At 35.8% G+C, this 71,294-nt stretch overlaps 5 protein-coding genes, 1 long non-coding RNA gene, 2 other non-coding genes and 5 pseudogenes across 10 annotated transcripts in view; 6 read left to right on the top strand and 7 right to left on the bottom strand.

Moving 5' to 3' along the window:
* The window catches only part of LOC143622947 (cysteine-rich receptor-like protein kinase 15), a 14,332-nt gene extending 4,281 nt beyond the window's left edge, over window positions 1-10,051 (top strand). Inside the window, exons 5-7 of the mRNA XM_077093959.1 lie at window positions 8,243-8,480; window positions 9,242-9,392; window positions 9,539-10,051. Of these exons, the coding sequence (XP_076950074.1) occupies window positions 8,243-8,480; window positions 9,242-9,392; window positions 9,539-9,865 (716 nt within the window). The 3' untranslated portion in view covers window positions 9,866-10,051. The remainder of the gene's footprint in view (window positions 1-8,242; window positions 8,481-9,241; window positions 9,393-9,538) is intronic.
* Window positions 10,052-11,933: 1,882 nt separating this feature from the next.
* LOC143622788 (delta(12) fatty acid desaturase DES8.11 pseudogene) lies at window positions 11,934-13,213 on the bottom strand (annotated as a pseudogene).
* Window positions 13,214-14,913: 1,700 nt separating this feature from the next.
* On the top strand, window positions 14,914-16,794 carry LOC143622787 (benzyl alcohol O-benzoyltransferase-like; annotated as a pseudogene).
* Window positions 16,795-17,352: 558 nt separating this feature from the next.
* Window positions 17,353-23,016, bottom strand: LOC143622946 (uncharacterized). The gene is made up of 10 exons (XM_077093958.1): window positions 22,818-23,016; window positions 21,551-21,767; window positions 20,518-20,675; window positions 20,189-20,334; window positions 20,055-20,117; window positions 19,833-19,925; window positions 18,773-18,934; window positions 18,565-18,656; window positions 18,147-18,304; window positions 17,353-17,898 (listed from the first exon to the last, which is right to left on the bottom strand). Exons 1-10 carry the CDS (start codon window positions 22,927-22,929, stop codon window positions 17,591-17,593), a joined length of 1,509 nt encoding a protein of 502 aa, XP_076950073.1. The 5' UTR covers window positions 22,930-23,016; the 3' UTR covers window positions 17,353-17,590.
* Window positions 23,017-26,123: 3,107 nt separating this feature from the next.
* LOC143622786 (uncharacterized) lies at window positions 26,124-26,624 on the bottom strand. Its single transcript, XR_013151778.1, has 3 exons — window positions 26,565-26,624; window positions 26,345-26,491; window positions 26,124-26,266 (listed from the first exon to the last, which is right to left on the bottom strand). It is a non-coding gene; the product is annotated as an uncharacterized LOC143622786 (long non-coding RNA).
* Window positions 26,625-26,670: 46 nt separating this feature from the next.
* LOC143622869 (glycosyltransferase BC10-like) lies at window positions 26,671-27,982 on the bottom strand. The gene is made up of 6 exons (XM_077093894.1): window positions 27,860-27,982; window positions 27,642-27,742; window positions 27,446-27,517; window positions 27,001-27,082; window positions 26,844-26,924; window positions 26,671-26,745 (listed from the first exon to the last, which is right to left on the bottom strand). The coding sequence occupies exons 1-6, from the start codon at window positions 27,980-27,982 to the stop codon at window positions 26,671-26,673; spliced, it is 534 nt and encodes a 177-aa protein (XP_076950009.1).
* A 264-nt stretch (window positions 27,983-28,246) lies between these two features.
* LOC143622868 (histone-lysine N-methyltransferase SUVR3 pseudogene) lies at window positions 28,247-32,489 on the top strand (annotated as a pseudogene). Its single transcript, XR_013151796.1, has 4 exons — window positions 28,247-28,777; window positions 29,580-29,982; window positions 31,507-31,906; window positions 31,937-32,489. The product of XR_013151796.1 is annotated as a histone-lysine N-methyltransferase SUVR3 pseudogene (transcript).
* LOC143623040 (small nucleolar RNA snoR103) lies at window positions 28,847-28,955 on the top strand. The gene has a single exon (XR_013151821.1). It is a non-coding gene; the product is annotated as a small nucleolar RNA snoR103 (small nucleolar RNA).
* On the top strand, window positions 29,413-29,505 carry LOC143623041 (small nucleolar RNA snoR103). The gene has a single exon (XR_013151822.1). It is a non-coding gene; the product is annotated as a small nucleolar RNA snoR103 (small nucleolar RNA).
* On the bottom strand, window positions 31,492-32,394 carry LOC143622945 (LOB domain-containing protein 20-like). The gene is made up of 2 exons (XM_077093957.1): window positions 32,026-32,394; window positions 31,492-31,873 (listed from the first exon to the last, which is right to left on the bottom strand). Exons 1-2 carry the CDS (start codon window positions 32,392-32,394, stop codon window positions 31,514-31,516), a joined length of 729 nt encoding a protein of 242 aa, XP_076950072.1. The 3' UTR covers window positions 31,492-31,513.
* A 1,449-nt stretch (window positions 32,490-33,938) lies between the features above and the next one.
* Window positions 33,939-36,403, bottom strand: LOC143622785 (plant cysteine oxidase 2-like). Its single transcript, XM_077093838.1, has 5 exons — window positions 36,155-36,403; window positions 34,837-34,958; window positions 34,580-34,739; window positions 34,292-34,495; window positions 33,939-34,182 (listed from the first exon to the last, which is right to left on the bottom strand). The coding sequence occupies exons 1-5, from the start codon at window positions 36,354-36,356 to the stop codon at window positions 34,055-34,057; spliced, it is 816 nt and encodes a 271-aa protein (XP_076949953.1). The 5' UTR covers window positions 36,357-36,403; the 3' UTR covers window positions 33,939-34,054.
* A 5,060-nt stretch (window positions 36,404-41,463) lies between these two features.
* LOC143622784 (uncharacterized) lies at window positions 41,464-52,225 on the bottom strand (annotated as a pseudogene). The gene is made up of 9 exons (XR_013151777.1): window positions 52,166-52,225; window positions 51,864-52,092; window positions 51,184-51,291; window positions 50,454-50,623; window positions 50,053-50,186; window positions 49,811-49,988; window positions 48,452-48,999; window positions 47,284-47,740; window positions 41,464-41,759 (listed from the first exon to the last, which is right to left on the bottom strand). The product of XR_013151777.1 is annotated as an uncharacterized LOC143622784 (transcript).
* Window positions 52,226-54,333: 2,108 nt separating this feature from the next.
* LOC143622867 (uncharacterized) lies at window positions 54,334-68,101 on the top strand (annotated as a pseudogene).
* Window positions 68,102-71,294: the final 3,193 nt, after the last annotated feature.

Genomic DNA, 71,294 nt, shown 5'->3' with positions numbered 1-71,294 from the left:
GATTCTAATACACATTAATTAGTAATCCCTAAAATACCCTTAATTCACCAAACTGGTAAATCAAGGAATTAACCCAACCCAGTTACCGAACTTGTAACAGGTCGGGAATTAGTTAACGGGCCAACAATCACCCCCCTAATTCCTAACTCGAATTAGCGAGGTCTTCAACTCCAAGAAGCTTTCGCATCTCCACGAACTTAATCTTCCCGAGTGCTTTAGTTAAGATATCGACTCGTTGTTCTTTCCCGCTTATGTGTTGAACCACAATCTCTTCTCGATCAACACATTCTCGAATAAAATGATATCGGGATTTTATATGTTTGGTTCGACCATGAAACACGGGATTTTTCATGAGGGCTATAGCCGAAGTGTTATTGACCCTCAACACCACCTTGTGTAATGCCTTCCCGGTTATCTCGCTAACCAAATCTCTAAGCCACACAGCTTGGCACGCGGCTGCACTTGCCGCCATATATTCTGCCTCACATGATGATAACGCCACAGTACCTTGTTTTTGTGAACACCATTTGATCGGTGAAAGCCCGAGATAAAATACATGACCCGTTGTACTCCTCCCGTCATCCTAATCAATGTTATGACTACTATCCGAATACCCGTTTAGCACCCCCTTATCCCGACAATATTTGATTCCATAACCCGTTGTTGCTTTCACGTACCTTAGAATCTGTTTGTAACATCCCGAAATTTCAAGATAATATTAATTATATTACTTAATAATAGAGGGAAAGTTTACTCGGGTTATCAGGAAATAAATAAAAGAGTAGGAGTTGGTATGGGTCGGGCTAGTGTCGGGAAATGGACGTTGGTTATAGATTTGGATTAATTGAGATGGGTTAAATGAGAATAGGATTTCAGGGATATAAATACCCCCAAAATCCCAAAATATCTTCATTTTCCCCACTCTCCTAAACACACTCAAAACACACACATTCTAACCGATCAAGATTCGAAGCCGAGACCCGAGATTTTGTTGATAGATCTGAGTTGGTAAGGTGAGAACAAATCCAACAAAGCTAATATTACTGAAAATGGTTAGGATTGGATGGGTTAACCGGACCCGAAACCCAAACTGCCCAAATCGGACCCCTAAAACGTCGATTTTAGGCCGATTTGATGGTTGGGATTTGTAGGCGCCGATCATACGATTCCGTGGGTACCAAAATCGAGTTATTTGGCTAAGAAACGAAGGAGTTATGGGCAAACAGATCTGCAGCGCGATAACTTCGCCTGCAAGATTAAGTTCGCCTGATGAACTTCGCCTTCAAGCGTAACTTCGCCTTCAAGCGTAACTTCGCCTAAGGATAACTTCGCCTACGGCCAAGTTCGCCTAAGGATAACTTCGCCTGAAGCCAAGTTCGCCTAAGGATAACTTCGCCTGAAGCCAAGTTCGCCTAAGGTTTAACTTCGCCTGAAGCCAAGTTCGCCTAAGGTTTAACTTCGCCTGAAGCCAAGTTCGATTAGAAAATAAATTATTAAGCGATAAGTTAAAGTAAGCTAATACTAGGCCACCAGATTAGATCAGACGAGTATTGATACGTGTAACTTGTTCAGTCAGCCGAGCTCAGTTAAGGAAGGGATTTACAGCTACCAGAGGAAGAAGCAGAGTCCAGGTGAGTTTCTAGCCCCATTCCTTGTTATGTTTTCGGGGCTGTGTGCATACTCGATGTTTTGTTAATACATTTATCCTAAGTGATAAGTGTATGCCATATGTGATATATGTGATAGGTATGAATGATTGCTTGCCGGTACGCGAACGATCTTCGGATATTGCGCGTACTGTCAGGTTAAAAATAAAGGTACGAATATTATATATCGACGATGTATGAACATTACAAATGAATACTTGTCGGGGCGTGAACGATCTTCGGATATTGCACGTACCGACAAGGGGTATGGTTGTTAAATGAATGATGTAAAGAACGCCTAGAGTGTTCTTATGCTAATATGTAATTATTTGTATATGTGAAGTATGTGTATACAGGTACACGAATGGTATGTGAGTTCTACGTTCCACATGGTAAGTTAGGATGGCAAATCCCTCTAGCTTCTGTCGGACATAGACTCGGCAGGTGATGGCGTAGTTAAGGACTGCGAGCCTTATACGTGATGTAGATGATAGATGTAAATGTAGATAGGTGACAGCATAGGAAAGGGCTGTGAACCTTATACGTGCTGGTTTTGTAGCATAGGGGAGGACTGCGAACCTCGTACGTGCTATGAGTTAGGTTGCAACATAGGGAAGGTCTGCGAACCTTGTACGTGTTGTGGATGTGTGTCAGCATAGGAAAAGGCTGTGAACCTTATACGTGCTGGTTTTGTAGCATAGGGGAGGACTGCGAACCTCGTACGTGCTATGAGTTAGGTTGCAACATAGGGAAGGTCTGCGAACCTTGTACGTGTTGTGGATGTGTGTCAGCATAGGAAAGGGCTGTGAACCTTATACGTGCTGGTTTGGTAGCATAGGGGAGGACTGCGAACCTCGTACGTGCTATGAGTTAGGTTGCAACATAGGGAAGGACTGCGAACCTTGTACGTGTTGTGGATGTATTATGGTATAGGGAAGGACTGCGAACCTTGTACGTACCATAAACGGTGAACATAGGTAAGGGCTGCGAACCTTGTACGTGTTCACGACCTTGAGTACAGGTATAGACGGTGAACTATGAACGTACTCTCGGTAGACTGAGGATAGTGATTGTAGATATGTATGTATGTATGTATGGTAGCAAGTATGTATGTAGAACAGAAGGGTAACTAGTGATGTATGGATATGTATCTACGGATATGTACGTATGTGAATGTATTGTATGGCGTTCGATTAACTAGAACTCACTCAGCGTAGCTGACTTTTAGTATGCACGCAGGTGAGCTGATTACAGAGTTAGCATGAGGATGACACACGGCATGGATTGAACGGCTGGCATCTGAAGAAAGAAGTAAAGATGTTTTAAATATAAAGTTTTGTGTTATGGTATCAAAGAAAAGATTTAATGTTTTGTAACAAATGATTGATGTTTTATGAAAGTTTTATATTCCGCGTAAAGTTTTTAATTAACTCTGATATTTAGAACTGTGTTTATGAGTAAATCCAACACGAAAGTAGGGCTACCGGTAACGGGGCCTTACACTGTTTGATTGCATTAGCATGAGACACCTTAGGAGCTTGCATGTATCGGCTAACTACCCCGACCGAATATGCGAGATCAGGTCGGGTTTGGAGTAGGTACCGGAGACAACCAACCAGCTTTCGGTACTCCATTGGATCTACATCATCCTCGTCTTCGGCTTTCGATAACCTCAGGTTCGGGTCCATCGGAACATAGGCCTTATTACAGTTTTCCATCACGGCCTCTTTTAGGATTTTCCAAGCATAAGCTTCTTGTTTAACCCGAATTCCATCTTCGTCTTGGGAAACTTCGATCCCGAGATAATAGTTTAGCAAACCGAGATCACTCATCTCAAATTGGTTCTTCATCTCTTCTTTAAACCTTTTAATTTGAGCCATGTTCGATCCGGTTACAATTAGATCGTCCACATATACACCGATAATTATGATCTCGTTACCGGTATGTCTCATGTAAATGGCTTGTTCTTGAATGCATCTTTCATACCCGAGTTTCTTTAACGTTCCGTCAAGCTTGAGATTCCAAGCCCGAGGTGCTTGTCGGAGTCCGTACAAGGCTTTCGTGAGATGGTAAACTTTGTCTTCTTTTCCTTTCTTTACGTAACCCTCCGGTTGAGACACGAATACGACTTCATTCAAGTTCCCGTGTAAAAACGCTGATTTAACGTCGAGGTTATGAACTTGCCATTTTTCTTGCGCGGCCGCGAGTAGGACTCGTACAGTTTCGAGTCGAGCCACCGGTGCGAATACTTCATCATAATCAACTCCATATTGTTGTACGTAACCTTTAGCTACGAGCCTCGCTTTATATTTAATAATTTTCCCAACCGCGTCTCGTTTTAATTTATAAACCCACTTGAGCCCGATTGGTTTATGACCCTTAGGTAGGTCCGTTAAAGTCCACGTACCGTTTTTTCAATAGATTCCAACTCGACCTCCATTGCCTTAAACCAATATTTATTATCTTTTGCTTCTGAGTAATTCTTCGGTTCGTCCTCGGCGAGCAACATTAAAGCTTCTTCCAACTCTTCTTGTTCCCGGTTAACCCCATCATTTATTACGAAGTCCTTGAATCTTCGTGGTACCGTATGGGTCCGGTCTGATCGTCGGAGCGGCGGTACGGGCTGGTCAGCAGACTCGGTTTTAGTTAGTTGACCTGTAAGCGAGCCCGTGCCATTTTCTGCTGAATTCGTTGGCTGGATCGACACAGTTTGGGCCTGCTGCCCAGTTTGGGCCTGTTCACTTTGGGCCTGCTGCCCGGTAGTGACTGGATCATTCTCGGTCGAGAAATCAGCCCCAACTTCAATTATGAACTCGTTCGATATGGTCTCGGTTGATGATCTCATCTATACCCAACTCCTTTTCTCATCAAAAGTTACACTTCTTGAATCATGAATTTTCTTCTTAACCGGGTCGAACATCCGGTAAGCTTTCGATCCAGGTTCTGACCCAAATTAGACCATGGGTCGGCTCCTATCATCCAACTTTTTCAGGTTAACTTTAGGTTCGATTGCAAAACCCACACACCCGAAAACTTTTAGATGATTGATATTTGGCTTTCTCCCAAGCAATGCTTCATAAGGTGTTTTCGAATCAACGGCTTTTTTCGGAACCCGGTTAAGGATGTAAACACTGTGTATTTCCGCCTCTCCCCAATATTCTTGGGGAACCTTCATCAATTTTAATAAACACCGGACAGTCCCGATTACGGTTCGGTTTCGCCTTTCAACAACCCCGTTTTGTTGAGGCGAATACGGGGCAGTCAATTGTCTTTGTAGGGCTTGTTTTTCACACCAATCATTGAACTCGATCGATGTAAATTCACCCCCACGATCAGTTCGTAGCGTTCCTACCTTGAGGCCAATGTCAGTTTCGACCGCGTTCTTGAAACGTTTAAAGAACCCGAATGCTTGGTCCTTTGATTTTAATAAATAACACCACATGTATCGTGAATAATCATCCACAAGCAAGAAAATATAGCGATTTCCAGCTGGGGTGCTCGGTGTTATCGGCCCGCACAAATCCCCGTGAAGCAGTTCGAGCGGTTTTGAAGCCCGTAAAGAAGCTTGATCCGGGTATGGTTTCTAAGCCTGTTTTCCTACTAAGCAACAATCACATATGTTAGCAGTATGATAAATATTAGGGATTCCATGTACCATTCCTTTGGTGCTAAGAGACTTCATGGACTCGAAGTTAAGATGACCGAGTCGGGCATGCCACAACCATGCCGGGTCATCAAGCTTTGAAAGTACGCAAACCGGTGTTCCAACGGTCAATTGGATTTTGTAAAGCCGGTTTTTCGTCCTTTAAACTTTCATAATTAATTTTCCTCCACCGTCATGTAAGAGAAGGTAGTCGGACCTCATATAGATATCACATCCGTACTCTGTAGCTTGTCCGAGGCTAATAATATTACTCTGTAGGCTCGGTATGTAGTAGACGACGGCTAGGAGTCGGTGTTCACCGGTTTTGCTTGTGAACACGATCGACCCCTTTCCTCTTATTTCCACACATGAGTCGTCACCAAATCTTACTCGTCTCGAAACCCGCTCGTTTAGCTCTGAAAAATACGACTGATTTCCTGTCATATGGTTTGACGCTCCGTTGTCAAGATACCACGTGTCAGCCGTTTCAGATTCAAATTGACTTGGAATCACTTTCTTTTCATCCAAGAATACAGTGTCTTCGATTCGTGCCACGTATAGGTTCGGATCGAGTTCCTCGGTTGTCGCAAGATTAGCCTCCCGTTTGGCCCTCCTTCGTTCCGGACACGCGGATGCGAAGTGTCCGTATTCGTCACACCGAAAACATTTGACCTGTGATCTGTCCTTATTCGGTTTCGAGCTCGAACCCTCATCGGTTCGGTTTTGAGCTGGGTTATTTGAACCCCGGCCATGACCTAATTCTTTCCCTCGTCCTCGACCCCTTGACCCGCCTCTGCCGCGTCCCCTATTTGACTCGTAGGATCGGCTCTTGGCCCCGGTGTCATAATTATTGAACATTAATTTACTTTGATTCTCGGTTAGATCGTCTTCGTCTTTAATCCGTTCTTCGAACGCCTTTAAACGACCTACAATATCATCAAAAGTAATTGTTTTTAAATCAACAGTTTGTTCAATGGATGCTACCATGTGGATGAAGCGGCGTCTTGGTAGTCCGATGAGGAATTTCTTCACGAGTTTGGACTCTTCGATAACTTGACCGAGTGAGGCCGATTTTGCTGCAATACCGGATATTCTTGTTGCGAACTCATCGATTGAGCTTGAGTCTTTCATCTTTAACCCATCGAGCTTCGAGCTGAGTGTTTGAAGTCGCGCCTCCCTTACTCGGTCTGCCCCTTGATGTCGGATTTTCACCGCTTCCCACATCTCTTTGGCAGTAGTCATGTACCCTATTTGCATAACCAATTCTTCGGGGATCAATTGGAACAATAGTGCAATTGCCAGATTATTTTTCTTGGCATCGTTACCTGTCCCAGGCTCGATCATGTTCCAAACATCGTGAACGTTGAAAATTGCCCTCATCTTCATGGCCCATATCGTGTAATTAGTTTGATTCAACATTGGGTAGTGAAGCGTGGCTGTGTTGGTCTCCTTAACCGCAACCCCAGCTTGATTATTCGGTTCCCCCATCAATCCTTTTCTCCGTTGCCTTCTGTTGTACTTAAGAAGAGTAGATGGTTCAAGGTCCAGACCTTGGATCTTTAATCAAAACAATTACTGTTTGATTGTTTTGACTTCAGCCGTGACCACACGTGCGCTATCAATTCACGATTGTGAACCCTAATCGCACAAATTAGATGCGACTTGCTTGTTCGGCCCTAATCGTTCAAATTGATTCTGTAATTCTAGATCAATTGTTTGGTCCGTAGCCTATCTCGATTGCCTCTCTGAAAACTGATCAACCTTGATCAATTCTCAATTGCAATTGAAAGCCACAGGTTCGCTATCACACGTAGTTCGTTCTTGATCTGAGCTCTGATACCAATTCACGGGTATGAATCACTAACTCAAAGAACAAACAAGTTGGATAACTCCCAAATTATATTAATCAAGAAAACTTACTCAAAAACTTGATTACATCAGTTTATATAATCCTAACCAATCCTAGCTAGGCTAGAACTCCTTATTAGATACAAACACAAACTCATCTATATCTAAACATTATATTTGAGAAAAACCTAGATTCTAATACACATTAATTAGGAATCCCTAAAATACCCTTAATTCACCAAACTGGTAAATCAAGGAATTAACCCAACCCGGTTACCGAACTTGTAACAGGTCGGGAATTAGTTAACGGGCCAACACAACCAAACATATTTTTTTTCATTCCATCATAATGGACCATTCCATTCCGCCTCTCATTCATTCAAACCAAACGGTAGCTAGGTTTTAAGACAAAAAGCCTCTTTAATTTTGAGAAGCCTTTCAAATTTTTGGGCCAGTCGCATCTCTCTCTTTCTCTTACACCCACAAATTATGTGTGTGTGGTGAGATTATACTAAGAAAATGATTATGATTAAGAATGACAAGAAAGAATCTTGATCATTGAATGGGGTGTTTCAATGGTCAAGGTAGAAAGTTGGACTAATTGATAAGCGAGTTATACTTTAATTATAATCTTGTGAGTTTAAAAGAGGCAGTATCGTCTACTGCCTAATATTTAACATGCATAAATTTAGGAATCTTCAAACCAGAATAAACCCAAAAATGAATCATTTCCATGAAGCGAACTGCGTGTTAGCAACAAGTCAAAGCTCTGATAGCACTTGTTACGAACAAAGCGGTGCATGGAAGCAAATCAGCACAACAAACACACAAAACGAATATCACACAGAAATGAAAATATAAACAATATGTAGTTCGGTCTTAGTTGACATCCACGGGATGCACCTAGTGCTTTTCTTATTAGCACATATATAACCAAATTTACAGTTACATGATGGGATATATATATAATAAACAAAATTAGGTCAAACATAATTATGAACCAAAACCGAGCCACCTAATTAACCTAATACAAAATTAGGTTAAACATAATAAATTATATAGTTTGAGTAGTGATCAATATTGCTACTAATGTTGGTTTTTGTAGATGCAACTAAACGCGTACTTCTTGATTGGAAAACACGTTACAATATCATCAAAGGCATTGCAAAGGGGCTACTATATCTTCATGTAGATTCTCGTTCGAAGATTATTCATCGTGATATGAAGGCTGCTAATGTATTGTTAGATGAAAATCTGGAACCCAAAATTACTGATTTTGGCACTGCAAAATTGTTTCAAACCTCAGAAACTCATAGAGACACAAAGCAACCTATTGGAACTCCGTAAGTCGACTTCCTTTTTGTGAGTTGTTTTACTCAAGAACAACTACACCTTTATTATGAATACGTCTCTAATATGGACAGGTTGTTGCTACATTCCCAGTCATTCCCTAATTCAAATGTAATCCGCATGATTATAGTTCTAATGTGTTTTTTCTTTAAATCATATGTTAAACAAGCTAATGATTTTCCGTTACATCATGAGTATATGACAACCAGTTTTAGAAACCAGTAATGTCACTAATGTAGACGGAAGGCGTGGGATCATTGTTAAACGTAAAACAATATTTGCTTGGCGTTCAAGGGTGGTACGGTTCGATCTCGTAGGGGCGGTAGGAGGAGATCAAGATTCAAATAAAAAGATAATAATTAAAAGATTTGGTTTATCTTTTAATAGTGTTTGAGTTTATCTTTAAGTGTTTTCATTTAGTTTATTTGAATTTAAAGTCCTAGTTAAGTTTGGTTATGATTGCTATGTATGGGTCTATATAAACCCATTAGTTTGTTTCTGTTTATTGTGTATCTAGTTTTCTTTTTCGTAAGTCGATTAATAAGAAAAGCTCTTCGAGCAAACCGTGAGTCGGTGCGCGTGTGTTGCGTTGTTTTAGATACCCACTTCCAAGTTCAACAATCACAACTGGCAAGCTTTCAGAGCTTGTTTCTATTTTTGTCCTGAGCGCACCTAGTAGACTAAATTAATAATATTCGTACACGTATATTTGTGTGCCACAAAGTGCTAAATTATTTCTCATGTACACTTGTAGGGGTTATATGGCACCTGAATATTACCTACATGGCCATATTACAGTAAAGTTGGATGTCTTTAGCTTTGGAATGTTGATACTAGAGATAGTAACAGGTCAAAGAATCCAAAAATTTCAAACAAGAGAATGCCAAGGATATCTTCCTGATTATGTAAGTGTCCATAAATTATTACCAGGTCTGAAACAATATATTTGCATCAACAGGGTCTGAGGAAGTATATTCAATTGCAAAAGTTGCCTATTCTTTTATAGCAGCATTTGAATCCTAAAAACAAAATTCTTAATATCTAATTTTAGGCATGGAAAAGCTTGAAAAATGACCAAACATCAAACTTAATAGATCCCAACATGAAGACCGAAACCGGTTCATTGCATGAAATCATTAGAAGTGTCCACATTGGCTTACTGTGTGTGCAAGAAAGGGCTACAGATCGGCCAACCATGGATTTAGTTGTTCAGATGCTTAATAGCTTCTCTACGACGCTTCCCTTTCCAGCCGAGCCTACAGCTTTCACGCAAGATGACGTTGATCTCAAAACGTCACACCTACAAGAGAACGATTCTTCTACAGGGATGTGGCACAGTTCTTCCATGGGGAACAGTAATTCGATCATGGAAAACTAAAATATCAAAATATCACCACTTCAGTGTCATGTATTTCAAATTCCCTTGTTAACCACTCTATTGTCATTTCTTTCGTATTTAAATTGTAATTCCATTTGAAATTAAATCAAGAAAAGAAATGTTGCAAAGTTGGTTTGTTTGGTCTCTCTGTAATATGAGAATAACTCTCGGAGTCTAACCCGCTCAAAGGGTCTCTCACACATAAAATAAATTTCATATTTTCCGTTTCTATACCTAACTAACAGCAATTGAACAACTTGTGATGTTTTACAAGTTCACCCCTTTTAAATTACATAAATACTAAATAACACTCTGAACATACTTTGACTTGTCATATCTAACCCTATACTTTAAATGTGAGGGATTAATGTCTAACACTAGCATCTTGTCAGGAAAACTATGTTAATTTCATACAAATTACCATAATGTTTTTAATCTTGAGGTACCCTATCATCCTCTGTAAACAATCATACACAAAATGAAAGAGTAAACAAGAACATGACACAAAACGTCCCGTTAGAGGCTCCTACATCCCCTATACATGAACTCAGAGGAATTTACCTTTTATTTTTTTCTGTTTTACTATTTCCAATAAAAACCTGTGACTTTATTTATGGCCCAAGTCATTTCAGCAACTATTTGTGACCATCTTTGCAACTCTTGAACTTTTATCTTGTTTCATTATCTTATTTCAGCAAACAAAACAATTCTGGTACCCATAATTGCGACTAAATTAATTTTTGTTTCTATTATTTTTATCTTGTTAAAAGTAGCTAAAGACAAAAAAATAAAATCGGGTGTCCAAACAAGTGAGAGACAACGTTTGGCTTAGTGTTTTAATAAAGATGAATCAGAGCAAAGTTTTAGTTTGAGATTAGCCATAACCACTTTGGAGTTTGGAGGGATGGTTAAAGGGTTTTCCCGTAAGTGTTTTCTTTTGAAGGGCCTTGGGTTTGATCCCCACAAGTGCAAAAGTCTGTAAATATGGTGAGAACCAACGTAAGAGAATTCAAACTCGGGTAAAAAGAGTCTACCGAACTAGCGGTAAGCAGGTGAGCCACTGTTCTCATGTTCTTCAAAAAAAATTGGTTTGGTATAAAGATAAGATTTGAAACTCTAAACTCAAATTATAAACATTAGATTTTCTAGTACAAATTTTCTAAAGAAAAATTAATAAAGCTCTACATGAAAAACTAAATCAAAGGCTCTAATTATAATAAGGTCAAGGTGTTTCTAAGAAAAGGATAAAAATGATTTCTGATGCAGCGGTATAAACAAAACGAAGATAGAATCACGTTGATTCAGTGAATACCCGTGATGAACTTCAGAACTCCCAAATCCCACCCAAAGGTCTAGGGAAAATGAAGAGAAAAACGAAATTTATTAATATTCAAGTCTAACTTTTGGAATTACATCACAAGCATATAAAAAGACTTCCAAATACGAAATGGGCCTAAATTGGGCCATGGGCCAAACACAAACCCAAAAACAAAAAGACAAAAAGTACTGAAAAAATATAAAAAGGCCCAAAACTTCATTTAGGAGGCGTTTTTGGGCTTCGGACAGGGGCCAAACCGCCGTAGGCTATTTGCCACAATGGGCTCCTCGTCTCAAGTTTCGATTTGACTGGTAATAGGCCTGAAAACGGAGCTTCGTGAGCCAAGTTATGCCCGTTTTCGTGGGCCACATTTGGAGACACGATCATGGGCCTCCAAATATAACATGGCCTGTTCGTCAATACTTGGGCCTTCATCAATTTCCCTATACGTGTTATAAGGAAACAAACTAATGTAAAATTTTAAAATTGAACGCAACATGGTTATAAATATAACGGTTCAAACAATAAGAAAGCAAAAACCAATAAGTAAAACTGAATTCTATGATATATATGTAAAGGAACTATTTATCCATGCTAATTTTCGATACATAAGCGATAAGTAGTTTTTCTTATAAATTCGATTTTGAAATATAAATTTGCATAAAGACTTACAATACACATTTCGTATTGTTCAAGTAAATTGGGAAAAAGTGCTCATACACATGCAAGTTTTTAATTTTAGACAAAAAAAACGTGAGCGTACAACAAAAGGAATAATTATGCTTTGTGCGGGTTATCACAACTTATGATACCAGTATACACCGTTGCGCTTGCTATCTTAATCAGGCTCGATGTACATGCATTCCTTAGCCTCTCTCCACATAGCTTTGAAGATTGGAGTCCTATCGATCTTATAGTAATCACCCAAAACTGGTTTGATCGCGTCCCTAGCTTCTTTTGCATGATAATGTGGAATATATGAGATGAGATGATGCAATACATGAGTGTGTGTAACGTCATGGAATACCCTATTTAGAAATCCAAAATCTCTATCGATTGTCGATAATGCTCCTTTGATCCAGTTCCACTCGGTGGAGTCATAATGCGGCAAGGAGAGATGGGTGTGGTGCAAATAAGTGATCAAAACGAAGAAAGCATGTACACCTAACACAGGAACGAGATACATGCATGTCACCCAAGTGAATCCTTTCACCGCTACAAGCAGGCGAACAACATAAAGAACTGCAAGAATACCAAGATCCGAGAGCAGAACCTGAATTCTTTCACGCTCGGTGAAAATGGGACTTAATGGATCAAAGTGGTTGGCAAATCTTTGGTATTTCTTCCCAGAAACATTAGTCAAGAGATACAAAGGAAACCCGAGGGTCAACCTAAATACCAAAGTGAAGACTCGGCCAGGTGGGTTGTTAAGAACTTTCGAATAAATCATGACTTTGGATTTACGTTTGGGGATGTAAACTTCATCATTATCAAGTGAGTTTGTGTTGGCATGGTGACTTCGATGGCTGTACTTCCAAGAGAAGGGGTAAAGAGAGCCGAATGGAGGATGAATCCAACGGTGTCATCGACCCACTGGTATTCACTAAATGCGTGGTGACCACATTCGTGACCAATCACCCACAAGCCAGTCAGGATGCTAGCTTGGCAAAACCAGTAAACGGGCCATGCTAAGTAAGCTAAAGGAGTAGAGAGAAGGGGAATGTAGGTGTTTGCAAGGAAGTAAAAGACGTAGGTAACAATAAGATCGTGAACAACATAGTATGATGAACGGATGAGCGAAGCAATGGACTGGGATTACTTTTTTCAGATCACTCAACGAGAATGGCGGGTCAACCGGGACACGTTTGAGGATATCATTCACCTGATCAGATGAATTGGACATCCGGCCACCTGCTCCCATATTTTTGAAATTTGATAGTGAATACAAGAACAGAAGCTCGATCAATGAAGAAAAAGAAGGGCCTTGAAAGAGAATATGTGTTACTTTGTGTTCTTGTTCTCTGTTGTTCTACATGCATGCTTAGTATTTATGGTCACAAGTGGTCAAAGCTGACGGCTCAAATTAATAAAGATTTTAGTCCTGCAAATACTCTCAATTTTGGAGGCTAGGAAATTTCTTCGTCTTTTCCCTAGCATATCTAGTTAGTTATATGAATAAAATAATTATATATACTTATATCAAACAAGTTCTTTTATTCTTCAATGCAACAACTTGGATTCTGTCTTTTTGTACATATCACTTGGTGGAGTCAATTGAATAGCCAAATTGTCATTGTTAATAATACTTATATTAATAAAATAATAAAGAAAAATAATCTCATCAGTGGCGAAGCATGGACTAAGACACTGAGGGGGACTCAAAATGTATACAAAATTTCACAAAAGAGGGGTGACCGGGATCAAATTATTGGCCGAAAACGGCTAAATTTACACTACGTATAAAAAAATTCGGACAAAAACGGGTAAATTTACACTACTACGCAAAAAAATGGGGGCCAGGCCATCCCGACCCTAACTAACCTTCGCCCCATAATCCGATATTGTTGTAATAACAAAACCACAAACAATGAACCACTAATTTGAGTACAATCAAGCAATAAAATAATGATAAATGATAATTGCAAGCAGTCGGAAAATTCCACCACCACACTACACCGGGGGGGGGGGGGGGGGATCGGGATTTTGTGTAATATACTCTAAATTTTTTAGGGGATTGGTTCGCCCCCTAATGTTGTACAACTTTCACCATCACCTAATAGAGCATCTAATTTCACTACATTTTGTCTCTTATAGGTGATCTGCGGCATATTTACAACAGGAAAGGCAATTGCAAAGACCTTCGTCGCTAATTTTAGTTTGCAACTGCATTTGTGACCGGTGTTAATCTACAACCGTTTGCTACAAAATATAGTGTCGCGGAATATGCATTGGTCAAAAAGGGTTGTGTTTAAAGTAGGTACGGATTAATGGTTTCAAAATAGGTACGGCTGTGATCAAAGTTGGTTCGGGTCAAATTATATGAAAACGTTAAATATAGTATATCGTGAAAATATTATGCAGCCAAAGATAAACGAGTTGTGGAGAAAATTTTATACGAAGCTTGACCATGTGATTCGAGTATATAGAAATTGTTAAGAGAGGATTCAATGATCTCTCAACATTCTCTTTGGAAAACCTACTTAGAAATTTACGAATTACAAATGAAGCAATTTGATGACTCTCAATATAAACAAGCATTTCAGTTATAGTCAATGGGTCAGGAATATTACTACTAAAACAACAAGTACAATGTTACCATTGTCATCAAAGAAAGGACTTCTTTCATCCATAAAGAAGATGAGGAAGAGTGGAAGACTCGACAATTATGGTGTTTAACATGTACGTAAGAAGTCATTGTAGTCTAAAAATGGTATATATCGTGATAATGTGATATATAGTTGTTGAACTAATCACGTAATACTTTGACCACTTGTAGTGGGGCGCCTTCCCCGCCCATAACGTGTGTTGGAGGTTTTGGAGGTGGGGGGAGCTTCCCCACAACGGTTGTGTTGAAGGTTTGTGATTGTATACGTCAGATTCAAAGGAAAAATACAACTATTTTGAGAATTTGTTGAAAGCCGTAGTTATTTCTGAACAGTTCAAAATTGGCTGTTTCGAGAAATTTCTCGTTATAGTATTAAAAGCAGGATAAGACTACACGTAATTAATCAATCCCAGGCAACTTGCTCTTTTCTTTTGACTCCAAAAATGTGTTCATAAATATAGTCATTTTACGCTACTATAAATTTACCGTCATACCAAATTTAAGAACCATCAAAATAACATTTAATTAACTAGACATGGCAAAGAGTGGCACCCCCTTGACCTTCACTGTCAGGAGACTTGCACCGGAGCTCATCATTCCCGCAACACCCACACCTCGAGAACTAAAGCCTCTCTCCGACATTGACGATCAAGAAATTATTCGGAGGCAGACGCCGTTCATAATGGTTTATCGTAGGCATCCGAATAAGAGAAATGACAACCCGGCGAGTGTGATAAGGGAAGCTCTTGCTAAACTTCTTGTGTTCTACTATCCGTTTGCTGGCCGGCTAAAGGAAGGACCAGCGGGGAAGCTGATGGTGGACTGCTCGGGCGAGGGTGTGTTGTTTATTGAGGCTGGGGCAGATGTTACACTGAATCAAATGTTCCCGTGTATGGATGACCTCCTTTATGACGTTCCTGGCTCTAGTGGCATCATAAATGTACCATTGCTATTGATCCAGGCAATTAACTGATCATTACATAGTCAAAAAAATGAACATTATTTTATGAATGACAAATATACACACGAGCAGACGAGCTTAATTAGAATATATGTTCATGATCAAAAATATAGTGAAATTACCTTTCGTATTCTTTCCCCGGACCCCGCTACTAAGAAAGACGTTCACTTCTTAAAATATCCTATCTACGTAGGTTTAAAAGGGGAAGGGGTCAGATTTATCCTGACGGGAGCAAAAGTAATATATATATATATACTTTCTAATTGTTTAAGAAAATAAATCTTTTATGAAAAACATTGCATTTGCAAAAAAAACAGCTACTTTCATTTGTTATATTTGATTTTGTATAAAGATTGTCACAACTACTTAAACTGGCACATGTTCACCAATTTTGATTAATAGGTGACACGAATGTTATGCGGGGGTTTCATCTTTGCCATACGACTCAACCACGTCATGAGTGACGCAACAGGACTCATACAATTCCTGTCAGGGTTAGGTGAAATAGCACGAGGCGCGGCATCACCCTCAACACTGCCCGTGTGGCAAAGAGAGTTGCTTCATTTAAATGACGGATCGCCCACGACCTTTACTCATCGCAAAAATGGTCAAGTGGTAGATAACAAGGGTACAATCATCTCACTAGATGACATGGTACAAGAGTCATTATTCTTTACTCCCACGGATATTTAGCTTTTCGTAGGCTTGTTCCAATACACCTACGAAGTTGTTCCACCTTTGAGTTGCTAACAGCTTGCCTCTGGCGTTGTCGTACCATCGCTCTCCAACTAAATCCACAAGAGGAAATGCCGGTCATATGGCCTATAAATGCACGTAAGATGATCAACCCTCCCCTCCCGGTTGGATACTATGGAAATGTTTTGGCCTACGCTCCTGCCATTTCCACGGCTCAAGATCTATGTAACAAACCATTAAGTCACGTGTTGGAGCTCGTGATGAAAGCCAAATCTGATGTCAGTAATATTAGATCTGTTTCCGACTTAATCTCATTCAAACGACCTCCCCACATCACAACTATTCGAGATTTTGGTGTCTCAGATCTTAGACGTGTGGGATTTGATGTAGTGGACTTTGGATGGGGTAAGCCGGCATATGGAGGGGCTCCTAATGGCGGAATAAGCTTTATCCGAGGTCTCACTTGCTTATATGTTCTTGATACAAACAGTAAAGGAGAGTCTGGAATCATGATACTCATAGCTTTGCCGAGTGGATCTATGGACAGATTTGTCAAAGAGATTAATAGCATGTTAGAGCAAGGAAAGAACGAGTTGCTTCTCATTCTTTCAAAACTATAATTTCTATGTTGGTCATGACAATGCAAAATGCTTTAAGGCTTGCTCGTTTAGTAGGACTTTTAAAATAAGTTTATAACTTTATATGTGTAACAATTGAGTTTCTTATGCAATTATGATAGAAGTAGCCAATTTTTAGTTTCAGTTGTTTCTTCTGCAGTTCCCTAATTAGCTCACGAAACCTTAATCTTTACATATGCTCACAAAACCTATTACGAGATGTGCACAACATACAAATTATGAAATGTACACATGTAGTATTTAGAGAGCATCAATTCAAACAACCCACCAATGATCTGATAGCTCTCCCCGTAAATCACGCGCAAATAACAATCTATCTTATATGTAATAGAAGAAAGTTGTCATTATTCGGGTTGAATTGACATTCCAGACGTTTATCATGAGCGTCTCTCATTCTCTACTCAATTGTTAACTAAAGAAGTGAGCAGGAGTATCAAGAGAAAACCAAATCGGAAAATTATGAATTGTGTTGTTCAACCCTAAGCCGAAACAATAAAACAAATTCAATAATAATAATAATAATCATGATTACAAGAATAAACACTCTTCTTGACAACTTTAATTCTTTTAATACATCACTTTTTCAAGAAACATCCCTAATCTCCTCTAATACATCATTCAATGTGAAATGTACACTCCATTCCAAGTAGTATCTCCACTTGATTAACAATCCTAAAAGAACAACAGTTAAAAAAACAAACCTACACAAACTAACCTAAGACCTTCAAGATTGCCCATAATTCGTCCCGAAGAAACAACATAATCAATGAGTAATTCACTATTGCTTTCACCAGCTGAAAAAACCGCGTCTTTTTTCATTCTTTACCAAATATCCATCTGTAGAATCTGACCCACTGGCATCATCATCTGACTCATTATCAGGAAGAAGTTTGATTCTATTGGCGTTCTTGATCATCCAATCCGTGAATTCAGGCGAAGCTGCCAACTCGGCAACTGATTCTCGGGTCGATTCCTCGGTGAATTCCTCCCAGTCTTTCTTTGAAAACTTCTTTCTGTTTGGGGTCTTGTGAAACGTTGAGTAAAAGTCGTGTTGACTTCCTGCTGACCCGCTATCCCCATATGTGTTCCCCATCCCTACACCAATCAAAAACGCAAATTATTCACTTTAACAATGTGATGATAACTTTAGCCAAATTTAAAAATAAAAAATTCAACTGTCTTGGGTCAACTCAACTGACCCAGCCCGTACAAAAACCACTATTTTGACCCATGACCCAACCCGGCCCATTTTGTCACCGGGGTTGCATAATGACTATACAAGTAGTTTTAATTTAACAAGTTGTATGGAAATAAAAAGTTGCAAATCTTTAAAAGAAATGTACCTTTGACAGGTGAGTCAGACGAGGGGAATGAATTTCTTGGACCATTCCACGGGCTTCCCATTTTTTTGGGGCGGCTAAGGAATTCAGCCCGTCCAGCCTTTGGTGTTCTTTGACCATTGAATTGCCACTTGTTTGACTTCTTAGAATACGGTCGAGCCCTACATGAAATCATACAACATTATTGGTATTATAATAAAATCTTGTAATCGAGAATAATGAAATAATCAACTAGCAACAAACATTTCAATGATCATTAGTATCTACAAAACAATTTAATCCCGTAACTGGTCAAAATCGGTTCAGTCAAACGAAAAGCTTTTAGTGCAGAACGGCCCTCAAAAAATTCTTTGCTTTTTTACTCATTCAGTTATCAGTAAATGTTATGTTGAATATGATTACAAAACAATATAGAACTTACCGATAATCACGCCACTTGATGGAAGTAATCATGTAATATAAGACTAAACTTGAACCAACTGCTGCCATTGCTAAAGGAGTGTCGTTCGAGCTCTGAAAAATAACATGAAAAGTTGAAAATATTATAGTTTTAAGACGTATGCATATCGAAATTCAAAAAGGAATCAGAAAAAATGTGACAAATTAAATAATTATTGCCCATAACTTACCAGAAAAATGCATGTAAATGCAATAACGCGCATGGACCATTTAATAAATTGGGCTACACCAACATCGACATCGCCATCTTCTGTAATTACATATTTTCGCACCAGCCAATATCCAAGTCCCGCTCCTAGTAGAATTATTGTTAGCAGCACAAATACTGAAACCTGCAAAATTAGATGGCACAGTTAGGCCCCAAATGTTCAGTGAACCGTTCAGCGGGAAGTTAATTTATTACATAAATGAACGGGCATGAACAACATTTTCTGTCATTTAGTTAAACGAGCAAACATGAACGCTCGTTTACTCAAATTAGATTAAGTTTGTTCATTTACGTTTGTTTATGTCCGTTAGTTTACGGTTGTTTTATGTTCGTTCAATTAACTATTCATCTTAATTTGTAGGGTCCTTACACCTTATTCTGGTTTTCTGAAAATAAAATATCACGCATTAGAATTTAGCCTCATTTTACTATATATTTAGACAAAACGTTCACGTTTACTTTGAATTATTGTCCGTTTAATCCGCTTATGTTCGTTCATCTATTTTCAGTTATGTTTGTTCGATTTTGTTTGTTTGCATTCGTGAGCCGTTCACTGATACTTCAAAAACGAACATGAACGAACACACTCACTTTCTTAATGAATGGACACGGACAAGAAAGCTCCGTTCGTTTACTGCTCGTGTTAGATCGTTTGTTTGGTTAAAGTTAAACAAACAAACATGAACATGCCCCTATTCATGTTCGTTTGGTTGGTTCACATGCCTACCATCACCAAAACGTAGACCTTCCAGTATATTAAGTGTTTATTTCTTATCTGGTAATATAACGATGCTGTGATTTTTTTAATAGATAACTCAATACAAATTTGATAAGGCCGTTTTGTTTCCAAGTAAGATATTAATATTAAAAGGGAGGGATAGAATAGAGTTGGCAAAATAGGTGGGTCGGGCAAGTTTGTTAACGAATCAAGATGGTAATTTTTTGTACGGGTCAAAATGGGTTGGGTTGACCCAAAACACTTGATGTCCAAAATTTGAGCATTATGTCAAGAAAGTACTTACCGGGTTCTGCATTTCTTGACTGAATCCAAAATTTGAGAGGATTGAGTTGACAAACACTGCAACATAATGAACCAGAAAAGATCCTGCACCAACCTGATAAATACAAAAAATTAAAGTTAAAACAAACAAAAATGTAACAGAAATTATGCTATTAATAATTAATGATATTACATATTCAAAATATTTTATATCATTACAAAAAAAGCATGTTCTAACACTTACCAGTGATGTATACACACTGAAATAAAAGGCACTTTTCCTGCCAGTAGGTAATAACTTCATCCCCTGTTCAATAGCAAATACAGTTAGAGATACAATATTTAAATAGCTCAACAACAGGAAAGATGAGCACATACCTGATAAAGCAGTATGAGGATAACAGCTAACACTCCAATAGCCATAGAACTGGTATAGTAAAACGGGACCCACTCGCTAACAGCGGGTGCCAAGAATAATAAAGCAATTCCCACCAAAAGCAAGACATACCGCCATCCCTGTGACACTGCACGTCAAAAATTCATAAAAACGTGTCAAAAATCACATAAAATACAGAAAGTACATAAAAACAACAAAAATACGATTTCTAGAAACAATGCTCGATTCTTTCACAATAAAGCAACAATTTTCTTGTGAATTTGCGCAAAAATAAATACAAATGTCAACAAAAAATGGGCAAACGTCTAACCTTCATCAAGAGTGACGGTTACAGAACCTGGCAGCCCGCCAACAAACTTGACATCGACAAATCTTTGCTCATAAGGTGACATAGTGGAACTCCATAGCCCTTTATGAACAGATCCCCAATCATCCTTTTCACACTGGCATAACCTCAGTGAGGCGTTCCTGCAAACGGGTCGAATATGGGTTACAGTGTGAAAAATAAAGATACCCAACAACTACTAAAGTTCAAAGGTGGCACTTTCAACCATGTACTGCTAAACAGGTCAAGAAACAAAAATTAACAAAAGGAGATAACGTCGTACGGGTGTGCATAAAACCGAAAGAATTGAACCCAAACAAATACCGATGGTTTGGTTTTATCTTCTGGTAGAAACCAAACTTTTTGTTAGCTTTTCCTTTTGCGTGTAATAAAAACTGAAAATCCAAACTGAACCAAGTTTATGGAATTTCGTTTTCATTTTGATTTTATATAAAATTATAAGAATTTTATATATATATTGTTACCCAAGTCACTTGGGCCAAGTGTTGACAATCAATAAATTATTAATTAACAAAAAAATTAAGTCCCAAAGTTTTAGACCAACATTCATTACTTTTTGCCAAAAAACAATCCGGCCCAAAGATTTCAAGCCCAAATTATACAAATCGAAGCCGAACGATTTTGAAAACTCAAATCCAAATTTTCGGTTTCTGGTTCGGTTTGAGCCAAAAATCGACCCCAAACCTGAACATGCACATCCCTGGATAACAAGTTCAATCTGGTTGAAAGTTGCCCGTAGTGCATTTTTCAAAGCATACGCCCTCTTAAATCGCCTATTACAAAATGTATCTTATTATTGTAATAATATAGTCTTTGTAATCATAATTAACATATTAAAATTTAGATTTAAAAAAACATGGGCAAAGAAAGCGTGTCCAGGTTAACCCCGACTGATCCATCAATTTTGACCTGTTACACAACCCGCCCAACCTGCCCATGTTGCCACCTAACTACCTACAAAATCATAAATACGGAACCTAAAAGCATCTTAACTTACTGGTGAAAACAAACTTGAATCTTGTTATGCCATTTATCAGGGATCACCACTGACGGGACCAGCAAAACCTTATATGCCTTGGCATAACTCTGAATTTTCATTCTTGAAACGCCATGTATGGGAACACGTGCACAAGATTGAACATCTTTAGATCCTTGAGAAGAGCCGTGTATTGGAGTGGGGGTGACATCTATAGTTGGATGCCCCAAATCAATGCCTGTGTTAAATCACATAATAAGAATAATCAGTATTTGAAATACACTTCAAAGTTCAAATCTAGGTGCCAAGCTGTAAAATTACCCAATACGGTACCAAATTCTAATTTCAAGTTATAGGAAGCTAAGTGGCAGATGTAATCAAGTAACTAACCAAATCAGAACCCATATATATATATGGTTAGATCAATACAGCCCTAAAGTTGGCATCTTTATATGAAAGTAGTACTTAAATCAAAGTTTACCCATACTACAAATCACAAGCAACTCAAGGCATAATAACATAATCCATACATGTTTACATCTACAAACACTATATTTAACATTTTAGTAAAGTACTTGACTGTGTGAGGTTGATAGAAACCAGAAAACTAAAGTACTGAAATTAATATAAGTAGCCACATTCGATATAGGCTTGATCTCCAAACAAATGTAACAAACCATAATTTTGATTAATAAACATTCGACATCTGAATATACAATAAACGATCGACTAATACCACTTCTAGTTCTAGTTGACAGTTATTGGCTTAACTTCCACTACACGTTCTCCTACTAATTCTTGCAAATTGTTCCGTTTTGAAAGGGCGGATCAAAGTTTTAACATAGAAAGAGTAAACTGTTCTATCAATTTTTCAAACCACCAAGAAACCCTAAACCCTAGGGCCCTTAATAATCAAATTGACTACTTTCATCAAACTTTAATCAATCAACCACTAAAATTAACACGTACCTGCATATTCGCTAAAGTACAGAATAACCTAAAACTAAATCAAAATGAAATTTCATCATCAAATTACTAACTTACCGAAACAAAATTACAAAATAGCAACAATAAACAGCACCTACACCTATTTTCACAACTAAAACCCTAATTCAACACCGTTACAAGTAAAATCACTTACAAAATCGTACTTCAACCAGTCACATGCCACAAGTACAACGTTTTATGCAAAATTGATCATCTAAACCTAAATTAAACAGCATACGAGTTCTCAAATTAAAAAGATGCCTAAATAATAATAATTTAAGCAAGGATATGAAGTGTGTACCTTGAAGTGAAGTATGTTCGTGATCGGAGCAAAACGAGACAGCAAAGAGTCCGTGGAAAAATAATAATAATAATAATATGAGAAGCGTAGAAGAAGTGAATCTAGTCGCCATAATAATAATCGTAGTCTTTCCCCTGCTGCGATAATAAGGGGAGCCAAATGGTTCTTTGAATTCGCCCAAATTTATTATTATTATGCATCGGCTGTGTGTTAAGTCGGTGGTATGTGTTACTTTTTCTTCATTTACAAAAGCAAAGCAAAGCAAAGCAAAGGGGTATTTGCACTTATGACTCGGTTATTACGGAGAATGTGTGGATACCATTTTGCTTGCTGTTTTAAAGTGTCACGTTATCACTCCCCCTCTTTTTAAATAAAAAAACAATATTTAATGACTAAAATTAATTTTATATGACCAAAATTTATCTAAATATAACAAATTAATAAAAAATGTTACTTTTATTAAAATTAATCAAATCTAAATTTGGGCTTCAGAACCTAAATTAGGGTTAAAAAACACAAGCTTTTAAAATACCCTGAGAGGCCCAAATTCTGAAATTGGGTTTAAAAAATCAAAACCCTAAAACAATATACAATCTTTCTTATCATCTTCCTCTCATCTCTGCACATCCTTTTTCTTTTTTTTTTTATTATCATTCTTCTCACTTAAAATAATACAATGAAAAGAATATTGAAAAAGTGAGATAATTATTAGAAAGATGAACGTTGAGTGGTGATTTTTCCACCAAAAACTCGCCTCTGGGCGGCACCGACAACACCGGGGCGATGTATACCGCCGGCACCACCCGCCACCTCAGCATTTCAGCGGCAAAACGGTTTCCGCACCGTATAGTCTTAGGTTTGAAATTGGTACACCTGATTTCTTGATGTTCATCATTTAAGTTCTCATTTAACATGACAAGTTATAACTAAAAGAATAAAACTTCTTGTCTTTGTAACTTGTTGAGAACGCTAGTGTATAATTGTATTCATAATTTAAGTAAATCAAAATATAACCTATTACTGGTTAAATAATGGTCATGCTAAACGTACATGCCTCCCTTGCTATCCATACACCCTCTGAACTTTCATTGCTCTTTAACATTTATAATTGACATGTTAGTCCTTATTATTTTATTTTATAATTATCTTAAAATATCAAATAAAAAACTATTAAGTTTTTATTTTTGTTTTACAGTTTTTATATATATTTTTGTTATTGATTTTATTATTGAATTTCTTTAAGATCTTATTAAAAGATTGTTTTTATTTTTTTACATATATTAAAAAGTTTTGTATGTTTTATCTAGCTAGTTTTTTAATTTATTTTTTATAAAATGTATTCAAAACAATTTGATTTTTTTTGTTAAGTTTGGATACATGAGATTAATGTTACCCGAGAAAGAGTCAATTTTTATTTATTTTTTATAAAATGTATTCAAAACAAGAAAAACATCGTTTTTTAGATAAGAATTTTTTTTTCTAAGTAAGAAAAATATGTTTTTATTAAAGGCTTTTAAATTTACATAAAAAGATGAATAGAAAAAAATTATTAAATAAAATAGAATAAAAATTGCTTTTATAAAAATAATAATGATAATAAAAGATAATAAAATGACAAAAGAAACAACAAAAATGTCTAAATTGTATTAATGCAAAACTTGAGGGAGGGAGTATATTTAGTAAAAATGGATGAAAGGGGCAGCACCCTTAAATAAAACAAATATTGATTATAAAGCCAAACATGCATTCAAATCACCTAGTTAAAACTTTAGTGTTAAAGCTTATAGGAGCAGTGTTTGATCCCCATCAAATGCGAAATTTGCGTTCGCACAAGAAATAGTAAAACACTTGTTTGCAAGTTTGTAGGCGCATATACTCTTCGACATATCATGTAGATTGTTGGTTTAACATCTATTTCCATATATTTCAATAAAGTTAAGAGATTACAACACCAAAATAATGTTGATATCATATGTGTTAACATAAAATTGCTTATACGTTTAATTTAGTAAGTTGTGAAAAATCACAAAGTTAATAACATCCTTAGTAAAGAAAAATAAACTTTACTTACTATAAAAGAAAAAAAATTGAAATAATGAAATACTGTACAAACGATATAGTATATAAACATATGTTACAAATGAAATAATTTCAAACCCAACATAATAGAATAGTTCTAAGTTGTTAAACTTTATACATACAAACATAATTGGTACTTGGTCGATAAGATCATAAGAATATAGAGTTATGAAATCTTAGCTACTAAGTAAAGCATTGAAGGACTAAACCTATAACCTTACATTTTAAGGGTAAAACTGGCAACTTACTTCATAAAAAAACAAAATAAACACAAAACCAAATTCAACAAAGCCGACCCGACCCATTTACGTCCACCAACTTCATCTAGGGTTTCAGTTTCAACTGCCACATTTTCCCTGTGTTCCTGAGTATGACTTAAAGAAAGAAATGAAAGGAAATGGATGGAAAGAAAAAAAACTGCAAAATCCGATCTAATTTATCGTAATTGATTAGTTATTGGAAGGAAATAACAAAAATGATCTTCCAGAGATTCATTAAAGGAAAGAAAAAAGAAAAAAAAGGAAGATTTAAGAGTAAAATGGAAGAAAAATGTTTCTTTCTAAATTGAAAGGAAAGTGAAAAAGAAAGGAAAGAAAAAAATAGTATGAAAAGGAAAAATTTTCTTTTCCTTTCATTTCCATTCTTCCTGTAAATGAACTCCGGAACACAGCAAGTCCTGATATAAACAACCATTTCCCTTAGGGGGTGTTTGGTACAGAGAATGGAATTGTAGAGAAATGAAATAGAGAAATGGAATTGCAGAGAAAGGGAATTGGTCTGGAGAATGAGAATTTACTGTTCTGTTTGGTAGTACAGAGATTTCAGTAAAGAAATATAGCTGGGAATCATTTCTCTTGTTTGGTACATAGAAAATAAACAGAGAATTATAACAGTTAACGCTATGCACGGATGAGGTGATTACCAACCGAATCCAGTAAAAAGAAAGAAATAATACAAACACTTCATAAGATACCATCCACTTACAAAACTTAGTTGGTTTTGCACAATGGCAACACCAGCCCGTTTTTTTGGGCTTAGTCACTTATTATTCATTTTACAACAACGTGTTCGTTTTCAAAGAAACATGCCTGAAGATGGGAGAACAAGTCATTTTAATGACATCTATTTTTAGACAATTACTGTGTATACACTGTATCTATGATGACAAATTGCTATTCAATCTAGATATTTCCTACCAGTCATGGAGTCGTATGTTGCAAAGCAGATGCATCAAAATTCCCTTCAGCCAGAAGCCGCATGGCCCCGTCTCTAGAGAACTTGCGAGCAAACAGAAAACAGGGGACCAATATTCCATTAGTCTTACACCATTCTGTTCGGTGTTCAGTCTCATAATACACATGGTTTATATCCTGCAATTGCAATATATATAAGTGGTTTCGCCATTTTAAGCAAAATGAATAATGATAGAAAAACATACAATATATAACCTTGATTCTTTGGATTTGTTGAGGGTTGGCACTTGCATAGTTATAGGTTACAGGATGCCAGCTTCTCGTTTCCATGTTTGTGGCGGACTGGATCCATGAAGTGTATGTCACAGTTCGCCTTTCAAGCTCTCCCTCGAGATCATTCATCTTAGGACACACAATTTAAACCTTATTATAAAGGGAAATAAGATTTCATAAGAAATTAAAAAATGTTTCTTACTGCAAGTAATGTCTGCACATAATGCTCATCAGGAATGCAATTACGCTGCTTCTGAAGTTTCTGCATATTTTGAAAAAAAAAATCACAATTGAGTTTTAGGCTGACCTTAAAATGATTTCAAGAAAATGTAATAACTTACATAATTCTGTTTTCCTTTACTACAATCAAAGGGTGGACGTCTCTGAAAAACATTAAATAAATAATGTTAGTAACAAATAAAAACCAATATGTTCATATGTTGTCCTTTTCTGATGTTATAACAAAAATGGAAATACAAACCTTACATAACTTTTTAAAAACTGGAAATACGATGCCGTCATATGCTACAACTTTTGCATGGCTTCTAATTAAAGCAATCCACTGAAAAGTTCAATTAAAAGGAGCCAAATTAAGGCAAAATTGCATAAGACAAAATGTGATAAAAATATGGTTCAACCTGTGAGGCTTTTCGCCATTTCCCCATTGATATAACAGAAGACATCCTAGGATTGTAGCGACCTTCTTTCATATCAAGAAAGCTAAAACACATAAAGCCCAGATCAACAACAGTTTATACTAGGGTGTTTGAATGGAAGTAATTATCTGATTACTTTAACTACAAGTTGTAATAATCAGTTTCGAGTATTTGGGCAACCTACGTTTGTTTATGATTTTCTGGTGTCAAATAAACTAACTAACTATTCAAAGTAAGATAAAATTACTTATATACCCTTATGTATACATTGTTTGGCAGCAAAGCAATATTTTATGCACCATATCTTATTTCATAATGGTTACTCAACATCTGATAATAATCATCAAAGCACACATCCAAACACCCCGTATAACTAAGATCAGATAATTTGCAACTTGCAAAGAGCAAATGAAAGTAATAACCACACCTGTCCACGAAACTTTTAGAAGATCCCATCAGATAATTGTAAATATAGCTAAAGTTGTAGAGGGGAACACAACTGCACAAAAAGGAAAATGTGATCAAATTCAAAAACCCAAATCATCACAATCCACAACGACAGCAATTGCAGCCTTAAAAGAAGTATAACAAAGATGATGACAAGAGTATTATTATTTATTTACCTGTCTGATAAAAGAATAAACCTCTGGTTTGCAGGATTTTGAAGAGCTGCTCGAAGCAGCAATCTTTCAGCTTCAATCATAGTGGATTCGCCCCAACCTACCTGTAACATCACCACTACAATCATTGGACAAGATAAGAGACAACTCGAATGCTATATCTCCAACAATTATAAAAATAATAATCAATAAAGATGTTATAGAGGAGGATGTTTGATCACCTTAATGCTATTGCTTAATTGCCGACCATAAAAACAGGCGGACCCAGTGGTGGTTTCGTCGAATACAAAACCAGGTTCCGAATGAATATAGATCGAGTAATTGGCTGCATCAGCAGTATGCATTAACGTTATGTATTGATGAACAAAACAACAAAGCAGAACAATAATAGGATCGTTGGAGAGAGTGAGGGAGAGGCGTGAGAGAGTGAGGCTGAGAAATGAAACCCTAGAAATCCAATTCTCCGCTTTTTTTAGAGAAACAAAATCAGAGAAATGGAAATTGTTTATTTCCATTTCTCACATCTTTCTTTCATAAACAAATAAGAGAACTCTTTCCAATTCCATTTCTCACCCCGCAATTCCCTCTACCAAACACCCGAGAAACCTATGGACACCTACGAGAAGAAGAAACCCACATTATTATTATTATTATCCAACCAATTATCCACCGCCGCCGTACACATCCTCCCATACTCCACCCCACCGACCTCGCCGCCGTCGCATCAACCTGCAAAACCCTTCACCTAGCCGTCAAATCCATCACCGCCGCCAGATCATCCGATGCCTCTAGAAACCACGAAAAAAACCCAATTTCATTCATAAACGACATAGATAATCGCCCATACGCCTATTTTATCTACACACCAACCCAATTCATACCTGGCAGACGACCCGACCCAGACCCGAATCCGGGTCCGGGTTCGATTCAGTCTCTGACAAGTGAAGATGGGTTTGAATGTGATTGTGAAAGTGTTGAGCTTTCTGGGGTGATTTGGGAATGCGGGTCGGGTTGTCGGAACCGGGTGGGTCATGGGGGTGTGAATGTTGGGTTGAAGATTGTTAGGAGTGTAAGGAAAGGTTGGGGTTTGCATGCTGATGAGTTTATTAAAGAGGGAGAGTTTGTTTGTGAGTATGCAGGTAAGGTGTTTGATGAAATGCCTGTGTGAAATGAAGTGTTTTAGATTGTCCTAATTCTTGGCAGGATGTTTTAAGTGTTTGATCCTTGCTGTAAATATGGACAGATAGTGAATATATGTTGGCTTTAGGTGGGCATTTTGTGAAGGAAATGATGTCCACAAAGAACCAATATACATCATATGTTTATACATTTGTATGTAGGTGTGTGAGTGTGTGTGTATGGGATATAGGGGTTGGTTTTGGTAAGTTTGGTTTCGGTTTTCACAATGAGTTTGGTTTTCGAGTTTGCTGTTTGGGCTTGAATGTTTTGGTTCAAAAGAAAAAAATGATAAAAAAAATGAATTTGAGCATGACTTTTTACTTTTAAATTAGTTATTAGTTGATTGTTAGTTACTCATTTAGGTCAAAAAGTTTTTGTATGCACCATTTATTAGTTTTGTATAAAAATTATAGTTCTTACATTCAATAATAAATGTTGGTTTTTTTGAGTTTTGTGGTGAGGTCTGTTACGAATGTCGGTTTGGTTTTTTCGGTACAAACGAACCAAAACCTAACCAGAGCTTCGATTTTGTGTTCAGTTTGGTTAATTTGGTTTGATTATGTTGATCTTGACTGTCCTAATTCTTGGCAGGCCACTTAAGTATGTGCTGCTTGCTGTAAATATGGACAAGGCTTTAGGTGGACATTTTATTAAGGAATAGATGTCCATAAAGGATCAGCACACATTATTCTTATATATTCTTTAAAATCCACTATAATAAGACTTGTCTTTTGATCATCTTGATTCACTTTGCATTGACAGGCGAACTCTTAACGACGAAAGAAGCAAGAAAACGCCAGTCAACATATGATAAACTCACATCTAGTGGCAAGTATACATCTGCGCTTCTAGTTGTGAGGGAGCATCTTCCATCTGGAAATGCATGTTTGAGGATTAACATTGATGCAACTAAATATGGGAATGTTGCAAGATTTATTAATCATTCATGTGATGGAGGGAATCTTGAAACGGTTTTGGTAAGAAAGTCGGGTGCTTTGATTCCTCGAGTATGCTTTTTTGCTTCCCGGGATATATTAAAAGATGAAGAGCTTACTTTTATTTATGGTGATGTTGGTTTGAATCCAACGGTTTCCAAGTGTTTTTGTGGTAGCAGTTGTTGCTCTGGAATCATGCCTTCTGAACAAACATGATTGCAGATTTGCAGGTTGTGTTTTATTTCAATCGAGTCAAAATGAAAATTGTACGTAGACATTTAGAAGAGGAAATGTAAAATGGGTGGAAAGTCACACAATCGTTTACGTCTAATATGGGAAAAGTGAATATGGGGTTGCGAGGCATCTAACCTTCAATGCTTGATTTGTTCATTATATGGACTAGTATTTACATGTTAATTATATTTATAATGCATTAATTTTATAATAAATCATGGCACTACATGTTTGTTTTAATGTTCTATACGTCTTTATATATAATAATATGTTAAATATTATAATTGAGTTAGATAGTTACTGCGATCACAACCACAATGCGTAAGTTAGCATGTTTAGCCTTCTCTCATAATGATTCTTTTTACTTTTGTGATCACGTTAATTATTTAACTTAATTATAATGTTAAGAAATTATTATTATATATAAAAACTTGCATAACAATAAAACAAATATAGAGTGCCATAATTTATTATAGGATTAATGCATTATTATAAAGATAAGTGGTATGTAAATACAAGTACATATTCATACTCGCTTTCCTCATCTGCATTTATGATTGTTATTGTTTTTTACTATTATTATTTGATTCATTATTTAAAGAAATCAAATTAGGGGTGTTCCTTTTTTGTTTGAAAATTGAATATACCGATTTCAATGAGTAAAACCGGTTCCAACTGAATAAATTTGTTGGTGGTCAATAACTAAGCATAATAATCATTTTTCAAAAGCATATTAATATTATTCAATGACTAAATATAATAATCATTTTTCAAAAGCTTAAAGCTAGGCTAGAAGCTAAATATGAAGTGGTGAGCTTTATTAAAATGAAGCAAATCATCAATGAGTAAGTCTAACTTGTAAGCATAGACGTATGAATCGTTTTTTAAACTTTTAAAGAAATCAAGCAGTGAAAAGTGTCACCTCTAGTATTCATGCGAAAGTGAATGATCAATGATCAAATCTAACAAATTTGTTATTTGCTGCCCATGCATTTACATGGAAATTAGAATGGTTTGCTAGTATTGCTTGATTTTTGTAACCTTTTAAGAAATGATTCATATGTTTGCACACGCTTAAATTGATTCATAGTTGATAACTCGATATGTTGCTTTGTTTAATATGATGTCTACTTGTTTAGCATCTAGCTTTTCTCGATTTATATGACTGAGATATGATTCGCATGTTTCGAGTGTTGAATGCATTTGTGCACTTAAGGTTTCATATTTAGTTTGATGAAACATAAAAACTTATAATCGGTCTAGTTCTATTCAATGTTTTTAAGTAAAGATGCCAAAATATACAAATTGAATTGGTCAAGCACCACTTTTAACATAGTTTTGGTTAAGTTGTTGGCTTATATTTTTAATATCCTTTTCACAATTTTAAACAGTTATGGCTATAATATTGTTGAATACTGCATTAAAATACAGATTCATGTTGATAATATATAAGCGATTTAATTCAAGTTCTTAAATATGTGAATGTTAAAGTGACAAGTAATTCTTCAAGTGTTGTATAGAAACAAATTATCTGGATTGAAGCATTTGATTGGCAAAAACCAAGGGGTCCCCACTTTCTTCCTCGTCATCGTCCTCATCATCATGACACGGTTGACATAGTTGCAGAGGATTAAAACTCTGCTGTGAAAGAGTGGCAGCACTATGATGGTCATCTGCAAGATTATTCAAACCGGAATCAAAGCTGTTGATGTTAAGAATGTTGTTATTTGAAGCAGATGAAGCATTTGAGTAAGCAGGCTGCAGTAGTGGCAGGTGGTGCACCGGTTCCAGCTGCTGTTGTGAACCCTGGAGCGCATTTGCCACTAGGAGCCTGTTGTTTATCAGCTGGTTCTGGACCATGGCTAGCTCTGTTTGCAATGATGCTACCTGTTATAAAACATGATAGTGAGTTTTTTAATTGTACCATTTATGTATACTTCTAATACATAGAGCCTCTTTAAGTGTTTATTAGTTAGTTAAAAGTAAAACAATTTTTTGTATAAATTATTATTATGCATGAGTGAGCATGACAATAAGACCTGTTGTTGCAAAGCCAAGACAGTTGAAACACACCCGTAAACCGGATCAGACAACCGAGCCTGAGCTTCATAAGATATGGTCACAACAGCATGTTGTCGTCGGTTAACCGGTATGTGCATCAACAGTTTCGACACATTGCTAGCTCCAAACACTTTGTGCACTGCAGCAAACCGGGCCGCACCCTGGTCAGACCCAAAGTAAGGTGCAAAGATGCAACCAGTTACACACTTTCTTCTTAAGAACTTGCACGCCCCACATGGCGAGTTAGGAACCGAGCCTGGTTCTGATGTTGGTGCCTCAAATGATGACCCAGTGGCCCTCTTTCCGAGCCCTGTACCCTTCCGACGAGTGTCTGATGACTCGGCCATGCAAAGTGTAATGAGGTTTAGAGACACTTAAGGAGAGATTAAGGGGTGTAGTTATATGAGTGATGGGAAGATAGGGAGCACATAAATCTTGTGAAAAGGTTGGGTAGAGTTTTCGGTGTGAGAAGCTACAAAAGAGTGTTTTTTTATTATGTTAATTCCATACTAAACTTCTATTAAATTATTCTAGGCAGTTAATATTTTCCAGTACATAAATTTGGTTTTGTTTATATCTGGCCTATTAAAAAAATTGTTGGAAAACTGTAAAATGATAAATAAAAAGGCCTTTTAATAACTATAAAAAACGTAGTATAATTTGAAATGAGATCCTTGTAAGGGCATCTCGACATCTTAAAATGCTTCTGGTTGATATTAATTTAAAAATAATTCGATTTTGGAGTAAAGAATAGGTAACTGGTTATACAATTGTCTTATGTATACATTTAAAGTAAAAATGTAATTTTACGACCCTATAAAAACGATAAATAATTTGTTTTTGGAGTTGTTTTGTTCCTAGACATGCTTGATGGTTGTCCCAGATGAGATGACACAAGATTTATGCTGCCCCTGGGATGTGGGAATGCTACCAAACACACCTACTTTTGAAACCGAGTCAGTCATGAATGTAGCACAACAACAAATCTCAAGGGGTAAAAACGTACACTCGTTTAACATTCCACACTGAACTCATGAATACTAGTCTGTTTCATGGAATATATATTTTATAAATGTATTAGAAAGACTTTAATTATATTCATGACTGTTGTTTCACTTGAAAGGCTATGAGTTTACTACACCTCGAAGGCCGTCTGTCTATTCGTGTGAGCGTTTTCATTATTTCATCTCGAGCTTATGAAACGTGGCAAATAAATTGTTTTGTAAAAGTAATTATATAAAGTTATTTGATACATTTCGATTTGAAAAATCAATAAGAACATATCTACAATAACAAACATTAGGATATACATGAGAACATGCAAATAACAAACTTATATACATGAAAACAAATAACAAGCGATAAGTTATCAAAAATCCACTCGGCTACAACTCGCCTATGAGCTACTCGCTGAACTTGTGAGTAGTTTTTTCAAGCTTAAGCTCAAACTCGAGCTTGACTACCTAGCATTTTATTTATTAATTATAGTATATGTCTTTATTCATTTGTAATTTTATATTTATAACTAATTTTTTTATTTAACATAGACATATATTGTTTAATTATTTTATTTAAAATGTATACGTTATAGACTTATAGTTATGTAAATATATATTTTAGTAATAAATAGAAACCAGTAAATAAACTCGTTTAGACAAGTCTACTCAAGCTCGGTAAATGAAGCTTGAACTCGCTTATCAAAACAGTCATGTCCCAACTCGTTCAAACTTGACTCGAGCTTTTAACAAACCAATACCAATCCCATATAGTTCATTAGTACGAGCGGCTTGGTTCATTTATGCTCTAGACGGAAATAAAGTCATAAACCTGTTTTTACGCGTCACCTCTCTTTTTCAAATTTGACACACTTTCAGCAACCTTTTTTTTTACCTTAATTAATAATAAACTAACAAAACAAACAAAATCTTTTAGAGATTATTACACCAACATCTATACACCACCCACAACATCAAAACGCTCAAAGAAAATCCTAACACCTATGATTAACTAACTCATTTCGATTATTCGTGGCCCCATATACTCGATTCCATCCATCTCTGATTGTTTCGGCGTCTCAATTTCTTCTAACCACCAGTATCGCTCCCTCTCGTCTTCACTCTTAACCGCTCGTTCATCTAAAAATCATAATAATCGACATTTCAGCTACCACACAATCGTAATCATAAAAGTATCTACACGCTAAGTTTTTAACGCTTATATAAACGAGTAGAGATATTTGCTTACATGGCAACGCGTCATACGGAATTTCTCTATAGTACGAGCAGTCCCGACCATCTTTTTTAGAATACGGAGGTCCCATCACATCAAGGATTGCACATGGAGTAATCGCTTTGAACGCGTGTATGTTACCCCCTGAAGTCGGATACAGAACTGAAGTATCACACGGCGCCGTATACACACCATCAGCTATTAAGCTTGCTAATTTGGCTGCACAAAAACAGTGGCATTCAAGTTAATATTTCAAATAAAACTCGCATGTATAGAGAATATATAGAGAAATTTAGAACTCACGCTGCGAGGGGATAACCGAGTCATCATCCTGGTCACTTGAAGCAACTAAATCATATGCTTTAATATGCACCTTCCCAATCAAAAGCTTGTTGAAAACCGTCATCTCGGGATGATTATGAAGAGGTATGACAGCATTAGCAGGGAGAAAGAAAATACATAACTGCAAAATTGAACAGATAATCATTTTAAATGACATATGAAAAAAAGATTATTGTTTCAAAAAATGCGAAAAAAATAAAATAAAATAAAATAATTACCGAAAATTTTTCAGACTGGTATATGGTTGTGCATGCTACTTTCGGAGTTACTCCTGGTATAGCAGGAGCCTTGAAGAATTGTAAGTTGCTACTTAATCCAACATCTTCTGCCTTCATTCCGTCTATAAAAAAGATACAAATCTAGTTAGCAAAATGCAGATATACACAAATCATAAAAATGGATCATTATTCAAAAACATATCTTTTAAATAAAACAAAAGATTCCATATAGCGATGTAAAAATGGTATACGTCACCATTAGGTGTCCCCCACACGGCCAACACGAGGGAGGTACTGTTGGGCTACAAGCCCTTTGGTTGATAAACTACCTCCCTACCAATTAGGTTCAAACTAATCTAGTTTGCGCATTGCGTTTTTGTACCACATAGTGTTACATTCAGCCTAAAGTTTAAATGCATGCTCAGATATTGAAATTTTCTAGACCAGTCTTGAAGGATTAAGGCCTAAAGTTTAAGTGCATGCTCAGATAAAATGTATGGAAGATTCATGAAAAATAATGAAAAGATTCAAATGCACTCAGATAAAATGTATGGAAGATTCATGAAAAATAATGAAAAGATTCAAAGAAACACTTGCAATTACCAAAACTTTTTTACTTTTGTATATATTTCTTGCATGCATTCTAGAATTCAGCCATATAGATCAATGTAAATATGTAATGACTAATGCTTTAATTTCACAAAGCACCTCAAACCACCTAAATAACACTTAAATTTTTCTCTAGTGTTGTCAAGCAATACAAATCTCTGCACACATATCTTGCTTTTTGTTAAAAGTCATTCCAAATCACTAGAAACTATAGGGGTGAGAAAAAACCAAAAATCGCCCAAAAATCGAACCGTCGGTTCGGGTTGGTTGTCGATTCCGCGGATCTTTGTTATTCGGATAACCAAACTGAATTTAATCGAATTGCCAAATAGCAACCACTAAATAAATCGTTTAAATTCGGTTCGGCTAGACACATTTCCAATTCTGATCGGTTCGGTTGTCGGTTAGGCCAAAAAAAAGTTCAAAACCAAATAAACCGATAACCGAACAGATGAACACTCCTACTAGAAACACATATTCGGATTGCATGCTAACAAAATAAAGTTAATTAGGAGTGATTAATAATTTAATATCCAAACAGTGTCTTACCAATTTTAGCAATTAAACTTTTTAACATCTAATTATTATATCCATATCCAAAATAGTATCTAACAATTTTGACAATGATCTTTTCGAATATTAATTATTAATATAATCTAATTAAAAACAAACAAGCCATAAATAAAACTCTAAATCACAAACCGCTCACCGAGAATGCCGCAAACTTTCTGCACGTCAGCAGGAGACGGAACGGTTCCGACTCCTTTGAACACGTCTAGACAAGACATATACAGCCTCTGCAAAGGAAGCGAGATCGCCTTCGACGGTTTTCTTTTACTGCTGGTTTTACGAGAACATTTCTTCTTCCTTATAACCTTGGTTACGTCAGTTAACCCTACCTCAATCGTCATGGATCCGATCACAAATTGATGTATAAAGGCGGTTGAATTGTATATGTAAAGGAGGTGGAGGTGGAGGTGGTGGTGGGATTGGAAAACCGGGGGCGGCCATCGATAGGATTTGGTGTTGTTTTAGAGAGAGAAAGAAAGTTGTTTCATCTAGCGACCACTGTTTCAAATGTTGAATTATAATTACTTTTATGCCATTGTATTAGATATTTTGTTTCTTGATAACATTTCAAAATGGTTAAGTTTTTCTTTTTCTTTTAAACGAATTTATTATGTGTTAGGTTGTCAATTTTTTAGTTTTAAGACTCTCATTATCTCACTCTGATCAGACTATATTATTTTAACTAAGTTTATACTAGTTTCAGAGTTTCATTTGGACGTTTTCCCGGGAAAATATATTGTCAGTTGCCACTTGAAAGTTGTTGTGTCATCACAAAAATAGAGCTCTCTGCCATAACACACGACGGGACTAAACCCCAATTGAGCTCAGGGTTCGAATTGACAACCTTACAAATCGCAGCTCAAATCTTTCATTATTAACATTCACTCAAAGTGCCACGATTGAGGATCAAACTTGGGTGTTCATTGAATAACCCAAACCCTACTACTAAGCAACAAGTGAAGGATAATTATATTTTTATTTAAGTGATACTATAGTTAGTCTACATCCCTTATTGGATTTATAGATTATTTGACAACCTCTACACCAATAAATGTTGAACTAGTAATAAACCTGAATGGTTAATAGACTTTAAATTTGAGTCAGTGCTAAATATGCTAATGTGGTGGTGAGTCGAGCAGGTGGTGTGTAAGTGGCAGAATGATGGTTATAAACACATGTGAAAGGATGAAAGAGCAAAAGTTTTATTCAGTAGCATTTTGAAACTTAATGGGTAAGAAGTTTGTTGATTGATTCAGTTGTGTTCGTCTAGTGAACCAAACACACTTAATGCTGAGTGATGCAAATGTGACATCTTAATGAAATTATTAACAGACTACCAAACAGACTCTTAAACTCTCCACTCTAAACTAGATGAGAGACGACTTACCACCACTCCTTATCCTTTAAGGACACAAAATGATTAGATGTATCACTCATTATAAGTCATGCGTTATACATATCAGTCTCCATTCACCACCTCACCGTTTCCTTCATTCATCCCCACCAGTCAACTTATATTATACACACAATTTTCCATTCCTCGTTTTTTATATTGTTGAGAGAGAACCAAGGAGAGAGAAAGAGATATAGTAGAGAGAGATAGAGAGGCAAAGGTGACAATGGTCTGCGTGGGCTGGATCATTTTCACAACACCACTAGTTGAACGGAGATGGGGGTTCGGTGTTGCCTGCGACCACTTTGGTGGTCTAGTGCAAGGTTGGATCACTAGTGGCCATTTGGTGACCGTACAGCATGGCCTTTTATTATGTGCCCATGCTAGAAAACATATTATATAAGATGGAACTTTTTGTAGGTGTGTAAACGAGCTAAGCCTCTCGTGAATGACTTAAGATCGGCTCACTATAACTCGAATCATGTTGAGTTTAAAGGAGCTTGAGCCTCAAATAAGCTTTGCTTAATTCGCGAGCCTAAGCTTCATTATCGAGCTCAAACGTGCTCGTAAGCCTAAACATGTTCTTGGAAGTCTTCCTATTTATGTTATAGTTGTTCAAAGTTCCTACAAAGTTATCAAAACACTCGAGGTCATTAAAAGAAACTTCATGGGCTCGTTGAACAATAAACAAAAAACTAGCTAGTTGGGTCATATGAGATAAAAAAAAATTGCTTCTAAAGTCATTCACGAGTGCGTTAGAGCTTGAGTACACTCAATAAACTTTGATCTAAGTTATGTTAAATGTAAAAAGTACACTATTTTGTTAAATGGGCTTTCTTTAGATAAATTCAAGATGTCCCTTCAAACTCTTAGAAAACGGAAGCGTACAAATCATATCGCCATATTTTTCAAAGACCTCACAATTAGTTAAAGTATCATTTGAGTTTACTACTAAAATCAAAAAGTAACGTTAATTACTTATTCAATATAAATACTATATGCATGAATAATATTATATGTCATCGTCATTTTGATGGGATGGTCAGAAGGTTTTTCTTAACGTTTTATTTTAAATAAAAAAAATCTCAATATAATAACGACTGGCATATTTTCTATTAGTCGATTTTAACCGTCACTACAAGATGGTATTAAAACCAAGCATACCAACGTATTTCTTCGATCTCGTTCCTCCACGTGAATATATAAAGAAATTTGCAGAATAATTAACTAACCTTAAAGTCTTATTTAAACCTGCATTGAAATGAACGAAAACAATGAGGTTTCAAATTACCACCTTAATATTATCATTATATACAACTAATTAAAGTACAATCAACACTTATTGTAGCATCGCAACACTTGGCTTTCATGCAATTGAACAAATTCAATGGATCTAAAGGTACATGAACATGATACACGAAAGTGGAGTTCTTAAAAAGATGGTCCACATAAATTATCCGAACATTATATAAATAAAAGTTTATTAGGTTGTTGTGGAGAGGCTTTAAGCTAAAGTGTTGTCATTGTTACGTAAATAATGAGTCTTTAATTAACACACTTTTTCAACAATGTATTCTGGCTTAAAGTATTTTTATCACGTTAAAACCCTATAATTTTCTTACTAAAGCATTTAGGTCCCACAATTTTCTCCTTTTGGTGCCCCATTAATATGTTGAAGCCCACCCTCTACTGCATAGAGTTTAACGCTTTGACGGTGTTCCGGGCGAGGGCCACGTGGTTTTGCCGCCCCGTTTACAACATCATAACGAGTCTTACTAAAATGTATTTGTAACAGTTTTATAAGCATTAATGGTTATAAGGTCAGTTTTAATATACATCAATCGTTATGTAATTATAGTATTTGTATACTAAATGATATATATTACTATTAGAATATAATTTTTATATTATTAACTCGTGGATGTATTTATGTTGTTTTTGACTAATGTTGCTCATACGTGGACCAAGCTGGAATTGGGATGCACACGTGGAATGATCATAAACACATAGTATGCGTACTTCGCATATGTTCCCTTCCCTGGTTTCGTACGTACCTTTTGGATACTGTGTTCTGAGTTCACAAAATATTGTGTAATATCTATATTAATTGAGTTATCTAAAATTAGATCTGTTAGAAAATGTGAAAAACTGCTGTTAAATTTTTTATTTTATTTTTTTTGTGAAAAATTACGTAATATTTTAATGATTTAAATAGATTTGATAAGTGTTATTATCATCTCGTTTTATGCCAAGACTAGTGATGGATCCAGGATTTTTTATGAGTGAGGGAAAAAATATGTATGATGATCAAAATAAGTCGGTGTAAGACAGGACGGGTCAATATATTTTGTACTCATAAATTTGTTTAACTTTATATATTTACTTATTATGTATTTATGATAGGATAATATAGTTAATATATTTGATCAACTCAAATATATATAGATAATGCTTATGAAATTTAGAGTTATAAACATAAAAATGACATATAAACACAATATCTAACAAAATTAGAAAATAAAAGGCTTTTGCTAAAAATAAATAAAAGTGCTAATATCAAATCTAGGGTTGTTTAAAAATCAAATCAAACTAAAAGGTATATTTTATAATTTTATTGAACACAAATGTGCTAATATCAAACTTAGTATTGAATTTATTATTTTCTTTAACCCACCTTACGAGTTACGACTTCCACTAACCTCCTCCACTTTTCTCTCTCTCACTCTAACATACCCTCTAAACTTCATAAATTTCGATAAGAGTTTTAAGGTTCTTAAATGTTGCTAATTTGTTTATCTTAAATGGGATTTCAAAGGTTCATGAGGGGACATAAAAAATTGCAAGAGGGTTTAAATATCTTCTGATGCTAATATGTTAAGACCATAGTAGCCTAGTAGCTTTCACATTGTCACTTCTTTTATTAGATTTTTTATGATAAAATTTTATGAAACATTTAATTTGATTCTTTTCAAATAACCTATTATCCTTAGTTATTAGTAAATAAACGAAATACACATATGTATTATTTTTTCTCTGAACATTCTAAAATATATTTAAAATAATACGAAGTTGTTTAAAAAAAACGTTCTGGTCTTGTAAATAGTTTTGACACGTGTTTAGATCGACATCTCTTAGTTAATTTTTTAAAAATATTAAAATGCATTAAAAAGGTACAAAAAATCATTCACCCTCATCTTTCACTAAACTTACATGTTACATGGCACATTTTGCTAAATCTATATGGTTATTGCAGTTTCCAAGTTATCTACTGTTTTGAGACAAAGTGCCTGCTTAGAAATTTTTGAGAGGTCCCGGTTGTTGCCCTTTTGAGCTTGCTTTTCAAATCGCTAGGTAATCACAATTTTGGACCGACCTGTGACAACATAGTCTTGAGATCCATATCACCGAACGTTTGTCTTTTGGTTTCCACGGGTACATAACTGGTGTAGATGGGCCTCAACCTACCACTACTAGAAAACAAGTCATTTTTTCACAAAAATTTCCTACAAATTTCCTACAAGTAGTTCTAACAGATTTCCAATAAAAAAAAGTTAAGCTCCAACTTTGTTACAATATTATCTAATAAACATTATGTTAAATTAAAATAGTTTTTGCAGAAAATTTACAACCACATGTTTTTGTAGCAATTTTATAAGAAAAATTGTTGAAAAACAATTAAAAACGTTAAACTGTTAGAAACTGGATTTTCCAGCAAATTTTCTACGAATTCAGTTCTCTCTTTTTTTTAGTAGTGTACCCTAGTCAAGCCCTAGCCACGATGCCACTTGATCGCAACCTGTTGCCGACGCAAGCCTTGATTGATCGCCATTCTTCTTAATTTTGGTTTGGCTATGAATAACATAATTGGCAGTAAAAAACAATAAACTATGATAAGTCATTCAAAGGGGTGTTTGTTTATAGACAAACGGACAAACACGACTCAACATTTTTATACATTTCACTATTAAGGGCCTCTCTTTAAAAGGAGAATCGGATTTATCACGTCTCGACTCAAGACGGACAATTCGCTATACAAAAGAGACAGAGAACTACATAACACCAAAACTTGACTGTTATAACGTACTTTTACCGTTACTAGCTAGTCTATTTTCTCCACCTTCGGAATGTCTTCAACTTTGTCTACAATCTCAACAGGAATAACTGGAATCGAATCCCACCATCCCTGTAATTTTCGCTTCCCCATGTCGTTCTTGTTCCTGTTAGCGCGCTTCGCTGGCTTTGACGTTGCAGCAAAAGCCGATACCACAAGGGCCATAATTATAAACTTAAGAGGAATAACTGCCAACATGATTGCAACCCCGGTCATCGCGGTAATCGCCATATCTGTGTGCTGCAACCAACATGACCACAAAACATTAAATGATGTAAACATGAAGACTTCTTTTTATGTGTTATTACGAGTTTATCCAAGAGTTAGCAGACTATAATTTGGACGGTTGGGCAAATAGAAACATGGTATTATATTCCCAAGCTTCAAAATGCACAACTTTAGTTAGGCATGGAATCAAGGAGATCATAACTAGTAGACAGAAAGGTCGACAAGCCGGATTATGTACGTGTCAAACTTCCACTCAGCTATATAATACTTTTCTCTTAATTTAAATAAATGCACTAATTTTTAGATTAACACAATCTAAGAGTGTCACACCCTCAAATTCCACTAACGGAGTTTTACCGTCAGAGGGTGTGAACTAACAGGATCGGAATCATTAGTTATAATCAAACCATAAAAACGTTTAAATGAAATTAAGTGCGGAAGCGTAAAAACCAAAAGACAAAAGTTGCGTCACGCAGGACGACTTAAAAACCCAAGTAATAATAGTTAAAATCATGTTTGCATATCAGAATGTTCAAAAACTATGCATGATCCTATACCGCGCGCCCGCCTCGGCTACCTGAGAATAACATACTAAAAGTGTCAACACAAGGTTGGTGAGTTCACAAGTTTATATAAAATAAAGCGTTTAGCGTTTGCGTTCAGCGTTTTGCGTTAAGCGTTGCGTTAAGCGTTTTGCGTTACCAGATAGCGTTAAATCAATTATATATCGATAGGTAGCTAGCCTATACAACAAGTATTACTAAGTGTTCGACACCGAAGCTGACTGTTTATCAAGTGCCTTGTCACCAGGTCATCCAGACCATGGTACGTGTTAGCCAAAATTACACCCGCTCGACCTCCAGTCGAGTTTAGCGTTGGGTGGGGTTTGTCAAACCCAGTAGTACTACTCAACAGTGACTCGCTATTCCAAATATTAACCGGTTCGATGTGTAGGACTTCAAATGTTTCGTTTGCCACTTAGCCTTTACAAGTGATATATAATTTACTAACAAAATCTTAAATGCGTTTATCGGAGTATGTTATCTCTCCCAAGTGAAAAGCGTTTAAAATAGTTTAAAAGGGGTAAGTGAAACTCACTGTTTGCGAAGAATTCCCAAAAATAAATCACCAAAGGATGCGCGTCACAGAAAAACTCTCTCTAGCGTTCTAAAACAACAAAGAGATTTTTCTAAGTGTCGGAACTATTATCGATTCTCTAGACTCGGCACATAATACCTATGCACACAATATGTTTCGTGTTTCGTTTGTGAATCGTGTGTGACTTTAACAAGTACATTTGTGATACACTACATGTGTGAGCAATTATTTACGTGTCATGTATTAATAATGTACATCACTAGCAATTACTCCCCGTGAGGGTAATTTGGTCAACACATAACAATTAACTAGCAATTATTCCCCGCAAGGGCAATTTGGTCAAAACACGACAATTAATTAGAAATCATTCCCCTCAAGGGCAATTTGGTCAAAACACGACAATTAATTAGCAATCATTCCCTTCAAGGGCAATTTGGTCAAAACACGACAATTAATTAGCAAATACCATGTTTCATGCAACTTTTACAAAATTCAGCAACTAGTTTCTTAACGACAGAATTCTACTTGTAAAACTAGTCTATTCCACCGATCATAGCATCTCAATTAATTTACCAAAAATCATCACAAAAGCATATATGTATTAGGTTTCCAGAACATATTTTATTTTATTTTTATTCCACATATATTTCTCACAATGATCGATTTACCACAGCAAACTCACAACAGTCAAATTTATGCGCAACAGAATGTTATTTGAAATTCCCGTTAAATGAAAAATCCAACAAGTGCAAGACCACTTGGGTTAGGTTCCTAACTCAACAAGTCAACTTCCAGAAGTGGAACCAACCCAATTGGTCTCGTAGTTCATGAGATATAACATTTACAAAACAACCTAACAGCAGGTCTAACAACTCAGCTTTGCACAACGTTTTTGTAAAATCATAAAGGTTAACTTATACATGTCCAAAAATTGCAAATTTATATTCTCTAGAAACTAGACTCAACCTAGTTTACTGTAGTATCAATAATCTCAACCAATTTTCACATTTACACCCAGATACAGTCAATTGAACATCAACAACACAATCTGTCCAGAAACTGTTTGCAACAAAACTCAACATATTAACCATCTATGGATCATAATCCGTTCATATAACACTCTAAACACCATAACCACTATCCATGCATATCAATTACACCATACATACATGGTTAGGGTTTTATTTGATCTCAAAATCAAAGACACAACAATTAACATGTAACAATATCAATTCTAGTTATCAAATCATCATCAATACACCATCAAATCAAAAAAAATCATATGAACACAATAACATATAGAAATCGGACCTACGGTTTATAATTAACCCATTGAAAATCGAAAATTAAGCATAGAGGATGCATAGGATAGTTGTTTATACCTTCCTAGCACCTTAATCTTCAATCAAAAGCTTGAAAGATTGCTTGTATGTGTGTGTGTGAATGGCGATCGCAAGAGAGGGGGAGGGGGGGCTGGCCGATCGGTCTAGTGAGGGAAAGAGGGAGATTAGGGTTTTAGGTTTATTATTATTAATAATAATAACATGTTACATCTAGGTCCCTCCACTTTCAAATGTTACTTTTCTAACTTAATTAACTAGTTCTAGCACATTGAGTTAACGTTTATAACAATGTTATCACATAACACATAAGTCTAACACATAATCATCACATAATTATTGTTTTGACGTTTTTCGTTTTTTCACCAATCGTTTGCGTCAACTCGTTTGCGTTTCGGTGCAAATCCCGAAAGACTACACATGTAGTAAGTGTTAAGCGTCATTTAAACCCTAGTTTAAATGTAATGAGGTGTGCGTTATAGATTCAGTAATCTTTAAGTTTGAATTGACGGAGTTGAGTTAACGGAGTTAACCTGAAATTGACGATTGTCACATCATTCCCATGTTAAAGAATTTTCGTCCCGAAAATTTGGGTCAAGTCGTGATGAGTGTCTGAAAAAGTAAGAAAAATTTTCAGTTTGTCATATCATCCCCTAGTAGAAAGAAATTTCGTCCCGAAATTTAATTCATACCTCCGGTGATTTCTGACGGTTTGACGGGTTTCGCGGTTTCCGGTGTTTGGTCAGCCCTTCAAAAAGGTGAGGATACTTTTTCATCATTTGATCCTCGCGTTCCACCGTGAACTCCGGTCCACGTCTCGAGTTCCAACGAACCTTAACAATTGGAATTTTGCTATGCTTGAGTGTTTTGGTTTCCCAATCCAAAACTTCAACTGGTTCTTCAATGAAGCGTAGCTGTTCATCAACTTGCAGTTCGTCCAAAGGGACTACTTGGGTTTCATCGGATAGGCATTTCTTCAAATTTGATACGTGAAAAACATTGTGTACACTGCTGAGTTCCGCTGGTAAGTCCAGTCGGTACGCCACCGGACCAACGCGTTCCGTTATCCGGTAAGGACCAACATATCGTGGGTTGAGTTTGTTTAGCATTCCAAAGCGAACCACACCTTTCCAAGGTGAGACTTTGAGTAACACTTGATCGTTCACTTGAAATTCGAGGGGTTTTCGGCGCTTGTCGGCGTAACTCTTTTGGCGATCTCGTGCTGCTGCCATGCGGTTTCGGATTTGAACAATCTTTTCCGAAGTTTCGAGTACTAGTTCTGGATCAGTGATTTGGCTGTCACCCACCTCTGCCCAGCAGAGAGGTGATCGACACTTCCGTCCGTACAGTGCTTCAAACGGCGCTGCTTTAATACTTGTGTGGTAGCTGTTATTATACAAAAACTCTACCAAAGTTAAGTAAGGTTCCCAACTTTTTCCGAAATCCAACACGCAGGCACGCAACATGTCCTCCAAGGTCTGAATAGTTCGTTCACTTTGCCCATCCGTCTGAGGATGGTATGCTGTGCTCATATCCAGACGGGTGCCTAGTGCGCTTTGTAGCGACTTCCAAAAATGCGAAGTGAAACGGGAATCTCGATCAGAAATGATTGAGACAGGCACTCCGTGTCTAGACACTACTTCCTTCATGTAGACGCGAGTCAATCTTTCCATTTTATCCGATTCCTTAATCGCTAAGAAGTGTGCAGACTTAGTCAACCTGTCAACGATCCCCAGATGGTATCGCATCCCGTCGGTGTTTTAGGTAATCCCGTGATAAAATCTATTGAAATGTGTTCCCATTTCCACATTGGAAGTTCCGGTTGCTGTAGCAGGCCAGATGGTTTCTGGTATTCTATCTTGACTCTGGCACAAGTCAAGCATTTGCTCACGTAGGTGGCAATGTCGGCTTTCATATTTGGCCACCAGCAAAGTGCCTTTAAGTCATGGTACATTTTATCTGAGCCAGGGTGGATAGAATATCGGGACTTATGAGCTTCGTCCATCACTAGAGTTCTCAACTCTCCGTATCGTGGAACCCAAATCCAGTTCTCAAAATATCGGACCCCGTCCGATTTGGTTTCAAGTTGCTTGTTCATGCCCCGTATGAGTTCTGATGGAAGATTATCATCTTTCAAAGCTTCGAGTTGGGCATCGCGAATCTGATCGGGTAAGCTGGCATGAATCGTGAGTTGCAATGCTCGCACTCGTCTGGGTTTATCTGTTTCTTTTCTGCTGAGAGCGTCGGCCACTACATTGGCCTTGCCAGGGTGGTACTTGATGGCACAATCATAATCTTTAAGCAGCTCGACCCAACGACGCTGTCGCATGTTCAGCTCCTTCTGATCGTAGATATGCTGGAGACTCTTGTGGTCGGTGTAAATGGTAAACTTGGTACCGTACAAGTAATGCCTCCATATCTTAAGGGCAAACACCACAGCTCCGAGTTCCAAATCATGGGTCGTGTAGTTCTTCTCGTGAATCCGTAGTTGTCAAGAGGCATAAGCTATAACCCTCTCGAGTTGCATCAGCACACAACCGAGACCTTGTATCGATGCGTCACAATGTACCTCAAAATTCTCCGTTCCCTCGGGTAGGGCTAGAATAGGGGCGCTACAGAGTTTGGTTTTCAGCAGTTGAAAAGCGGATTCTTGCGCGTCAACCCAATTGTACTTAGTGCCCTTGTGAGTCAAAGCGGTGAGGGGTTGAGCAATCTTTGAAAACCCTTCGATGAAACGCCGGTAGTAGCCGGCCAGTCCTAGGAATTGCCGCACCTCAGTCGGGGTCTTAGGTGCTTCCCAGTTTTTGATGGCCTCTACCTTACCGGGATCGACATGGATACCATTCTCGTTGACCACATGTCCCAAAAAGTGAACATCGCTAAGCCAAAATTCGCATTTCGAGAGTTTAACCTGAAATTGACGATTGTCACAAAGAGTCTACTTATAGTTTTTTTTTAAGATTTTCTAATTAATTTGTAATTTCAAATTTTTTTTTTAAGATTTTCTAATTAATTTGTAATTTCAAAAATTTGGCAAAACTGCCAAATAAAGGAAAAACGACCACAATGGCTAGTCATGTAGTAGTTTAAAAGCGTACCTTGGGGGCATTGGACAACAATATTGACCATATTTTCAGAATCGCAATGTTTGCCAACTGCATGATGTTGTACACGGTGTTGAGTCCATGTTGTGCTGAAACTATGCTCTCCATTGTTGTTTGATCAGAAGCAGTACACACCACAAACTTGGTTTTCTTCCCTACTCCATGTCTTCTTGCCCAAATCATCTTTGAAACGACCCACATTATGAACACTGCCATCGCCTTGCCAACCCACTCTACAAGCAAGGTAACTTGGTTATTACATATTTAGGTGTGTATTTTTCATAATCATTTATAATATCCAAAGCTTAATCAGATATTTAGATTCCATAACACCTTACTTGTATACAACTAGTAAGGTTAAGCCGATCACTGTGAGGGTCGATGCTGGTTTTTCCCACTGGATAACCTCCTGAAACCATGGCAATGCACTTTTTAATGGCTTCACCAATTCCTGCACCACCATATTAATACGGGGAAGGTTATAACATTTTATACATGGCAAATCTACAAGGTCTGTTACTATTTCTAGTACTCTTTGTAGTTTTTGATTCCTTGCGCCACACTTTTATGTTTTTTTTGTGGATACTATACTAGTCAACAAAGGTTATCGGAGCCAGAGATCTCAATAAAAGCAACCTCTCTCTATCTCTTTAGATAAATAAAATATTTGCTCCCATCCTACCAATCTCTTGGTACGTGTGTGTTTCTTTGTTTGTTCTTACTACATACATGGTTTAGAGAAAATGGTATATTTTCGGTCACATTGTTCAAACAAACATGTTAAAGGAGATTGGACATTATGTTCTTACATCGTTTAGTACAAACGATGTAACTTTGGTCACATTAATGAAGCAAGCAAACATGTTAAGGAGATTGGACGTTTATAAAGGCAAAGAAATATACACTGTTATGATAACATTCATGCTTATGATTGTAGAAAAAAAGAACTTACAAGCGTACAAAAACCCGAACTTTGTAATGCAAATTTTTATATTTTTTTGTAAATATTATATTTTCACACCATTATAACTTACAAGTGTAAAAAACGTGACAAATGTTTGTTTTTACACATTTATGTTATATAACTTTGTAAATTAATATAAAGAAGTGTGCAAATCACATATTCATCATAAAGCTTGCATTTGTTAATGAAAGAATGTACCATCAAAACAAGAGCACTATTGCCAATCCCTTCCATCTTTCAATTCATCAGCCTGGGCTTTTGCGGTATTGATCTCCTTTGCTTCCTCTCTAACCTGTTCAACTGCTGTCTCCAATGACGCCATATTTTCCGGTCTATTATTAGCAATTTCATCATGCTCGGTCCCTACTTTCAATTCCATGCGCCCACTAACCACTTGCGAGACGTTTAAGTTACGGAGTATAGAAGTAGCACTGCAAGAGTGTGCAGTGTCAACCGTTTTCAAACTCTCAGCAAGCTCCTCTAACACGTTACTACCGGTAGTCAGCTCATCAAACAAGGCAAAAATTAAGAAACTTTTGGGTTCGGGTGGGGAAATTCTAAGTAATTCTCGGGCTGCATGAAGCCTTATGATTCCTAATATGGTCCTTGCATGCATTTCCCATGCTTGTAGAGGAGATTCGATTTTGAATTTTGTTAGTAACATAATTTCCTTTACCAGAGCAAGCCAGTAGTCACATCTTGTGCAGCTAGTCATTTCTGGGAACTCGATTTGGACATCTTCTGGCCTAAAGAAGAGTGGATATTTTTTTTATTAAGTGCGAAAGTTATATAACATAAACCTACACTGTAATGAATGTGTGTATTTTGTTAAATTGGCCATACATATAAACTTGTAAAAGTTGTTTCCATATTTACACGCTCACGAGCCTATGCTTATATAAGGGATGGAAAACATGACATGAAAAAGATTAGGTCTTTTGTTGTCATATTTAACCCCGTTTATATGCGAGTCATAATCAAGATGATCACCTCTTTATTCCTTAACCCGTTTAATTAAGTGTGTTGACACAATAACCCGTTAAATTAATCGGGCCGACCCAACCACCCTTAACTAGTTCAATCCATTTATTAAAAGCATCCAACATTTAACACATTACAACTTGAAAAAGACCCCGTGTAACCCATTTGAATCATCTGGATAGATGGGGTTAAACTAGCTGTGATCTTCTTTCACGTTTTTAAGTATGTCTGGGTTGGTGTTTATGACTTGACACAATAAAACATGGTACATGTTCAGCCATTCAACCCGACAAGATTGACCCCCTACTCACATTAATAGAGAAACAAATATAAACCTTAAAAACGAGCAAAAACATAGAATTTGTCTTACATTAGAACTGTAAGCCAATCTTATGGTTAAAGTTTTTGACTTTTCATTTTCATGCGTGCTGACAAATATGAACATGTTATACATGTTTACAAGTGTAAAAAGCTTGAGAAAATTTTTTTACACATGGTCCTAGGTAATGTGTTAACAACTTGCACGTCTATTGTATTTATGACAATATGAACAGGTAGATAAAAAAATAATCTTACAGCTCAGGGGACTCGTATATTATCGCCTTGTCAAAAAGAGGAGCACCCAAAGGACCCGTGGCTGTTGATTTTATAGTGTGTTCGATGTCCTTCGAAAGATCAAGCTTAATTGCATCTTCATAAGAAACAATACCCGAGGACTCAAAGTAGAGAGCATAGTTGGTTAATGTGAGCCTACCTAAAGAACCAATATTAACAACGGTTTCCAAGTGAAAATATGTAAGAAAAAAATCAAGACCAACCAGGCCAGCTTTGTCCTCCAATGTGGCGTATAACTCTTTGTGAACTCGCGGTTCCCTCAACATGAAGAATGAACTCATCATCAGCCATGACCACATTCTTCGGCGGTGCTAGCTTTTGCAAATGCTTTATGCATCTACAATAGAATCCACAACCAAATTTAAAAGAAAATATGCAATGCCATAGATGGTTTATATATATATATATATGCACGATTCGTAAGATATGTAGATGATTATTATGTGTATATGTGTATATTAGTAACTAAAACGACACAATTATTTATGTACAAAAATTTGAGGGAGCAAAATGAAACATTGGTAAAACGTGATATGTTATTTAGAGAAAACATGACTAGATTGCATGTAGAAAGCCAAAATAAAATAAGATTGAAAAGTGTTACTTGTCAATTTCTTTAAGGAACCGGTCAAAGGCAGGGAAATGTAGGCGATTCATAGTGGTGCTAGTTAGGGTCTCAAAAGTGAATCTCCCGTTCACAAAATCGGCCACTAAAGGAACTAATGATCCCAACCACACAAATGCATCATCTCCAACACTTGGCTCATCATCAACCTACCAACACAACATATCAGAATAACAACTCATTCATGCAGAGATAGAACACTAAACATGTCAACTGCGACCTAATTACCTATGAATAAAAAGTGAGCCGAATTAGGATACATTTTATAGTTTAATGAGTCGAATTGGGTTGCACTTTATGGTTATTAAGTAAAATTAAAACTTAGCTACAGTAGAATAAGTCATATAGCTCAAAACGGTTTCAATGTGTGAAAATCATCCGGTGTATATTTATAGATTGATTGTGATGCATAAAATTATCTTTATAAAGAGATTAAAATTATTACTATGGCAATAACGTTTACATGTCACAAAGATTTAAAAGCGATCATTTATAGAAAGAAAGAAAGAAAACCACCCTTTTTGGGTCAGGTGGTCAACCAAACATGCGTAAACCCATTTTGATCGATATCAAAAATGACTCATTTTAACCCAATTTAAAGCACTGCCATTTTTCTTCCCTCCCAGAAATATACATGGGGAGGAGTACACCCTCGCCTTGTAGAAAAAAGATAATTATCAACATTATATGAAAGAAAGAGGTGCCTTACAAGGAGTGGCATGATGTCCGAATAGAATAGAGGAATGTCATCTTGCTCGTTAGCCGATTGGGTAGTTGAAGGTATCTCCTTATCTTCTTTCTCCTTTGCCACATACTCCTAAAAATATAGGATACCCATTAAAATCAAAGGCCCCATTTGACTTTCTTGGCTACCAAAAACTCATCTATAGTAACGAATAAAAAATATAGGATACCCATTAAAATCAAAGGCCCCATTTGACTTTCTTGGCTACCAAAAACTCATCTATAGTAACGAATTATGTTAACTTGACATATATGTTAACTTGGATGGTATTGTTGATCTTGCTTGTTTGACTTGATTAGCTTATTGTACGTGTCTGTTTATTAAACGTTGTGTTTAATCGTTTAATCCAAACGAGTCATGATTTTTTTTTGCAACTCCTAATAAGTGGTACAATGAAAAGAGGCATTTGCTAATGTTGCATTATTTTGTTTTTCTTCTTCATCTTGTTACCGATCAATTTCATTCCCAAATCAATAATTATAGAGAAAATCTAATCTAATCAAATCATAACAAATAAACTAATCTACTAATCAATCTCATCATCGCCATTCTATAATGTGCAAAATTATATGCAATTCAAGTGCAAAAGTTATATATATTCAAATTTCCTTTATAATCAAATTATTCTAAGAAAGCATATATACCTTACGAGACTCTTCATCAGCCGAGCTAGGGGTTTCCCAAGCAAGCATCGTATCGAAAGTAAACCGACTAAAAACTCCATTAGTAATCACTTCTTCAAGGTTCCTAGACATTTCGCTAAACACCTTGGCCGCACAATACTCCACCAACTTCCTCGAGTATCCTCCGGCATCCGCCTTCCATTCGATCTCAAATTCCTTCACTAATTCGCTCACAGACGTCCCCAGTATCCTGCAAATTAATCCAACTCTATATGAGAATGAACTTCCGGTTGAATTAAATAATTAACGTGTTGGTTACGTACATAGCACATCGTTGAAGAACGTTGTTAGCAATGGTGGATAGATGCTTCTTCTTCTCCATTAAATTTTGTTGTTGATGAAATGAAGGGTTTAATTATATAGAGTTACTCGTTTCTATGTTCTTTTGGATGAGTGTGTTGTGTGTGTGATCCGAGTAGTCTACGGTGGGGATACGTGGCGGACATGCGTGAACTCAACCGGTGCAAGGCGGCAATATGGGATGTGAATAAAGACTATTGGATAACGAAGTTTAAAAGTTTTAATTTATTTTACTATCACATGCATACCAATTACCAAAGCTTTTATTTTATTACATTGCGGTAAATGACTAGATCTTATTTTGATTATAAGTAAATATATTAAACTAATTAATTTATTATATGAGCATAAATTTTTATAAATAGGAAATACTAATGGGGTGTAATGGTTTATAGGAGAGAGAATTTTTTTTTGGGTTTCTAGGTGTTTCGCCATTTTAAATGGCGGAACCGACCATGGTAGCATAACCTGTCAGAAGTTGTCTGGTGACATGGACGCTAATTTGGTGTTCCGTCATTTCAAATGGCGGAAGCCAAATAAAAACCACATGTTCTGCCATTTCAAATGGCGGAACACAATTTTCACCCCTTCTAAGCTAGCCCTATTTATTTTTATAACTTCTGCCATTTGAAATGGCGGATATGAACAGTACCGACAATTATGACACATGACATAACTTTCTGCACCTTTTTGGCCACATATTCACTTCCGTCATTTCAAATGGCGGAAGTGAACAGTTTTATTATGACACCTTTTTGTCTGCATGTTTTTTACCAAACATTTTACTTACCCTTACTATTCACTCTTGCCATTTCAAATGGCATAAGTGAACAGTAGAATATAATAAAAAATATCATAGGTTTAAAAAAAGTATATTTTAAATAGCTAATTTATTTTTTTCATTTTCTCTACATATATAATATTTTTTTGAAAATGACAAATAGGCGTTTTATTGTTAACGGGTTTTATCTCATCGCACTCTCGTGTCTTCGAGCGAGTCTTTACAGTCGAACCATACCTATAATTTGTTTAGTAACCATACCTATAATTGAAATGCTTTATAATAAAAATACCATATAATACATAATTTTGAAATAACATGAGTGAATAGTGTCGTAAAAAACCAGGACAGTCTTGTCAAAAGTGTCATAAAAATTCTATATTATATGGTATTTTTATTATAAAGTATTTCAATTATAGGTATGGTTACTAAACAAATTATAGGTATGGGTTCGACCGTAAAGACTCGCTCGAAGACATGAGAGTGCGATAAGATAAAACCCGTTAACAATAAAACACCTATTTGTCATTTTCAAAAAAATATTATATATGTAGAGAAAATGAAAAAAATAAATTAGCTATTTAAAATATACTTTTTTTAAACATATGATATTTTTTATTATATTCTACTGTTCACTTATGCCATTTGAAATGACAAGAGTGAATAGTGAGGGTAAGTAAAATGTGTGGTCAAAAAACATGCAGACAAAAAGGTGTCATAATAACACTGTTCACTTCCGCCATTTGAAATGGCGGAAGTGAATATGTGGTCAAAAAGATGGCAAAAAGTTATGTCATGTGTCATAATTGTCGGTATTGTTTACATCCGCCATTTCAAATAACGGAAGTGAATAGTGTTGGTCAACACCCCTCGTCAGATGTGTCAGGATTTACACTATTCACTCACGCCATTTCAAATGGCGGAAGTGATAAAAATAAATAGGGGTAGCCTAGAAGGGGTGAAAATTGTGTTCCGTCATTTGAAATGGCGGAACATGTGGTTTTTATTTGACTTCTGCCATACGTCCATGTCACCAGACAACTTTTGACAGGTTACGATACCATGGTCGATTCCGCCATTTGAAATGACAGAACACCTAAAAACCTCAAAAATAATTCTCTACTACACCTCTTTAGTATTTCCTATTTATAAAAATTTTTCGTTATATGAGGGTAATCTATGCTTATCGTCCGGTTTCATGACGTTATCAAACCATTGAAATCTAAGACCCCAAGAGACTTTTCGTTTCCAATTAATTACCTACTTGTAACACCACCAAGAGTGTTTTCGAGTTTATATACCGTTTCCTGAGTTCATCTTCATCAGTTTCACTACGACCGTCTCAGACGGATGACGACGTACTCCGACACATGTGTTCGTCTCGATATAGGTCATTCATAAGACTACATTATATGATTTTGCTTTTACTTTTAAATTTACGATTCCACTTGTACTCTCTGTCATTTGGCTCTGAATGTTTCTTTGGTCATGTATGTTTATATCGGTTGCCACATACCATTATTTGTCATTAAGTTATATGTAATTTATTGAAGCATGAAATTTAATACTTAGGTGGAAAGAAATTTAGCACAGCTGTTAATACGCTAATTTAAAGGGAACCCAATTCAATGCTTGCTGCCATGTTCAGTGGTCGCCACACTCTTTGCAAAGACTCTGAGGTAGCTAATTAGACAAAACTGGCTTACTACATGTTTGGTTGCAAGATCATGTGCATTTTATATGTTTAATATAAACATCGAGTATGCATATTTTTCTTATGCTCAAAAGTTGCATGCTGTGATAATTTTGTGTTTTTGTAGGGATATGTGTTTGTTGATAGGGACGGGAAGCACTTTCGGCATATCTTGAATTGGTTGAGGGGCGGTGTAGGTCGTGCCTTACATGAATTAGAGCGTTTAGAGCTTATTGAGCTTTTAGAGGAAGCTGAATACTATCAGCTTCTTGTAAGTTCTATCTTCCTTTTTTGAGTTTTATTATGGATCTTTTGTATAGTCCATAAATTAGTCTACTTTTTACTCTTTCAGGGATTGGTGGGCAAAATAAATGAGGTTTTGTTGAGGAAGGGGGGTGAACAAACGAGTGTCGACTTAACACGCACTGATATTATCAAATATGTACGACCATCTTATGTCAAACATGCGTTTTTGAGATTAAGAGGAACAAATCTTTCTGGGCTTGATCTTTCAAAATTGGTATGATCAAAATTCAAATAAAACTTACATACTCATTTATATTGACATGAATTTCATCAAAAAGAATAATCATTAGACCATGCGTAGTGGGAGAGTTGTGGTCGGCGTTTTTTCTATTTTTTAATCAGGAGTCTGCAATGAAGCGAGGAGAACAAATGTTGCATATGTTTTTTCGTGTTTTTTTGTTTCAGTGTTTGATTCTCATTGTCCATTACAAATTAAAAAATTAGAATGTCAAAACATGTTATTATTAGTGAGCGTTGTTATTAGCTCGCATCGTTTTGCTTGTTATAATTTACGCAGGACTTGTCGGGTGTGAACTTCAGCTTTACATGCCTGAATAATGTTATCTTCTCACATGCTAATCTTGAAAATGCTAGATTTGAAGTAAGTTATCTGACCTGTTCTTAATTTTTCTACCATAACTAATTGTATATTATTTTATACACGTATTTGTAATATTGTGGTTTATCGCTGTTTTTCATTCTTTAATTTGTTCAGTTATTATGTTTATTATTTATATTTTAGAAGGTAGATGCTGAAAATGCCAATTTTCAAAATGCAACATTGAAACGGTAAGATTCTGCAAACTTGTTGTATGTTCTTGTAGCAATTATTTGACAAATGTGCACATTTTTACCTTGAAATTTACCAAATTAGGTATTTTGACTGATATATATAACACAAGGAGCTTTTGACAGTTTATATTTACCAATCAACTTGCACATAGCATGTGTGACGCGATAGATTTGTTGAAAGTTAATCTTAAAATGGGTTTAAAGAAAAGTTCAATGGGTTAAGTGCATGTTTAGTTTAATTTAATTAGTTCATTTGAGTTCGAATTAGAATATGTTTTAATAAAGGGTTTGAGTAATAGTTGGATATGATTAGATTTGGGTTACTTGTTTATCAAGTTTTTAATACTATAAATAGAGGGTTTAGAGTGATTGTAATGTGTGGTTTTCGTTTTTAATAATATTACTGAAAGAGTTGTGATCAGTTACCATAAATTTATTGGTGTTGTTTGCTTTACTCGATCCAATTCAGTCCAACAAGATTTGAATTCGGCAAGATAGATTTTCATATGTAGCCATTTTCTTAACTTTAGAAAGAAATTTAAATAAGTCAAGGACTATTTTGATAAAGACAATGGTTAAAATGTTATTTTTATGCTTTTCCTACTAACCTTTGTGAACCCTATAGTTAGTTTTTTTCCATTGTTAGTCAACTTAATTGATTTTTCTTTTTTAGTGAAGGTGTAAGTTTACAATGTCTATCTTCATGGAGCTTTGCTGGTGGAGGCTGGTCTTGAAAATGCAGACTTATCTGGTAAATATATTTTTTTCCAGATATTTTAATTCATTATATAAGGATAAATTTAGAGTTAAAGTGCTATTTTAGTACCTGTGGTTTTATCAATTACACAATTTTAGTACTTTTTTTGAATTTTTTGCAACTGGCTACTCAATGTTTCAAAAACTGGCCATTTTAGTACTTTTTCGTAACCCCGTCTATTTTACACCGTTAAGTCAGGGGTAAACTAGTAATTTTTTTTATTTATTTTTTCCTTTTTTGTTTAATTACCTAACCCCTTTGTATCTTCAAACCATAAATCTAAACATCACCAGTCACCACCACCCCCTCCCCACATCCCTAAACCGGCCGTCGATCCACCGAAACCTGTAATCCTAAGCTCGATTTGTGTTCTCAGATCTGACATAACCTGAACCGACCGTCGATCCACCGAAACCCGTAATCCTAAGCTCGATTTTTGTTCTCAGATCTGACATAGCCTGATCATAATTTGACTTACCCGGTGAGAAAAAAATTCAGTTAAATCTCCAAGAACCCTAAAAAACCTCAAACTCCACCCAAATCAATGGCTTTGGAACCAAAGCATATGCACCTTCATCAACGCTATAAAGCCCTAATTTCGGTGAATTTGAGTTACCATGATGAAGAGGAGCAATAGGGGAAGACGAAGAGAAGGGGAGGGATGTCGTGGTGGCCGAGTTTCGTTATGTCGGATTTGAGATGGGAGGGGTGTGGTGGTGTCGGGCCTGCCGGCGGCTGTGGTGGCGGCGGTTGTGGTGGTTAAATGGTGGTGGTAATTGCGGCGTGGTGCAGTGGTGGTTAACTGGTGGTAGTTCAACGGAGGTGATAGATGAATAACAATTGTGGTGGTGGTTTGCAATGACTATATTTGTGGGTGGAGAGACAAAGAAGATGGATCTTGTGTGTTCATGTGGTCAAGTGGTGTTGGTGTATAGGTGTACAAAGAGAGAAAGATAATATTGAAAGAGATGAGAAAGATCATCATCATCATCATCGTACTCAGTATATCCCACCAATAGCAATGCTATGGTAGGGTCTGAGGAGGGTAAGATGTAGACAGCCTTACCTCTATCCCAAAGGGATAGAGAGGCTGCTTCCGGTGAGACCCCCGGCTCGATAGTAGTTTTGCATCAAGCCTTGGACATAAGGCACATAGCACTCAATCATCGGGACACCGGCTGATCGGTGCATGTGCCCTTGTCTTTCGGCTATCAACGCCACCACATGATGCCTGATTAACCTTCCGCCACTTTTAACGTTATTTTCACGAGATTAGTAAAATAACGTCAAAATTAGTGCAATTTTACTTTTGCCCACCCGAGGGTTCACACATATATACATTATATGCGCTTGAGAAAGATAAATTGATTAAAAGAAAATAAAAAAAATAAGAAAAATAACAAATTTACCGGTTTACCCTTGACTTAACAGACAAATTAAATGGGGTTACGAAAAAGTACTAAAATGGCCAGTTTTAGAAACATGGAGTAGCCAGTTGCAAAAAATTCAAAAAAAGTACTAAAGTTGCGTAGTTGATAAAACCACAGGTACTAAAATGACACTTAACTCATAAATTTAATATTTCTCTTTCAAAACTTGCATATCATCATATTTACAATACTTTTAACGAAAATAAAACAAAAAATCCAATTGATGCTAAAGGATCTTGTAGACATGAAATGAGATCGAAGTATTTTGGATAGGTATATTTAATATAGCTTTTTTATGGTTGTGTAAAATATAATTAGGTAACCTTCCTGAGTACTTTTGAAATTGCTCTTTTGCTAAGTTTCTGGTTTGTATAATGACAAGTTTCGAGATGCAATGTTAAGTGCATACTTGCATTTGTTAAGAAGCTAAGTCGACTGATCTATATTTTGTTGTTTGGTTAGTTTTTAAAGTAATTTAATATGCGTGTGTGATAGGTTGTGATTTACGTGGTGCTGACTTGAGATCTGCAAATCTTAGGGTATGTTTAACTTGGATTAAATTACACATGTTATTCTAATAATTCCAAATTTTTAGAAGGAGCCAATCTGGAAATTTTGTTTTTTTTGTTGATCTCTGTTCGTTATGCTTTCTTAGTATGCCAATTTGTGCAATGCGAAGTTGAACGGGGCAAATCTTGAAGGTGTTCGTTTACTTCATACTAGAATTCACAATACAGTAAGTAACCTTGATATCATATACTTTATTACATGCATCCCATGAGAGTTGAGTTAAATGTGGGCCCATTAGTCAAATGATGATTAAACCGCCCTTGTTACTAGTGATAAAGCTGTTGTAAAACCCTTCGAATGTTTTTTGATTACTGTAAGTTATGTTTAATCTTGTAGTGTTTTAAAGGTGCTAAGCTAGAGGGTGCAGATTTTTCCATGGCAGTTAGAAGGCAAGAAGATTGGTGACAATCTTTTTTCTTTTATTATTTCTGTTTGTTTGAAACTCATCCGTGCTATACATTACGTGATTCGAGTAATTTTGTGCTTAAAACAAGCATATTGATCTTCTCTTATGGACATACTGATTACAACCGGCTTTTGAGATATAAAGTAAAAAAATACCTTGCAAAAGAAAATACTCTTTTAAGAGTTGAACTTATATAATCAGGTGATATTGAACGTAATACTTGATGGATTGATGAATATGATGTATTAAGACGTTTCAATCGATATTCACAAATTAGGCATTGAATCCCTTGTCCGCAGCGGCATCTATTTTTTGTTAGTGGTAATCACGGATTAATTGAATTGAGTCTTTCTAAGGACATAATCCATGATAGGATTTTTCTGAGGACATGGTTCATGAGTCTTTAAAGAAGTATATTTCTTTGACGGACTTTGCTTGCTTTTGTCATTACAACGGGTCGTTATGCTGTTAATTATGCAGTTTCGAAACATCACTAGCACACTAGCACTATATATTTTGGTAATATGTCACTTGAAGCAACATCTCTATCTTTTTGAATAGGAGCATGGTTTGCTTTCATCTCACTATCCCCATACCCTACCAATTAGGGCTGTCTAAATGTCTCATCAATTGAACTCGCTCGAAAATTACTCAAAAAATGCTTGCTCGTTTTTTTCACTAGATTGTAAACAAGCCGCTCGGTTCAGTTTGAAAACATGTCGCTCGTTATCTCTATAAAAATGCTCTGAAAATGCTTGGTTAGATTTTGAGCCGAACGGCTCTGTTCGATTTGTGAATGATCCAAGTAATGAGCAACCATTCGCTCGGCTCGGCTCGTGAACAACCCTACTACCAATAGCTTAACTAGCTATAAGTGAGATTTTATTGGGTATGGCTATATATATATATATGAGAATCTCTTACGAATTCGTGTCAACAAATGAATGTAAACGGAATATAATCTTCAATTCATGAACATTGGTTTGTGTGTATGTTTAGTTGCTAAGTCTTTGAATGATGTCCACTAAGTTGTTTTGAAATATTAAATGGGTGTTTGGGATTCCTTATGTTTAACGAATTTTCCTCACACAAGTAATCCCAAATATCTTTTTAATTTTTCAAAAGTTATAAGTAGACTAAAATAAGCAATCCCAAACACTCCCTAAATATATATATATATATATATATATATTTATTCTACAAAGGTAGACAAAAATAAGAAGGATTTAAGCCATATAAAAACACCCTCAAAGAAAAATAAATAAAAAAATCATAATTCAAAATGCAATAAAAAAACGAAAAAATGTATAAGCATAAAAATGTTTTCACTGTTTTCCTCGTTTAAAAAAAACAATGTTGAGGAAAAAGATCATTATGTCTTTTTGTTTATCATTTTGTTTTGCTTTTATTTTCGTTATTGATTGTGTCATTTTTCCTTAACATTGTGTCTTTTTTTCTTGATATTTTGTTACATTATTCAACATTGTGTTATATTTTGTTCGTCATTATATTATATTTTGTTTGACATTTTGTTAAATTTTGCGATCTATTGTGTTTTTTTAGTTATAATTGTCCCTTTTGTTTATTTTCGTCATTGTGTATTTGATCTCGGCATTGTGCCTTTTCGTCATTTTCCCTTTTTTTGGAACGAGAATGAAGCATGAAACATATGAGTGTTTAAATTTTGTCGTTTTTTATTTATATTTGAGTTATTATTTGTTTATTATTTTTTATTTTTTTGAATTTTTGTTGAGTGGTATTTTGTGTTGTCACAAATCCTTCTCACACTTATCATTTTGTTTTTTTTTTATATTTTAACATTTCCCTCTATATCTATATTTTGTCTCCCTTTGTATTTTAACATTTCCATCTATATTTGTATATCTATATATTATGTATAATGCAGGAGACAATGGTAAATTAAGACACATGGCTTTAAAAGTTTTACAAACAATAACGCATAATGTATGTGTAAAAAAAATAAAATTAATATGTTACGTAGGGGTGTACACGGTCGGTTTTGACTGTCCTATGTTAAATTGGTGAGCTCAACCATTAGTAACATCTTTTTGACGTTGAAAACCAAACCAATGACTATATTTATGGGTTTAAACTGAATAATGAACACCAATAATTATTACGTGATTACCAGAGACTATTTTTAAATATCTGTCGCATCGGTGTTGACTTCGACGATCGGAGGTGGAGCGGTGGGTGGAGGTTGGGATTTAGTAACTTTTTAATATTCCTCATCAATTTATTGGTCCAATGGTAGCCTATATTTTTCCTTGTGAGATGTCGTGGGTTCAAGTATCGCCTTAAGCAATTTGCTTTAGGTTAAGCGATGGGGTTTTTCTATATGTGGGTTTTCTTCTGTACGGATGAGTCGGGTCACACGTTCTGTTCTTCGAATGAAAAATGAATGTAATATACTTGCCATGATGATCACTGCTTGTTTAAATGAATTTCTAACGGAATTTTTTGGACATTGATTTGTATGTATTCTTTTACTAGTAAACTTTAGTTGACTTAGTTTAATTGTATTATACATTGTAAGTAGTGTCATTTGTTGTAGTATTGAAATGTTGATAAAACTTGTTTTGAATTATTAAAGAGATTCATGTTTAATACAATCTTTTTTTTTTCAGTTCGAAAAAAAAAATAACAATTTTTTTGAAATGTGGAATATCTCACCCCGAAAGACTTACGTTTTCCCATTTGCCGGCAGCTTGTCACCTTTTCGTTTCATCTTCAATATTGTTTCCCAATTCCCATTACCATAAAACAATTTTTTTTCCAAAAGAAAAAAAAACACCACCATAACATAAACCGTTTCAGCGTGCTTAACTTTATCGGTTGCACTGCTAATGTTTCAGGAGGAGATGGCTATGTACTCGGACGCCTGTTCTTCGATTGTTCGCCTCATTATTGGTAATCATAATATTATGCTTTTCAGTTTACCATTTCGATCACTCGTAAATTTCTGTCACTTGGCTTTAAATTGATCAGTGATTACTTGTTACAGTTAAGTTTCTTAAGTTTACTGTAGTTGTTATCTGACCGTTGATTACGTATATGTTATTTTGGTTGCGCAATACTATTGCAATGCCATAAGTCTGTTGAAGCGTTATATTTGAGTTGTGCTTGATATCAGTTGTTAATGTTGCCGAAACAGGTGGAAAGAAATTCTGCACAACTGTTGATACACTAACTCAAAGGGAGCCCTATTCGATGCTTGCTGCCATGTTCAGCGGTCGCTACACTCTTTGCAAAGACTCTGAGAAGGTAAGCATATGTAGGCAAATTAAACTGGGATACAACTCTACAAGGCTGCAATTGATCAATCTTGAGTTTTGAGTGATGGGTTTTAATCTTCAGTCGATCAATTTATTTTTATATTGAATTTTAGTGGTCTTCTAAGTTTGAACATTGTTAAGGGCAATTTCATAATTTCACATTAATTTAACAAAAAAAAAGATAACACCGGTTAGTGAAAAGGATACAAAAGCGAGCAATATACTTATTGAAATGAAATGACAGAACGTGCAAGTTCGGTTATAGTTAAAGGACACACCTACTCTATTTATAGCTAAAAACCTACATGTACGTGTATAGGGATGACAGTGAAACCCGAATCCGATGGGTAAATCCGACATAACTGGGACGGGTAATACCCGGTTTATTAGGGTTTGGGACCGTTTTGGGATTTGTTATATACTTGATTACCTGATCCGACTATCTGATAACATTGATCCATTAGTGTACCAAGTACTATATTAAGCACTAAAATCATTTAAGAAAAATGAAATACTTAGTCCCATAAAAAATTTATGTCCATAACACAACTCTAAAGCTTTGATCTTTTTGTGTCTTTGCAGGGATTTGTGTTTGTCGATAGGGATGGGAAGCACTTTCGGCATATTTTGAATTGGTTAAGAGATGGTGCAACTCCCAACTTGTCTGGTTTAGAGCGTTTACAACTTTTGCGTGAAGCAAAATACTATTAGCTTCTTGTAAACCATCTTCTACTATTTCTAGACTATCCATGTCAAGGAAAATTCAATAAATTAACATGCCTGGTACCACATCATAAATAGTAAAAGACATATTATTTAAAAACTTCAAAATTTTCCCAAATTAAGAGAATTATTTACATTCTCACATCATCACCATAATTTTTTTAAATACCTGCCTCTCTTTATATTTAATAATAAAATTAAAAAAGAAAGTTTACACCACCACAATATGTTTTAGCCGTTCTTGTGTATAAACCATTACTTGAAAACACCAAATGGTCAAGAATGGCTCAAAACGTGTCCTTCTAGCAACTCTAAGATTTCTTATGGTTGTAATTTATAGTCTTTCAAAAGGGTATATGATTTTCATACACCATCATGGATCTTCATACACCACCATTAGTCAATGCGGGCCGTATATGACCTGAGTTGTGTCCAGTGGCGGACCCAGGATTTTTTGTAAATGGGGTCCCAATTCTTCCGATTTACAAAATTTTTGGGTCGGTCGTTATTCGGGTCGGGTCGGGTCGAGAGGAGGAACATAATAAAACACGAAAATATGGTGTCATCAGAAACGAGTAAGTAGAAAAAATATATATTAGAAACTAGATAGAACATACACTTTTAATTCATTTTTATTCATACCCAAAAAACATAAGCGTAAGCTATATATATATGGTCTTACATGAATAACCAAGACATGAAAAACTAACTCTTACACAAATAAATGATTAATTATAATATACATACACAAGATAAATAATTTAAGTATATGTAAAACTCATGTTGTCATTATATATGTTGCATGGTGATAATGGTTATATGGGATAAACTAAAGTGATAATGGTTATATGGGATAAACTAAAGAAAAAACACAAATACCCTAACTAAATAACTAATATTGACTAGAATATTAAAAAAAACAACAAAAACTGGATATGGTGAGGCTTGAACCTGCAACCTCTCAAAGAAAAAACAAGGGACTTTCCACTAGACTAGTTCAGCCTTAATAGTATGGGTTCCAAGTATTAATTTTTATGGGGTCCTTACAAAATTTAATATATCGTCTCTAAGTAATTTTTAAAAAACATTGGTGTCCCGGGACCCCGATGGGAACTATGTGGGCCCGCTCCTGGTTGTGTCAGTTTGTATCAGGCTCTATACAGAGTTGTTGAAGACCTACGGCCCATATAGGGTATAGGGGATGTGTGGTATGAAAAAACTATTTTTTGTTCATTCCGTACCCTTCTCAATCATGCGTGGCATACGCCGCTTTATACTCCTATATGAGCAGTATAGGTCTGTACAACATGAGGGTGGTGTATGAAGATCACATCCCGTTAAAAACATGTTTTTTTTGTTTACTATTACAGGGCTTGGTAGAGAAAATAAACAAGGATTTGAATAGGACAGAGGATGAAGAAATGAGAAGTGATCTAACACGCATTGATTTTATGAAGATTCTACCACTTAAAAAAGTCAAGTCGTTTAGAGGACTAAATCTCTCTGGTTGATCTTTTAGGCCTGGTATGATCAAGTACATCTTGTTTTGCAATATAATGTTAGTTAGTTAACGACCTTGGGCAATAAGTATGATTTCTAAACTTTTAGTTCAGAATAAAGGTTATTTAGTTGGATAGATATTATCAACTTGGATCTATTAGTTTGAGTCTTAATAATTTAGCAATTCTAGTCGTTAGTATAAGGTGTCTAGGTTAGTCTATTAATATGGAGTTATATATATATTTTTAGTTACATATATACAATAAACGTGTTTGGAATTATCAAGGAACTAAAGATCAAGAAGCCGAGCAATAATCCATCTATCAGGAACCCGATTAAAATCAATTCAAGCCGAAGGTTGGAATAAGTTGGATCAGGGACTTGATTAGCAATAAGAAGACTTATGTTGTCCCGAAAACCTACTGCTGTTCAGTTTAGTGACCAAAATTTGTTGTCATTAAAAAAGGACCAAGCGCGCAATATAGATATTATTGTTACAAAAAGCTCACTGCTAGAGTGCTAGATCAGATTAGCGACTAGAATTTGCTATCGGTGCAAAAAGGATCAAGCCCTTTGGTTTTTCCACTTTTGTTTTTTGGTTTCATCAGTTAGCCGGGTTCAGTTTTTGAATTTTTGAAAGCCATTTGGTTTTTCTGCTTGGGTGTTGGTTTGGTTTTTTTGGTTTTGTCATTTGAGCTTAAAAGTTATGGGTAAAATAATGGTCTACCTTAAAATAATGAATTTGGGTCTAAATGATATTGCTAACTAATAACTAATTAAGTATTTTACATATGGACTAAATTATTTTTGTTGCATATTTTTTAAATTCTTTTCAGTTTCTCAATATATCTTACAAAAAAGAGAAATTCTCTAACTTTGGTTTGGTTCGTTTTTTTATGTTTTTTATATTACATGCAAAGCCAAAAAAACAACTGTAAGTTCGTTAATTTATGAAAAAATGTAAAGCGAAACAGTCGGTTTTGATTATATACGTTTTTTTATTGTTCTATGTACACCCACCCCGTCTTTATTAAGTTTAAGGTACTGATACGTTTGATATTACATTGACATGAAATCCATTGTAGGGGATAATGATCAGTTTCATTCTTTACGGTAATAGTGGTACTAGCTAGCTTTGTCCATCAGTGTAAAATATCTTCTTTTATAAGTGTGCAAGGGAACAATTGTAGCACCTGTTTGTGTTTAACAGATAAAAAATAAAAAGTCAAAACATGCTGTTATTGTGACTTGTGAGTGTTCTAATAAACTTGTTTTTCCCATGTGCAGGACTTGTCAGGTTTGGACTTAAGCTTTGTTAATCTTCGGTTGTGTTTGTTTTTGATTAAAACATCTACAGGAGGGGTGATGTCTGCAGGCGCGCAGACATCACCCATGAAGACTGTTTGTTTTTTTTTAAGATAAGATCTGAAATCAGCTTCTTTTATCTTAAAAAAGAAGCTAAAAATTATTGCTTCACACATCTTCACCCTACCTGCTCTCCTGCTGCCTCCTCTCCAACCATCCAAAAACAACAATAAGCATCCCATAAACTCCGGCCAGATATGATTCACCTCCGTCATCGCCTCCGGCAACTTCATCGTCGCAAAAATCCTCATCACCCCACCGGAAAACTCAGCACTAGCCTCCGGCACTTCAAACGCAATCTTCCCTTCAACAATTGACGAGTAGGAGCTAATATTATACGTCTTCACCGTCATTGATCCGTTGGAAGCCTTGAACGCGATAAACGATTGAGCCCCCGCCATTCCGGTCCCGATGGGATTAATCGCCCATGCCACCCACCCATTTCGAATCCGGTGTACAACGGTGAGGAAAACGGGAGAAAGAGTAGGGTCGCCGGAAATACGCCGTTTGAGACGCCGGACACGTCGCCGTCACGGTTGGAGACGGAGGAGACGTCTTCTGGCGACGACGAAGACGTTTGTGGCGGTGGTGATTCGAATAGTAACAATGGAGTTTCTTCTACATCGTCTTCTGGAACTCCTTGTACTTCCCTTTCTTGGTGATATTAATGAATTAATAAATAATTTATATATTAATGTGTTTGTATTTTCAGTTTATGCAGACAGTGTTAACTTATAAAAACAAACAGTCTTATTTTTTCAGCTTACAGAGCTTCAGACCACATCTTCAGCTGCAGACATAAAAACAGATGAAATCAGCTTACAGACAGTTTATGTCTGCAAAAACAAACAGCACCTTCATCATACTAGACTTTGGGTAAATCACGTGACTTGGTTTTTATTTTCTTTCAATTAACTAAGCGTATTTACGATTAGTGTTGGGCGCGACTTTTACACATATTTGCAATATAGTGGCTTATTATTGTCCTTTTATTTTATAATTTGATCAACATTAATGTTTTCCATTTTTGTTCCAGGGGACAAAGGCTGAGAATACGATTTTTTGTAATGCAACATTGAGCAAGTAAGATTCTACAGACCTATTATTTGTTCTTGTTACGAAGCACAATATTTGCAGCCATTTTTGTGGATTTGCACATTTTTGCTCATGCCAACTTTTGTGAAACCTAGAGCCACATTTTCTTCCAATCTTTGTCAACTTAATTGATTTAGTCTTGCCTAGAGAAGATGTGATTTCAGAGGGGCTAATCTTCGTGGAGCTTTGCTGACAGGGGCTAATTTTCATAGAACAAGCTTCTACGGTAAATATATGTGTGTGTGTGTGTTTATTTTTTCAATTTAGTAAATTCATTTTTCAAGGACAATTTCATATATCCTCTCATAACTTTGTATATGTCAATTTTACCTAACAAAGTTCAAACAAAATATCTTGTATACATATATAATTTCATCTGAGACTTTTTTATTGCCAGGAGCTATCCCTTTAAATTTTAACATTGCATCTCATAACTTATTAGTATACATAATACAAGTTTTAACTTTGTGTTTAATGAAATTTGAAATTTGAAATTGCTCCTTTATAAAATGTATTGTATAATATTGAGTTATGAAATTTAATGTTTAGATGTATTTACTGATATGCTAAGCCAAGTGATGTAAAAAATCAAGGTTAAGGTGTATATCAACATTTTAAAAAAAAAAAAAATTATTTTTTAAAAAAATTGCTTACAATTGCGTGATAGGTTGTAATTTGAGTGCTGCGGATCTGAGAGCCGTTGAACTTCAGGTGTGTATGCTTAACGCTGGATCAATGAAAACACAAGTTATTCTTAATTCTAAGTCTTTATTTTATATTATATTTTTCCAGACTGCTGAACTCATTGACGCAAATTTGGAAGGCGCCAACCTTGAAGGAGCCAATTTAATGGTTTGTTAATCATTTAAGGTCTCAGGGTTAGTGTTTTGGCAAAATTCTGCTTGATTTTCGTTTCTCAATATATGTTCTACTAGGGTGCTATAATGACCAATGCCAAGTTGATCGGCGCAAATCTCAAACATGCTCGTCTTCATTATGCTACTCTTCTGGCGGCAGTAAGTAGCACTGATATCTTGTAGTTTATAATTACACATCTCATGAAATCACTAAAGTGTCCTGTAGTAGGGACAAAGTTGGTGTATAACTCAGATTTTTTTTAATATTGTTACTTTTGTATTAAACTTGTAGCGTCATGAAGGTGCGAAGGTAGACGAAGCAATTTAGTTGGGCAAATGGCGAATGACTAGGAACTGATGTAAACATGAAAATTGGTGGTTATCTTTTTCTTCTATTTTGCTGTACTTTATTCCAGTCTGTTTGTTACTCTATGCATCATCTGATTTCAGTGTGTTTGCTATTCTATGCATCTCTTACGAACCTACTAGCTACTAACTATCGACTTTTGAGATTAGAAAAATCATATATAAGAAAATATTTTATGATACACAAGTTAGAGTGGCGCATGTACCATAATTATCAAATGAGAGAAGCGATCTAAGGCGATGAAGGTGCACCTAGCGCCTAGGCTTCAAGTGCAAAAGAACGTCCGCTTTAAAGAAAGCGCACATAATAAAACAAGTTTTAAATATATTAATACCGGAAACAAACATTAATATATATAAATTTTAACATCCTAAAAGTGCAACTTAGAGGAACTAATAATCTAGCGTGTGCTTTAAAACATTTCAATCTAGATAAATAAAAGATAAATAAAATAGGTCATGGTTATTCATACACCCTTTTTGGTTATTCACACACCTTTTTAACACACATTTAAACCCTATATACACCCTATAAAGGGTGTATGAATAACACGTCCCATAAAATATCCTAAAAGTTACGAGCCTATTTTGTCAACTTCAAAAGTTGAATGGTCTAAGAGCAACTTTACCAATGTTAATATTCAGGGTCAACTGAAAATAAACAATGTTAATGACAGACCTCCGCCATTATCTTTAATGATCTGCCAAGCTTGAACAAGCTCACCGCCATCAATTTTATGGTAGTTACTTACTTAGGGGTGTTTGGGATTGTTTATTTTTATCAGCTTATGACTTATTAGCTTTTTGAAAAATAATAAGATGTTTGGGATTGCTTATACTGTGAGAGGAAAAGTTTTATTAGTTACACTTTTGTAACTTATTAACTTATTGAAAAGTTATAAGAAGATAAAATAAGAAATTCCAAACACACCATTAGAAATGAATCAATAAATTTTAGTGTAACATGTGGTAGATGACTTTGCAACGTGACATCTCGTTAGACTGTGTGTAATGGGGCGTGGAATTGGGCGAAGAGGGGCGAGAACACCCCCCCCCCCGGCGATATGTGAGCGAAAAGGGGCGGGGGCGGGGTTCTTTTGTCGCCGGTGGTGTTAAATAATAATATTATTATAATAATTTGATCGTTGTAACGGTCAAAATAAAAATAAAAAAATTAATTAAAACAATATATATATATATATATTTATATATATATATATAAACATACACCTTCTTCTCCATTTCATACATAATTCATACCCAAATTCTTTAAAAAATCTAGCAAAATGAATCCTACAAACAACCCGAACCAACCGAAACTCGTGGAACTCGCCGCTACCATGAAAGAAATCATCAAAAAACACAAAAAGTGTGTCAAGGAACTCAACGATGCCATGAGAGAAACCAACAAACAACAAGAAAAGATTTCCGCTATGTTGGAATTGCGGGAAGTGAGTGAAGAATACGAATCCCTCAAAGCGGCCGGGTTACACGAACATGCCGCATTCTTGTAACGACAACGAATTGAAAAAATGCGCGAATATTATGGATATTAGTATTTTTTTTAGTTATGTATTTTTTTTTATTTTTAGTTATGTATTTTTTTTGTATTTCTTTTTAATTTTAAGGCACTTTTATTTAATTATTTAAATAAATTGGTTTTTATTTGTTTAGTTTAGTTATAAAAAGAAAATAATAAAAAAAGATACTGTGGGTCCAATTTGTAGCCCCCTACACCATTACACCCCAAAAACAAATTCTCACACTTTTCTGACCGGGTGTCACGTGTCACAATTTCCCCCCCCCCCCATTTGTAGCCCCTCCACTACGCATAGCCTTAGCGTACCGCAAACAATTCGCCACAGTAAAATACTTTCTGGCAAATGTCAACGACATGGATTCATAAGACGCGACGAACCGCCACCGTGCCACTAAGGGTTCTAAGACAACCTATAAATAGGGAGCTTTAAATGTTCTAAAAGCTCATTAGATTCTTGATGTTCTCTCTCAATTTCCATTCCGGAGCCCTAGCAGTGTTATCGCACCCCGAGTCGACTTCCAAAGTCTCGACGTTCATACAAGCAAAGGTTTTGGCCGATCACCAACGCCGTATCCTGACTCTATAGCTAGATAAGGTAACAGTTTTGGAATTAGTAGTCGAACCTTTAAAATTTTTACTAATAAATTATCTTTTTATTAATAATGATCAAACATATGGATCAAAGTTTAGCTGTTATAATAAACTAGTATAAAGCCCCCGCGTTGCTGCGGGGGCGTAAAACCATACCAAGTAGTGTCCATGCAACACCTCCACCGACCACCAAAATAAAAAAGAAACTTGTATAAAGAGAAAAATAAAAAATGAAAATATAAAAGTAAAAGACAGAAAACAATAACTGAGTCAATCAAGAACCCACGCGTTGCGACGGTGCCGCTAAACAGGAAAACATATGCATAGAAATTTCAACCATATACGCACATTGCAACGTGTTAACTCGCAAAATATAGATCGAAACACAAAATTATAAATTTGTAAAAAATAAAAAGTATAGAAAAATAAAGTTGAAAGTAAAAAAAATGTTGAAGTTATATTGTAAAAAGTGTAAAAGTTTTGGGTTAAAAAGTAAAAACATTAAAGAAAAGAAAAAGGAAAAACAAAACAAAAGGTAGGTAAAAAAAGCACAAAATACAACTTATAATGCATACCTAAGTTGCTATTTGTATGTATATATAATAAAACAATTTTAAACTATAAAATGAGATAAATGTCTTTACAAAGCTTGAAATAAGACCAACACTGTAGGAGTTTGAAGACACATACCACGATGATGAAGACATGTGATATGAATCTATTATAAAATATAGGTCCAAAACAATATGCGAAAGTAGAGTTGAACCAGGAGTTCAACCATGTTCATAAATCCTTAAAAGTTAATAGCTAACACTCACTTATGTAAATGTTTGTCTAGATTCATACATATGTGGTTAACAGTAGGCATACCGTGTCACGCTTGTTTATTCCTTTATCCAACGAAGGCTGAACACAAGTAAAAGTAAAAGTATCCGACTTTTATACTCCTTACAAAACACGGTTTAAGAGCATTCTCAACCCATTCTATATCCCTATATTTATAATTACACTAAAAAACGCTATA

This window comes from Bidens hawaiensis, unplaced genomic scaffold (assembly GCF_021521415.1).
Source record: "Bidens hawaiensis isolate Kalapana, Puna unplaced genomic scaffold, B.hawaiensis_p1.1 tig00003244_1, whole genome shotgun sequence".
Lineage (NCBI taxonomy): Eukaryota > Viridiplantae > Streptophyta > Magnoliopsida > Asterales > Asteraceae > Bidens > Bidens hawaiensis.
The sequence above is the reverse complement of the archived record's forward strand: the minus strand, read 5'-3'. Positions and strand labels throughout refer to the sequence as shown.

Excerpts from the sequence above, each read along its gene's own strand:
- LOC143622946 (XM_077093958.1), bottom strand. The coding sequence starts at position 22,929 with ATGGCGACTAGATTCACTTCTTCTACGCTTCTCATATTATTATTATTA. Across the intron at positions 20,335-20,517 it reads AACCGTCACTCTTGATGAAG|TGTCACAGGGATGGCGGTAT; the intron begins GTTAGACGTTTG and ends TTTGACGTGCAG. Across the intron at positions 18,305-18,564 it reads ATCAAGTGGCGTGATTATCG|GGCTCGACCGTATTCTAAGA; the intron begins GTAAGTTCTATA and ends GATTTCATGTAG.
- LOC143622869 (XM_077093894.1), bottom strand. The coding sequence starts at position 27,982 with ATGCATACTGCTGATGCAGCCAATTACTCGATCTATATTCATTCGGAA. Across the intron at positions 27,743-27,859 it reads AATTAAGCAATAGCATTAAG|GTAGGTTGGGGCGAATCCAC; the intron begins GTGATCAAACAT and ends GTGATGTTACAG. Across the intron at positions 26,925-27,000 it reads AATGGCGAAAAGCCTCACAG|TGGATTGCTTTAATTAGAAG; the intron begins GTTGAACCATAT and ends TGAACTTTTCAG.
- LOC143622945 (XM_077093957.1), bottom strand. The coding sequence starts at position 32,394 with ATGGCCGAGTCATCAGACACTCGTCGGAAGGGTACAGGGCTCGGAAAG. Across the intron at positions 31,874-32,025 it reads TCTTGGCTTTGCAACAACAG|GTAGCATCATTGCAAACAGA; the intron begins GTCTTATTGTCA and ends GTTTTATAACAG.
- LOC143622785 (XM_077093838.1), bottom strand. The coding sequence starts at position 36,356 with ATGACGATTGAGGTAGGGTTAACTGACGTAACCAAGGTTATAAGGAAG. Across the intron at positions 34,496-34,579 it reads CTCGGTTATCCCCTCGCAGC|CCAAATTAGCAAGCTTAATA; the intron begins GTGAGTTCTAAA and ends GTTTTTGTGCAG. Across the intron at positions 34,183-34,291 it reads TCCGTATGACGCGTTGCCAT|ATGAACGAGCGGTTAAGAGT; the intron begins GTAAGCAAATAT and ends TATGATTTTTAG.